This window comes from Carcharodon carcharias, chromosome X, assembly GCF_017639515.1.
Source record: "Carcharodon carcharias isolate sCarCar2 chromosome X, sCarCar2.pri, whole genome shotgun sequence".
In the NCBI taxonomy this organism is placed as follows: domain Eukaryota; kingdom Metazoa; phylum Chordata; class Chondrichthyes; order Lamniformes; family Lamnidae; genus Carcharodon; species Carcharodon carcharias.
The window spans coordinates 6,309,324-6,380,041 of record NC_054507.1 but is presented as its reverse complement, the minus strand read 5'-3'; the positions used below and the strand labels follow the sequence as shown (position 1 = coordinate 6,380,041).

Below are 70,718 nucleotides of genomic sequence, written 5' to 3'. Positions count from 1 at the left end.
GGGGGAGGGGAGGCAGGGGAATGTTGGAGGGGATTTCGGGCAGAGGAATTGGGGGGAGCGGATTTGGGGGAGGGCAGGGGAATTGGTGGAGGGGATTTGGGGGAGGGGAGGGGAATTGGGGGAGGGGAGGGCAGGGAAATTGGGGGAGGGGAGGGCAGGGAAATTGGGGGAGGGGAGGGCAGGGGAATTGGGGGAGGGGAGGGCAGGGGAATTGGGGGAGGGGAGGGCAGGGGAATTGGGGGAGGGGAGGGCAGGGGAATTGGGGGAGGGAATTTGGGGCAGGGGAATTGTGGGAGGGGATTTGGGGCAGGGGAATTGGGGGAGGGGAGGGGAATTGGGGTGGGGAGGGGGAGGGTAGGGGAATTGGGGAGGGGAGGGGAATTGGGGAGGAGAGGGAATGGGGGAGGGGATTTGTGGGAGTGGAGGGGAATAGGGGAGGTAATTTGGGGGAGGGGAGGGGATTTGGGGGAGGGCAGATGAATTGGGGGAGGGGATTTGGGGGGAGGGCAGGGGAATTGGGGGAGGGGAGGGGAATTGGGGGGGGGAGGGCAGGGAAATTGGGGGAGGGGAGGGCAGGGGAATGTTGGAGGGGATTTCGGGCAGAGGAATTGGGGGAGCGGATTTGGGGGAGGGCAGGGGAATTGGGGGAGGGGAGGGCAGGGGAATTGGTGGAGGGGATTTGGGGGAGGTGAGGGGAATTGGGGGAGGGGAGGGCAGGGAAATTGGGGGAGGGGAGGGCAGGGGAATTGGGGGAGGGAATTTGGGGCAGGGAAATTGTGGGAGGGGATTTGGGGCAGGGAAATTGTGGGAGGGGATTTGGGGCAGGGGAATTGGGGGAGGGGAGGGCAGGGGAATGGGGGAGGGAATTTGGGGCAGGGGAATTGTGGGAGGGGATTTGGCAGAGGGGAGGGGAATTGGGGGAGAGGAGGTGAATTGGGGGAGGTGAGGGGATTTGGGTGAGGGGAGGGGTGGGGTGGGGAGGGGAATTGAGAGAGGTCAGGGGAATTAGGGGAGGGGATTTGTGGGAGGGGAGGGGAATAGGGGAGGTGATTTGGGGGAGCGGAGGGGAATGGGGGAGGGGAGGGGATTTGGGGGAGGGCAGATGAATTGGGGAGGGCAGGAGACTTGGGGGAGGGGAGGGCAGGGGAATGGTGGAGAGGATTTGGGGGAGGGCAGGGGAATTGGGGGAGGGGAGGGCAGGGGAATTGGGGGAGGGGAGGGCAGGGGAATTGTGGGAGGGAATTTGGGGGAGGGCAGGGGAATTGGGGGAGGGGAGGGCAGGGTAATTGGGGGAGGGTAGGGGAATTGGGGGAGGGGAGGGGAGGGGAGGGGAGGGAATTAGGGGAGGGGAATTGGGGGAGGGGAGGGGAATTGGGGGAGGGGTGGGGAGGGGAGGGGAGGGGAGGGAATTAGGGGAGGGGAATTGGGGGAGGGGAGGGGAATTGGGGGAGGGGAGGGCAGCGGAATTGGGGGAGGGCAGGGTAATTGGGGGAGGGGAGGTGAGGGGAGGGGAATTGGTGGAGGGGAGGGGAATTGGGGGAGGGGAGGGGAATTGGGGGAGGGGTGGGGAATTGGGGGAGGGGAGGGCAGCGGAATTGGGGGAGGGCAGGGTAATTGGGGGAGGGGAGGTGAGGGGAGGGGAATTGGTGGAGGGGAGGGGAATTGGGGGAGGGGAGGGGAGGGAATTGGGGAAGGGGAGGGCAGGGGACTTGGGGGAGGGGAATTGGGGAGGGGAATTGGGGAGGGGATTTGGGGGAGTGCAGGGGAATTGGTGGAGGGGAGGGGAGGGGAATTGGGGAGGGGAGGGGAGGGGAGGGGAATTGGGGGAGGGGAATTGGGAGGGGAGGGGAGGGGAGGGGAACTGGGGGAGGGGATTTGGGGGATGGCAGGGAATTGGGGGAGGGGAATTGGGGGAGGGGAGGGGAGGGGAGGGAGGGGAATTGGGGAGGGGAGGGGAGGGGAGGGGAGGGGAATTGGGGGAGGGGATTTGGGGGAGGGCAGGGGAATTGGGGGAGGAGAGGGGAATTGGGGGAGGGGAGGGCAGGGAAATTGGGGGAGGGGAGGGCAGGGGAATGTTGGAGGGGATTTCGGGCAGAGGAATTGGGGGAGCGGATTTGGGGGAGGGCAGGGGAATTGGTGGAGGGGATTTGGGGGAGGGGAGGGGAATTGGGGGAGGGGAGGGCAGGGAAATTGGGGGAGGGGAGGGCAGGGAAATTGGGGGAGGGGAGGGCAGGGGAATTGGGGGAGGGGAGGGCAGGGAATTGGGGGAGGGGAGGGCAGGGGAATTGGGGGAGGGAATTTGGGGCAGGGGAATTGTGGGAGGGGATTTGGGGCAGGGGAATTGGGGGAGGGGAGGGGAATTGGGGTGGGGAGGGGAGGGTAGGGGAATTGGGGAGGGGAGGGGAATTGGGGGAGGAGAGGGGAATGGGGGAGGGATTTGTGGGAGTGGAGGGGAATAGGGGAGGTAATTTGGGGGAGGGGAGGGGATTTGGGGGAGGGCAGATGAATTGGGGGAGGGGGATTTGGGGGAGGGCAGGGAGGAATTGGGGGAGGGGAGGGGAATTGGGGGAGGGGAGGGCAGGGAAATTGGGGGAGGGGAGGGCAGGGGAATGTTGGAGGGGATTTCGGGCAGAGGAATTGGGGGAGCGGATTTGGGGGAGGGCAGGGGAATTGGGGGAGGGGAGGGCAGGGGAATTGGTGGAGGGGATTTGGTGGAGGGGATTTGGGGGAGGGGAGGGGAATTGGGGGAGGGGAGGGCAGGGAAATTGGGGGAGGGGAGGGCAGGGGAATTGGGGGAGGGAATTTGGGGCAGGGAAATTGTGGGAGGGGATTTGGGGCAGGGGAATTGGGGGAGGGGAGGGCAGGGGAATGGGGGAGGGAATTTGGGGCAGGGGAATTGTGGGAGGGGATTTGGCAGAGGGGAGGGGAATTGGGGGAGAGGAGGTGAATTGGGGGAGGTGAGGGATTTGGGTGAGGGGAGGGGTGGGGTGGGGAGGGGAATTGAGAGAGGTCAGGGGAATTAGGGGAGGGGATTTGTGGAGGGGAGGGGAATAGGGGAGGTGATTTGGGGGAGCGGAGGGGAATGGGGGAGGGGAGGGGATTTGGGGGAGGGCAGATGAATTGGGGGAGGGCAGGAGACTTGGGGGAGGGGAGGGCAGGGGAATGGTGGAGAGGATTTGGGGGAGGGCAGGGGAATTGGGGGAGGGAGAGGGCAGGGGAATTGGGGGAGGGAGGGCAGGGGAATTGTGGGAGGGAATTTGGGGGAGGGCAGGGGAATTGGGGGAGGGGAGGGGAATTGGGGGAGGGGAGGGGAATTGGGGGTGGGGAGGGTAGGGGACGGGAGGGGAATTGGGGGAGGGGAATTGGTTGAGGGGAGGGGAGGGGAGGGCAGGGTAATTGGGGGAGGGGATTTGGGGGAGGGCAGGGGAATTGGGGGAGGTGAGGGGAATTGGGGGAGGGGAATTGGGGAGGGGAGGGCAATTGGGGGAGGGCAGGGTAAGTGCGGAGGGCAGGGGAATTGGGAGGGGATTTGGGGCAGGGAAATTGGGGGAGAGCAGGGGAATTGGGGGAGGGGAATTGGTTGAGGGGAGGGGAGGGGAATTGGGGTAGAGGAATTGGGGAAGAGAAATTGGGGTAGGGTAATTGGGGGAGGGGAGGTGAGGGGAATTGGGGCAGGGGAGGGGAGGAAAACTGGGGGAGGGAAGGGGAATTAGGAGAGGGCAGGGGAATTGGGGGAGTGGAATTAGGGGAGGGGAGGGGAGGGGAATTGGGGTAGGGTAATTGGGGGAGGGCAGGGGAATTGGGGAGGGGGGAGGGGAATTGGGGGAGGGGGAGGGGAGGGGAATTGGGGGAGGGGAGGGCAGGGGAATCGGGGGAGGGAATTTGGGGCAGGGGAATTGTGGGAGGGGATTTGGCAGAGGGTAGGGGAATTGGGGGAGGGCAGGGGAATTGGGGGAGGGGAGGTGAGGGGAGGGGAATTGGTGGAGGGGAGGGGAGGGAAATTGGGGGAGGGGAGGGGAATTGGGGGAGGGGAGGTGAGGGGAGGGGAATTGGTAGAGGGGAGGGGAGGGGAGAGGAATTGGGGAGGGGATTTGGGGGAGGGCAGGGGAATTGGGAGAGGGGTGGGGAATGGGGGAGGGGATTTGTGGGAGGGGAGGGGAATACGGGAGGTAATTTGGGGGAGGGGAGGGGGAATGGGGGAGGGGAGGGGAGGGGATTTGGGGGAGGGCAGGGGAATTGGGGGAGGGGAGGGCAGGGGAATGGTGGAGGGGATTTGGGGCAGAGGAATTGGGGGAGGGAATTTGGGGCAGGGGAATTGTGGGAGGGGATTTGGCAGAGGGTAGGAGAATTGGGGGAGGGCAGGGGAATTGGGGGAGGTGATTTGGGGGAGGGCAGGGTAATTGGGGGAGGTGAGGTGAGGGGAGGGGAATTGGTGGAGGGGAGGGGAATTGGGGGAGGGGAGGGGAGGGGAATTGGGGTAGGGTAATTGGGGGAGGGTAGGGGAATTGGGGGAGGGGAGGGAATTAGGGGAGGGGAATTGGGGGAGGGGAGGGGAATTGGGGGAGGGGGAGGGCAGGGGAATTGGGGGAGGGGAGGGCAGGGGAATTGGGGGAGGGAATTTGGGGCAGGGGAATTGTGGGAGAGGATTTGGCAGAGGGAGGGGAATTGGGGGAGGGCAGGGGAATTGGGGGAGGTGATTTGGGGGAGGGCAGGGTAATTGGGGGAGGGGAGGTGAGGGGAGGGGAATTGGTGGAGGGGAGGGGAATTGGGGGAGGGGAGGGGAGGGGAGGGGAGGGGACTTGGGGGAGGGGAATTGGGGAGGGGTGGGGAGGGGATTTGGGGGAGTGCAGGGGAATTGGTGGAGGGGAGGGGAGGGGAATTGGGGAGGGGAGGGGAGGGGAGGGGAGGGGAGGGGAATTGGGGGAGGGGAATTGGGAGGGGAGGGGAGGGGAGGGGAGGGGAACTGGGGGAGGGGATTTGGGGGATGGCAGGGGAATTGGGGGAGGGGAATTGGGGGAGGGGAGGGGAATTGGGGGAGGGGAGGGGAATTGGGGGAGGGGAGGGGAATTGGGGAGGGGAGGGGAGGGGAGGGGAATTGGGGGAGGGGAATTGGGGGAGGGGAATTAGGGGAGGGGAATTAGGGGAGGGGAGGGAATTGGGGGAGGGGAGGGGAGGGGAATTGGAGAACGGGAGGGGAGGGGAATTGGTGGAGGGGAGGGGAATTGGTGGAGGGGAGGGGAATTGGGGGCGAAGAGGTGAATTGGGGGAGGAGAATTGGGGGAGGGGAATTGGGGGAGGGGAGGGGAGGGGAGGGCAGGGGAATTGGGGGAGGGCAGGCGAATTGGGGGAGGGGAATTGGGGGAGGGGAGGGGAATTGGGGGAGGGGAGGGGAATTGGGGGAGTGGATTTGGGGGAGGGGAGGGGAGGGGAGGGCAGGGGAATTGGGGGAGGGCAGGCAAATTGGGGGAGGGGAATTGGGGGAGGGGAGGGGAATTGGGGGAGGGGAGGGGAATTGGGGGAGGGGAGGGGAATTGGGGGAGTGGATTTGGGGGAGGGGAGGGGAGGGGAGGGCAGGGGAATTGGGGGAGGGCAGGCGAATTGGGGGAGGGGAATTGGGGGAGGGGAGGGGAATTGGGGGAGGGGAGGGGAATTGGGGGAGTGGATTTGGGGGAGGGCAGGGGAATTGGGGGAGGGGAGGCGAGGGGAATTGGGGGAGGTGAGGGGAATTGGGGTGGGGAGGGGAGGGTAGGGGAATTGGGGAGGGGAGGGGAATTGGGGGAGGAGAGGGGAATGGGGGAGGGGATTTGTGGGAGTGGAGGGGAATAGGGGAGGTAATTTGGGGGAGGGGAGGGGATTTGGGGGAGGGCAGATGAATTGGGGGAGGGGATTTGGGGGAGGGGAGGGGAATTGGGGGAGGGGAGGGGAATTGGGGGAGGGGAGGGCAGGGAAATTGGGGGAGGGGAGGGCAGGGGAATGTTGGAGGGGATTTCGGGCAGAGGAATTGGGGGAGCGGATTTGGGGGAGGGCAGGGGAATTGGGGGAGGGGAGGGCAGGGGAATTGGTGGAGGGGATTTGGGGGAGGGGAGGGGAATTGGGGGAGGGGAGGGGAATTGGGGGAGGGGAGGGCAGGGAAATTGGGGGAGGGGAGGGGAGGGCAGGGGAATTGGGGGAGGGGAGGGCAGGGGAATTGGGGGAGGGGAGGGCAGGGGAATTGGGGGAGGGGAGGGCAGGGGAATGGGGGAGGGAATTTGGGGCAGGGGAATTGTGGGAGGGGATTTGGCAGAGGGGAGGGGAATTGGGGGAGAGGAGGTGAATTGGGGGAGGTGAGGGGATTTGGGTGAGGGGAGGGGAGGGGAATTGAGAGAGGTCAGGGGAATTAGGGGAGGGGATTTGTGGGAGGGGAGGGGAATAGGGGAGGTGATTTGGGGGAGCGGAGGGGAATGGGGGAGGGGAGGGGATTTGGGGGAGGGCAGATGAATTGGGGGAGGGGAATTGGGGGAGGGCAGGGGACGGGGGAGGGGAGGGCAGGGGAATGGTGGAGGGGATTTGGGGGAGGGCAGGGAAATTGGGGGAGGGGAGGGGAATTGGGGGTGGGGAGGGTAGGGGAGGGGAGGGGAATTGGGGGAGGGGATTTGGGGGAGGGCAGATGAATTGGGGGAGGGGAATTGGGGGAGGGCAGGGGACTTGGGGGAGGGGAGAGGCAGGGGAATGGTGGAGGGGATTTGGGGGAGGGCAGGGGAATTGGGGGAGGGCAGGGAAATTGGGGGAGGGGAGGGCAGGGGAATTGGGGGAGGGGAGGGCAAGAGAATTGGGTGAGGGGAGGGGAGGGCAGGGGAATTGGGGGAGGGGAGGGGAGGGCAGGGGAATTGGGGGATGGGAGGGCAGGGGAATTGGGGGAGAGAATTTGGGGGAGGGCAGGGGAATTGGGGGAGGGGAGGGGAATTGGGGGAGGGGAGGGGAATTGGGGGAGGGGATTTGGGGGAGGGCAGGGGAATTGGGGGAGGGCAGGGGAATTGGGGGCGGGGAGGGGAATTGGGGGAGGGCAGGGGCATTGGGGGAGGGGAGGGGAATTGGGGGAGGGCAGGGGCATTGGGGGAGAGGAGGGGAATTGGGGGAGTGGATTTGGCGGAGGACAGGGGAATTGGGGGAGGGGAGGGGAGGGGAATTGGGGGAGGGCAGGGGAATTGGGGGAGTGGATTTGGGGGAGGGCAGGGGAATTGGGGAGGGGAGGGGAATTGGGGGAGGGGAGGTGAGGGGAATTGGGGGAGGGGAGGGGAATTGGGGGTGGGGAGGGGAGGGGAGGGGAGGGGAATTGGGGGGGAGGGGAATTGGGGGAGGGGAGGGGAATTGGGGGAGGGGTGGGAGGAGAGGGGAATTGGGTGTGGGGAGGGGAGGGGAGGGGAATTGGGGGAGGGGATTTGGGGGAAGGGAATGGGGGAGGGAGAGGGGAATGGGGGGAGGGGAATAGGGGAGGTGATTTGGGGGAGGGGAGGGGATTTGGGGGAGGGGTGGGGAATTGGGGAGGGGCTTTGGGGGAGGGGAGGGGAATGGGGGGGGAGGTGATTTGGGGGAGGGGAGGGGATTTGGGAGGGGATTTGGGGGAGGCGATTTGTGGGAGGGGAGGGGAATTGGGGAGGGGCTTTGGGGGAGGGGAGGGGAATGGGGGGGAGGTGATTTGGGGGAGGGGAGGGGATTTGGGAGGGGATTTGGGGGAGGGGATTTGGGGGAAGGGAGGGGAATGGGGGAGGGGAGGGGAGGGGATTTGGGGGAGGGGAGGTGATTTGGGGAGGGGATTTGGGGGAGGGGATTTGGGGGAGGGGATTTGGGGGAAGGGAGGGGTTTTGGGGGAAGGGAGGGGAATGGGGCAGGGGAGGGGAGGGGAGGGGAATGGGGGGAGGGGATTTGAGGGAGGGGAGGGGATTTGGGGAGGGGATTTCGGGGAGGGGATTTGGGGGAAGGGAGGGGATTTGTGGGAGGGGAGGGGAGGGGAGGGGAATAGGGGAGGTGATTTGGGGGAGGGGAGGGGAATGGGGGAGGGGATTTGGCGGAGGAGAGGGGAATAGGGGAGGTGATTTGGGGGAGGGGAGGGGAATGGGGGAGGGGATTTGGGGGAGGGGAGGGGAGGGGATTTGGGGGAGGGGAGGGGAATGGGGAGGGGATTTGGGGGAGGGGATTTGTGGGAAGGGAGGGGAATTGGGGAGGGGAATTGGAGAGGGGAGGGGATTTGGGGGAGGGGATTTGTGGGAAGGGAGGGGAATTGGGGAGGGGAATTGGGGAGGGGAGGGGATTTGGGGGAAGGGAGGGGAATGGGGGAGGTGAGGAGAATGGGGGAGGGGATTTGTGGGAGGGGAGGGGAATAGGGGAGGGGAATAGGGGAGGTGATTTGTGGGAGGGGAGGGGAATGGGGGAGGGGAATGGGGGGAGGGGATTTGTGGGAGGGGAGGGGAATAGGGGAGGTGATTTGGGGGAGGGGAATGGGGGAGGGGATTTGGGGGAGGGGAATTGGGGGAAGGGGGGGGAATGGGGGAGGGGAGGGGAATGGGGGGAGGGGATTTGTGGGAGGGGAGGGGAATAGGGGAGGTGATTTGGGGGAGGGGAGGGGAGGGGAATGGGGGAGGGGATTTGGGGGAGGGGAATTGGGGGAAGGGAGGGGAATTGGGGGAAGGGAGGGGAATGGGGGAGGGGATTTGTGGGAGGGGAGGGGAATAGGGGAGGTGATTTGGGGGAGGGGAATGGGGGAGGGGAATGGGGGCAGGGAGGGGAATGGGGGCAGGGAGGGGAATGGGGGCAGGGAGGGGAATGGGGGAGGGGAATGGGGGAGGGGAATGGGGGCAGGGAGGGGAATGGGGGAGGGGAATGGGGGCAGGGAGGGGAATGGGGGCAGGGAGGGGAATGGGGGCAGGGAGGGGAATGGGGGCAGGGAGGGGAATGGGGGAGGGGAATGGGGGCGGGGAGGGGAATGGGGGCGGGGAGGGGAATGGGGGCAGGGAGGGGAATGGGGGAGGGGAATGGGGGCAGGGAGGGGAATGGGGGAGGGGAATGGGGGCAGGGAGGGGAATGGGGGCAGGGAGGGGAATGGGGGAGGGGAATGGGGGCAGGGAGGGGAATGGGGGCAGGGAGGGGAATGGGGGCAGGGAGGGGAATGGGGGAGGGGATGGGGGCAGGGAGGGGAATGGGGGCAGGGAGGGGAATGGGTGAGGGGATGGGGGCAGGGAGGGGAATGGGGGAGGGGAATGGGGGCAGGGAGGGGAATGGGGGCAGGGAGGGGAATGGGGGAGGGGAATGGGGGCAGGGAGGGGAATGGGGGCAGGGAGGGGAATGGGGGAGGGGAATGGGGGCAGGGAGGGGAATGGGGGAGGGGAATGGGGGCAGGGAGGGGAATGGGGGCAGGGAGGGGAATGGGGGCAGGGAGGGGAATGGGGGCAGGGAGGGGAATGGGGGCAGGGAGGGGAATGGGGCAGGGAGGGGAATGGGGGAGGGGATGGGGGCAGGGAGGGGAATGGGGGCAGGGAGGGAATGGGGCAGGGAGGGGAATGGGGGAGGGGATGGGGGCAGGGAGGGGAATGGGGGCAGGGAGGGGAATGGGTGAGGGGATGGGGGCAGGGAGGGGAATGGGGGAGGGGAATGGGGGAGGGGATGGGGGCAGGGAGGGGAATGGGGGAGGGGAATGGGGGAGGGGAATGGGGGCAGGGAGGGGAATGGGCGAGGGGAATGGGGGCAGGGAGGGGAATGGGGGAGGGGATGGGGGCAGGGAGGGGAATGGGGGAGGGGAATGGGGGAGGGGAATGGGGGCAGGGAGGGGAATGGGCGAGGGGAATGGGGGCAGGGAGGGGAATGGGGGAGGGGAATGGGGGCAGGGAGGGGAATGGGGGAGGGGAGGGGAATGGGGGAGGGGAATGGGGGCAGGGAGGGGAATGGGGGAGGGGAATGGGGGCAGGGAGGGGAATGGGGGCAGGGAGGGGAATGGGGGCAGGGAGGGGAATGGGGGCAGGGAGGGGAATGGGGGAGGGGATGGGGGCAGGGAGGGGAATGGGGGCAGGGAGGGGAATGGGGGCAGGGAGGGGAATGGGGGAGGGGATGGGGGCAGGGAGGGGAATGGGGGCAGGGAGGGGAATGGGTGAGGGGATGGGGGCAGGGAGGGGAATGGGGGAGGGGAATGGGGGAGGGGATGGGGGCAGGGAGGGGAATGGGGGAGGGGAATGGGGGAGGGGAATGGGGGCAGGGAGGGGAATGGGCGAGGGGAATGGGGGCAGGGAGGGGAATGGGGGAGGGGATGGGGGCAGGGAGGGGAATGGGGGAGGGGAATGGGGGAGGGGAATGGGGGCAGGGAGGGGAATGGGCGAGGGGAATGGGGGCAGGGAGGGGAATGGGGGAGGGGAATGGGGGCAGGGAGGGGAATGGGGGAGGGGATGGGGGCAGGGAGGGGAATGGGGGAGGGGAATGGGGGAGGGGAATTGGGGGAAGTTAATTTGGGGGAGGGGAGGGGAATAGGGGAGGTGATTTGGGGGAGGGGAATTGGGGGAAGGGAGAGGTTTTTTTGTATCGATGTTCCCGCGCTCTCCGCCCTCGGGTCACGTGGTGCGGCCGCAGGCAGCTGTAATCGAGCGGGAGGATCGGGCTCGGCCTCTCGCTCAGGCCTGAGAGCGGCAGCGGCGCCGAGCGGCTGACATGGCGGGTGAGTGAATTCCTGAAGCCGGTGGAAAAAGGCGCGAGTTTCCGGAGCTTCTTATTACCAGATCCCCGGGAGTCTCAGCTTCCCGGGGACTGAGCACCTTTATTTTCAGGCTTGATCTAGTTTGTAAGGACATCAGTGTCTTAAGCCCTCGCTTGGCGGGGATCCTTTTCCTGTTGCCCTCTTTCAGTGTTTAAAGTTCACTTGTCTACATTCTGTATTAGGATTTCTATTTAGTAGTGATTTTCCAGACTTCAGGTCGCCCTACAGCTGCTGAAGTAGTTTTGGAAGTGTACGACAACTAGTTTGTGCATAGGAAGATCCCGCAGACAGCAATCGTCACAGGTGGTGCGTTGTGATGTTGGCTGAGGGATGAATATTGGCCGGGACACTTTTTGGGAGAACTCTGCCTTTCAAGTACAATGGGGCAAATGACCTCTTGTCTGTGCCGTGATGTTTCTGTAGAGCGCCATGGGATTTCGCACAGGAAAGAGCGATGGACAGGGAAAGACCAGCTTGTTCCTCAAGTCTGATCCTCCCTGTAATGACTGCACACTTACTTATCCCCCACTCTGAACAAGAGTCACACAGACTCGAACCCTTAACTCTTGTCTTTTTCTCCACGGGCTGTTAGACCTGCTGAGTTTTTCCAGCACTTTCTATTTTTGTGTACTTACCCCACTCCCCCCCCCCCACCCCCCCCCCCCCAGGCCACAGGACCTCTGAAGGAACAGGAAGACTGGTTTAATTGCATCTGCCAAAGTGGCATTCTCACTTCCACACGGGCTTGAGCTCATCACTTTCTAACGCAGACAGGATTGTTGGCGAATTCTCAGGGTAGTTAAATAATAACTGTTAACCTGATTATTTTACCAGTGTGTGACCTGTTAGTTTACACTTAGACTATGAGTCCAGGGTGTAAAAAAAGGCTCTTCAACCACTGAACTTGCCCTGATGGAAATTTATTGAGCTTGACATTTGACTTCCCACATCCTATCTATTAGCCAAATATAAATTGTGTATTTAAATATAATGTGGGTTCAGGCCTCTAGTTAGACGTGCATGCATTTATCTAACCCTTATTTAAGAGAAGCCCCACATATTCCAGCATAACATGCAGCATGGACCACAGCAGTATGAGCACATGGTTACAAGTCAATCTTTAACTTACAGGATCCGTAAATTATCTTTATCCTGGGATCATAGCCAGCTGATGTCTTTCTAATTGAGCAGGAAAACTATCTCTTTACATGATTTCCCTCATCACACGCAATCATAGGATATTTAGCTGTTTTTAGGAACTGTGGTTTGGAAATTAAATTGTACTGAACAGGCAAAGCTGAGAATTGACACATCCATAACATATTGCATATACAAACTTATTGCATCACTCCAGCTTAGCTGCAAGGATCTCTCCTGCTGCTCTGATGAACCCTTTCCAAATCAGTGCACTATTTTAGTCCAGTCTGATCCCAAACATCTGTTTCCGTCTTATGAGAGTAGGGAAACCAGTGGATATGTATATTTGGATTTTCAAGAGCCTTCAATAAGGTGCCACATTAAACGTTGTTGCACAAGGTAAGGGCTCATGGAGTTGAGGGTGATATATTAGCATGGATGGAGGATTGATTAATGGACAGAAAACAGGGTATGGATGAATGGGTCATTTTCAGGTTGGCGGGCTGTAATTAGTGGAGTGCTATGAGGATCAGGGCTGGGCCCTCTGCTATTTAGCGTCTATTTAATGACTTAGATGTAAGGACTGAGTATAATGTTTGCTGATGATGCAAAACTTGGGAATGTAAGCTGTGAGGATGACACAGAGACTGCAGAGTGATATAGACAGGTTAAGTGGGCGGGCAAGAAGGTGACAGATCCTAGCACTTCCTCCTTGATAGCATTGTGGGTGTACCTACACCTCATGGGCTGTAGTGGTTCAAGAAGGTGGGGGAATGTAAGGTGATTCACCCCTCAAGCTTGCTCCATCATTCAGTAAGATCAGGGCTGATTATTTTTTTAACCTCAACTCCACTTTCCTGCTTGCCCCATATCCTTGATTCCCTGAGAGGTCAAAAAACTGTCAATCTCAGTCTTGAATATACTAAATGATGAGCATCCACAAACCTCTGGGATAGATAATCCCCCATTGCCATGATTCTATAGTTCATGCAACTCTGTGATTTTCTTGCAAATTTGTTCCTCTATATCTTTTATGGTAGACAGTGGCCTATAGAATACAGTCAGTTGTGTAACGGTACTTCTATTGTTTCTTAGCTCTAACCAAATAGATTTTGTCCTTGACCCTCAAGGACATCCTCTCTCTCCAGCAGTACAATGTTCTTCTTAATCAATACTGCTATTCCCCCTTCCTTTCTTTCCTTCTCTATCTTTCCAGAACAACTTGTATCCAGGAATATTAAATACCTAGTCCTGCCCTTCTTTGAGCCAGGTTTCTGTTATCGCCACAACATCTACTCGGCTATCTACCTCTGCACAGTAACCCTAATTTAGACTTTATTACATTCCCTCTTACTCTGTCCCCCACCAAAGTGAATACTGGTTGGAGAATGGGTGATGCACTCAGGTGACTCCTGCACTACTTGCCTGGTCCTTGACTGTCTGATGATCAGCCATTCCCTCTCTGCCTACGTACTCTTAAACTGCAGGGTGACCGCTTCCAGAAAGGTGCTCTCCATGTAACTCTCAAAATCGCAGATGTGCTGCATGCCGCCTGCTGCTTTACTAGCTCCGAATCCTGGAGCTCGAGCTGCTCCAGCTGATGACACTTGTGGTTGTCCAGAACGCAAAAAGCTTCCTAGAGTTCCCGCATGTACTGCAGGCCCAGGAGAGGAGGTTAAGCAAAACTTGTATTTCTCATCAATCGTGATCATGCCCCTGCTGATCTGAACAAATAATCTTGGGAGCTGGGCTTCACTGGTAACATCATGATGGCCTCCACAGCTGTCTGCCGGAATAGGGAGAAATGTGACATGGCTGAAGATGTGATGTCAGGAAGAGAGATCCCACTCGGGGCATTGAGGCCAGCCCTAGGACAAATGGTGGCTATTCTGCAATGGCAGGCTACATCTGAAAGGCAAAGTGTCACTGCATTGGCAAAATGGTTAAGTAAGGATGTGATGAGATATTTAAGCCAGGAAGCAGTGGGATCTGAGAAAATTAAACCAACTAGAAGCAGCTACTAGGGAAGCAAGATAAGAGTAATGTTTGTGCAGAAAATAATTTAGCAAAAGAAATATGGAGTAGAGTGAAATCAAATGCCGGGGGTGGGGGGAGTTCAAGGGAAGACTGAATGATACACAAAAACTTGTATTTATATATTACCATCATAAGATGTCCCAAAGCACACAGGAACATTATCAAACTCATAAGGAGATTTTAAACTAATACCAAAGTCAGTAATTTTTCCAGCAGCTGCTGGAGATCTGAAGTAAAAACAGAAAGTGCTATAAATACTCAGCAGGTCTGGCAGCATCTGTGGAGAGAGACAAATAGAGTTAACCTTTCACCTCAGTGATCTTTTATCAGACAAAAGGTCCTTGGCCTGATATGTTAACTCTGTTTCTGTCTCTCCACAGAGACGCTGCCTGACCTGCTGAGTGTTTCCAGCATTTTCTGATTTTATTTAAGGAGACTTTAGAATAGGTGACCAAAAGCTTGTTCTCACTTAGTGGTGGAGGAGGGAGGGAGGGAGGGGGGTGGGGTGGGTGTGTGGGTAGAGAGGGGGGTGGTGTGTTTGCTGAGGCACCACCTTTTCAGCCAGGCACGAGCCCATGTACAGATTTGTACTGGGGGAATTGGAAGCAATTTATCAGAGGATCTAAATCCCAAACCTGGCTGCAAACCGGAGAAGAGAGGAAAATCCATATGTGATACCTGTAAGAGGAGGGACAGTAAAGATCAGAAAGGAAGTGGAATAGCAACATTGATTAAAGAATACAGACTGCAGAGGGGGCTAATTGTGGTGGGGATGGGAGCTGTTGACTGTGGTGGGGGAGACTGGGCCAGACACTGAAAAGGGTTTGCTACATTCTTCAGTTTTCTAGAATCTGCCCTCATCCAATCTGACATTCTAGGCTTTATACTGACTCTTAATTTTTGTTGGATCTTAAGCCTTGTCACAGTGTAGTCGCCATTCCTAAGGTACTCGCCCACCTTTAATTCATCTACCCGATACCAACATACGAATTAGGAGCAGGAGTAGGCCACTCGGCCCCTCGAACCTCTTCCACCATTCAATAGGACCATGGACAATCTAATTTTAACCTCAACCCCACATTCCTGCCTACCCATGATAACCTTTCACCCCTTTGCTTATCAAGAATCTATCTAGCTCTGCCTTAAAAATATTCAAAGACTCTCTCTCCACTGTCTTTTGAGGAAGAGAGTTCCAAAGACTCACAACCCTCTGAGAGAAAAAAATTCTCCTCATCTCTGTTTTAAATGGGTGACCCCATATTTTTAAACAGTGACCCCTAGTTCTAGATTCTCCCACAAGAGGAAACATCCTCTCCACATCCACCCTGTCAAGATCCCTCAGGATCTTATATGTTTCAATTAAGTCACCTCTTACTGTTCTAAACTCCAGTGGATACAAGCCTAACCTGTCCAACCTTTCCTCATAAGACAACCTGCCCATTCCTAGTATTAGTCTAGTAAACCTTCTTTGAACTGCTAAGGCATTTGCATCTTTCTTTGGATAAGGAGACCAGATGTGGTGCCTTATCTGTTTTATCCCTCAGAACCAGACCTAGCAACACTTCTCTCTTTGTAGGCTGACTAACACACTGCTTGAGGAAGGAGCCCTGTACACACTGCAGGGATTCAAATCCCTTTTCTCCGTTTACTCCCTCTCTGTCCCAATCATAAAGTGGATGATTACAATTTTAATTGTTGTTCCTCTTCCCTCTCTCTATCTGCTGTTATCCTCAACTTCCTTGCCATCACTTGGAGATCGGTAATATGCCTCTTAGTTTATTAGTTAGCAGAGAAAACAAGTGACTCCTCACAAGTGCTGAAAGAAACGTTTGTGCAAAATATCTGTTAAGCTAATAGTCCTGGGTTCCCCATCCTGCAAGACCAGAGTCATTTGTAAGCTAGGTTTGGGAGTTCATTTAATTAGAGTAGAGGCTACACAGTCTTTATTCCACCCACTTAAAGAAAAAAATTGGAACAATTTGAAAGTTCCTGAACTGAGTAGTGCTGTAGGATGGACAATAGCAGCGGACAGAAGGTGAACCTGGATGGTTACTTGAGTTGCCCCACAATAGCTGGTGTGCCCAATACACTTTAAGCGCTGCCTTTGGGATTGATGCCCATGGTAATGAGAAATAATTAGTGCCATCCATCCAGTAGAGATGGCTCTTTAATAAGCAGGAACAGTGTAAGTGCTGGGGACTGTATGAAAACCTGGAAAGTGCATTATGATGAACATGGAGCATCTTATGGGCTAATTCTTAATAGAAATTTGTTAATTGAATACAAATGCCACAACCAATACAGTCTGGGAATTTTAAGTCACCCGTCTTTGGTCCCAGATTATCGATCAATTAATTCTAATGAAGATGTTATCCTTGCTAGAATTCAAATGGGAAACAGCTGAAGGTGGGAAAGTGGTGTTGGGGGCAGATTGTGATCCATTCTCCTGGGCTCTCCTCCCAGTCAAAGGTGTTCAAGACCTTATTCCCCACCATCCCCATACTCCCAGATTCCAGCAACCCCCAGTGTCCTGCTGGACACCCAGAAAATCAGCGGACTTCCTTCCCTTTCCTTGGACGCCATTCTTAGATTCTGCAACTCTCTCTCAGTGCACACAAACCCTGCGACTGCACGCCCAGTGCTTCCTAATCTTATAACCCACTCCCCTTCCTCCCAACTACCACCAGCACTTTGAAACCTTGGACCTCCTCCCCCGATACCATTAGGTTCCAGGCTCCTGTCTGGCAGTGACCTCAGACCCGGCCTCTGTGTCCTTGGACCCCTTGAAACCTCCTCCCAGTCCCTAGGAGCTAACCTCAGTACAGTAGTAGACAATGGAATCCCATCCTATTGCACTCGGATGCCTGGGTCTTTCCCAGTGCTGATGTTAGTTGCGTCTGGTAATGCTGCTGAGTTTAACACTTCTGTTCTTATCAGATCTTTGACAGGAGATGGTTGTGTTTGTAAATAAAATGTAGCCTTGATCAGGACTGCTTACACTTTATCCGATTACAGTGGCTATCTAGGTGTTTTTTCTGCTAACTTTTTGTCTGATTTATTTTCTGTAGATATTTTGAACCTGGAAAAGAAGTTAGCAGAATACAAGTGCGATACCAACAAGGCTATTCGGCTAAAGTTAGGTATGTGCTTCAAGCACAGAATCTTCTTGTGACTTGCACACTGCTCCCTTTATGCTTCAGAAAGCAAGGGAGGAGGAGCGACTGAGAAAGAGGGTAATGCTACTGGCTTCGAAATTGGTGACAGAAATGGAGTAGATGTAAATGTTACTGCAATGCTGGAAAATGTTCAGTGACATGGACCAGTGAATAATCCTCCTCGTTGGGATAGATCATTCCGTTTCTGATGGAATTCCTGGGGGAGTACGATTTCTCTACATATTGAATTGTTAATGTAACCAACGGGCAGTAATACAAGCATACGAATTAGGAGCAGGAGTAGGCCACTTGGACCCTCAAGCCTGCTCCGCCATTCAATAAAATCGTGGCTGATCTGATTGTAACCTAAACTCCACATTCCCGCCTACCCCTATAACCTTTCACCCCCTTGCTTGTCAAGAATCTATCTAGCTCTGCCTTAATGAAATCGGTTCAGTCATTTCTTTCTCCGAATCAGAGAGTCAGCATGATGTGTTTTTTCCATATTAATAGTTCGCTTCGCTGAAGACCTGGAGGATGAGACCACGAGCTTCAGTCCATTATACAGTCACCAAGTGTTTGGAGATGAGTATGTGATTTGTGTTACATTGAATCCTGTCGACAGGGCTCCTGTTTCAAATATACAACATGTTGCAAGCTTTTAGTCTTTTTGTTTGGTTTCTGTTTTCATGCTGTGTTCTAGAATTGGTTGTTTTGATTGCCTTGTGCTCTTTTGTGGTTCTAGTTTGCCTGGTTTAGCATAGCATCAGCTGTGGCTCAGCAGGCAGTACTCTAGCCTCTTGAGTCAGAATGTTGTGAGTTAAAGTCCTACTCCAGAGACTTGAGCACGTAATCCAGGCTGTCATTCCTAATGCAGTACTGAGGGAATGCTGCATTGCCTGCATCAGATGTTATGCCAAGATCCCATCTATACTCTCAAGCGTACATTAAAGATCTCATGGCACTATTTCAAAATATAGGCGTTCTCCTCTGTGTCCTGGCGAATATTTCTCCCTCTACTAAGAAGCTTGGCACCGTCCAGGAGAAAGCAACCCCGCTTGATTGGCACCACATCCACAAACATTCACTCCCTCCACCACTGACGCACAGTAGCAGCAGTGTGTACCATCTACAAGATGCACTACAGGAACTCAGCAAGGCTCCTTCGACAGCACCTTCCAAACCCACGACCACTACCATCTAGAAGGACAAGGGCAGCAGACATATGGGAATACCATCACCTGGAAGTTCCCCTCCAAGCCCCTCACCATCCTGACTTGGAAATATATTGTCATTCCTTCACTGTCGCTGGATCAAAATCCTGGAACTCCCTCCCTAACAGCACTGTGGGTGTACCTACACCACATGGACTGCAGTGGTTCAAGATGGCAGCTTACCACCACCTTCTCAAGGGGCAATTAGGGATGGGCAATAAATGCTGGGCCAGCCAGCATTGCTCCAATCCCATGGACAAATTTAAAAAAACACAACACAGATTAAATCGTCATTTATTTCTGTTTGTGGAACCTTGTGCACAAACTTGCTATTATGTTGACTTCAAAAGTAGCTAAAAGACACTATATAAATGCAAATCTTTCTTTAACCTTCCTTCTGTCAACCATCCTTGTGGATTGAACTGTGATTTTGATGAGTGAGTGATTTAAAGCAGTGCAGTTAGCACTTGATCTATAAACCTGAGCAGCTCCCGGCTGAGAACAAACTAATCTGCTAAATTTATACTTTTTTCCATAAACCAGCAAGGTGGTTTGCGCGCTGAAATTCAACGTGTCTGGGCAGGTAGCACAACAAGAGGATACGGGGAAAACAGTGAATGATGAAGGAAACCTGTTCAGAGATTGAAATGCCAAGGAGTCCCTCCAATTGTATTTACGTCTGCCTAAAACTGCACCTGTTGATAAAACAAAAACAGAATTACCTGGAAAAACTCAGCAGGTCTGGCAGCATCGGTGGAGAAGAAAAGAGTTGACTTTTCGAGTCCTCATGACCCTTCGACAGAACTTGAGTTCGAGTTCAAGAAAGAGTTGAAATATAAGCTGGTTTAAGGTGTGTGTGTGGGGGGCGGAGAGATAGAGAGAGAGAGAGGTGGAGGGGGGGGTGTGGTTTTAGGGACAAACAAACAGTGATAGAAGCAGATCATCAAAAGATGTCAATGACAATAGTACAATAGAACACAGGTGTTAAAGTTAAAAGTTGGTGATATTATCTAAACGAATGTGCTAATTAAGAATGGATGGTAGGGCACTCAAGGTATAGCTCTAGTGGGGGTTTTTTTTTATAATGGAAATAGGTGGGAAAAGGAAAATCTTTATAATTTATTGGGAAAAAAAAGGAAGGGGGAAACAGAAAGGGGGTGGGGATGGGGGAGGGAGCTCACGACCTAAAGTTGTTGAATTCAATATTCAGTCCGGAAGGCTGTAAAGTCCCTAGTCGGAAGATGAGGTGTTGTTCCTCCAGTTTGCGTTGGGCTTCACTGGAACAATGTAGCAAGCCAAGGACAGACATGTGGGCAAGAGAGCAGGGTGGAGTGTTAAAATGGCAAGCGACAGGGAGGTTTGGGTCATTCTTGCGGACAGACCGCAGGTGTTCTGCAAAGCGGTCGCCCAGTTTACGTTTGGTCTCTCCAATGTAGAGGAGACCACATTGGGAGCAACGAATGCAGTAGACTAAGTTGGGGGAAATGCAAGTGAAATGCTGCTTCACTTGAAAGGAGTGTTTGGGTCCTTGGACGGTGAGGAGAGAGGAAGTGAAGGGGCAGGTGTTGCATCTTTTGCGTGGGCATGGGGTGGTGCCATAGGAGGGGGTTGAGGAGTAGGGGGTGATGGAGGAGTGGACCAGGGTGTCCCGGAGGGAGCGATCCCTACGGAATGCCGATAAGGGGGGTGAAGGGAAGATGTGTTTGGTGGTGGCATCATGCTGGAGTTGGCGGAAATGGCGGAGGATGATCCTTTGAATGCGGAGGCTGGTGGGGTGATAAGTGAGGACAAGGGGGACCCTATCATGTTTCTGGGAGGGAGGAGAAGGCGTGAGGGCGGATGCGCAGGAGTTGGGCTGGACACGGTTGAGGGCCCTGTCAACGACCGTGGGTGGAAAACCTCGGTTAAGGAAGAAGGAGGACATGTCAGAGGAACTGTTTTTGAATGTAGCATCATCGGAACAGATGCGACGGAGGCGAAGGAACTGAGAGAATGGGATGGAGTCCTTACAGGAAGCGGGGTGTGAGGAGCTGTAGTCGAGATAGCTGTGGGAGTCGGTGGGTTTGTAATGGATATTGGTGGACAGTCTATCACCAGAGATTGAGACAGAGAGGTCAAGGAAGGGAAGGGAAGTGTCAGAGATGGACCACGTGAAAATGATGGAGGGGTGGAGATTGGAAGCAAAATTAATAAATTTTTCCAAGTCCCGACAAGAGCATGAAGCGGCACCGAAGTAATCATCGATGTACCGGAGAAAGAGTTGTGGAAGGGGGCCGGAGTAGGACTGCAACAAGGAATGTTCCACATACCCCATAAAGAGACAGGCATAGCTGGGCCCCATGCGGGTACCCATAGCCACACCTTTTATTTGGAATATTGAATTCAACAACTTTAGGTCGTGAGCTCCCTCCCCCATCCCCACCCCCTTTCTGTTTCCCCCTTCCTTTTTTTTCCAATAAATTATAAAGATTTTCCTTTTCCCACCTATTTCCATTATATAAAAAAAAACCCCACTAGAGCTATACTTTGAGTGCCCTACCATCCATTCTTAATTAGCACATTTGTTTAGATAATATCACCAACGTTAACTTTAACACCTATGTGTTCTATTGTACTATTGTCGTTGACATCTTTTGATGATCTGCTTCTATCACTGCTTGTTTGTCCCTACAACCACACCCCCCCCTCCACCTCTCTCTCTCTCCGCCCCCCACACACACACCTTAAACCAGCTTATATTTCAACTCTTTCTTTGACTCGAACTCAAGTTCTGTCGAAGGGTCACGAGGACTCGAAACGTCAACTGTTTTCTTCTCCGCCGTTGCTGCCAGACCTGCTGAGTTTTTCCAGGTAATTCTGTTTTTGTTTTGGATTTCCAGCATCTGCAGTTTTTTTGTTTTTATCTCTGTTTTTACCTGTTGATAAAGCCTGTTTCAGTCATTTGTGAGGCTCTCATGTGTATCACTGCTTTCTCAAGTGTGCAGTTATAAGTTGCTATTCCAAGCAATTCCCTTACCTAATGTTTGACTTGATCCTTTCCACCTCTCCTCAACTGGAGTATCGTGTCCAATTTGGGCACCGGACTTTGGGAAGGATGTGAAGGCACTAAAACAGATGGAAAATAGATTGACGAGAATGATTTCCTGGGATGCAGGACCTCAGTTATGAGCATAGATTACAGAAGCTGGGGCTGCTTTCCTTAGAGAAGTGAAGGCTGAGAGGAGATTTGATGGGAGTGTTCAAAATCATGAGGGGTCTGGACAGAGTAAATAGGGAGAAACTGTTCCCATTGGAGGGTGGGTTTGCGAACCAGAGGACTCCTGGTGACTAGCAGAAGAAGCAACAGTGACCTGAAAAAAAGCACTTTTACACAGTGAGTGGTTATGATATGGACTGCACTGCCTGAGAGTGTGGTGGAGGTAAACTCAATCAAGGTCTTCAGGTAATTATCCAATTCTCTTTTGAAGAGAAGAAAATTTGAAGGGTGAGGGGGGAAAAGTCGGGGGTGGTGGGACTAGCTTAGCAGGTCTTGCAGAGAATCAGCATGGACACAGCAGGCCAAGTGATGTCCCTCTGTGCTGTAACCACCCTAATTTTAAAATTATCATCTTTTTATTTTCAAATTTCTTCATGGCCCCATGCCCCCTATCTGTAATCTCCTCCAGCCCCATAGCACTTGATATCTGCACACATTTAATTCTGGCCTCTTGAGCATCCCTGATTTTAATCACTCCACCATTGGTGACCGTGCCTTCAGCTGCCTGGGCCCCAAGTTCTGGAATTCCCTCCCTACCCTTCTCCGCCTCTCTACCTCATTTTTCCCCTTTAAGACACTCCTTAAAACCAAGCTTTTGTTCATCAGCCCTAGTATCTCCTTATGTGGCTTGGTGCTATATTTTGTTTCATAATGCCTCCATGAAGCGCCCTGGGACATTTATATTCTGTTAAAGGGTCCGTATAAGTATAGGTTATTGTTGTACCCTGCCCATAGAATTACAGCACATCCCATTTCCAGGCCCTTTCCTTTTATCGCAAGGTATTTGCAGATGATGAAGGCCATTTGACCCATCTTAATTTATTTACCAGAAAGGTCCTACAGCCCCTTCCCACTCTATCATCCAATTGTTTCATAAATGGTTGCAGGGTTTCTGCCTCCCTCCCCTATCCAGGGGTATGCTCCATGTGTTGATCACTCACTGTGTAAGCATGTCCCGATAGCAGTCCTAAATTTATCTTGTCCTACGGAGACCCAGTAACTCCTTGTCCTAGTCTCAACTTAATTTGAAGTAAGATTCCAGATTTATATTTTTACTTTAACTATCTTGTATCCTTGTATGTGGTCATCTCTGTCATGACTTTTCTAGGGTGGATTTCGCCCAAGTTTCTCCTATCTGTTTTCATAATCCAAACCCCTGACATGGAAGTAAGAGTATTGGGTGTGTAGTTGCCTGTGTTTGTTTTTCCCCCTTTTTTTTTTGAATCTGGGCACCACACTAGCTTCTTTCCCATCTATTGAAACCTTCCAATATCCAATGACTCACTCTTGATGAATGTCAGTGCCTCAAAGATCCCCTTCCTCTTGGCTCAGCATTCTAATATAAATGCCTTCTGGCCAGGGGGATTTATTTGGTTTGAACTTTTTAGCCAGTTTAGGACATCCACCTCCTTGATACCAAAATTATTATTTTTTTCCTGGATTTGCCTGGCCCTACCCTTTTTAGTCAAATAAACTCTCAGCCTCTGGGTGCCTTTATAATTTTATGTTGCTAATCTAAGTTTTCTGGCCTCAGATGAAACTTTGTACCCTTCTAAGAGTCTAGGAGGGTGATGCTGTCTCACTGCACTGTACTACCTTTGATTATAATATTCCTGGCTCCTAATGGAGTCTGACCTGCTTGTCATTTTATTATTAGCTTGATATTTTTCGGGCTATTTGTGCACCACAATGTATGAGGATCCGTTTGGAAAACAATGGGATCTCTTGATCAGATGCTAGGCTGGTTGACTGAAAGTCTCTTCTGTTCTTTTATCTTCTCTGTTTCAAATCTTTGTGTTTGATTCCTGTTTTAAATAGTATTTCAGCCTCTGCTTCCATATCCCCTTGTGGTAAAACAGTCCCTATTCTGATAACCCCTCTGTGTGAAAACACTACTCCTCACTTCTCCCTTCATTCTTCCAAAACCTCAGTCTATGTCCCCTTGTCATCGATTCACCAACCAGTGGAAACAACCTTTCACTCTCACACCTCTCAAAGCCTTCCATACCTTTTTGAAAACCTCCATTAAATCCCACATGACATCTCTGTTCCAGTGAGAAAAGACCCAATTTTGAGCCTTTGTCCTGATATCATTCTGGTGAATTGTTGCTGCCCCTTTTCCATGACTCTTGCTATGATTTCTGCAATGAGCTGCCTAGAACAGCACACACTACTTCCGTTGTTTGTGTTGAGTGTGGGTGAAATGTTGGCCAGGATATCAGGTGAACTCACTGCTCTTAGTCAAATTGTGCCAAGGGATCTTTATCATTAAGTCTGAGCAGGCAATTTAGGTTCTTCAGTTTAATGTCCACAATAGGGCATTCCTTCAGTACTGTATTCAGGCGCAGCCCAGATGATGGACTCCAGTCCAGAACCTGATGAGAGTGCTACCAACTGAGTCAAGTTGACATGTTCCTCTGAGGTCCCATCTTGTTTACCTTTTTGGGAAGAAAAACCCAAGCCTCTCCAGTTTTTCCTCAATTCAGTCCATTTGATACTCGGTCAGCCTCATGAAACTACACTACATTACTTGAACACTTTGTCTCTGAACAGTACTTAAGGTATGCGGACTGACCAGCACACTCTGTTTTAATCATGTCTTCCGTTGAAATGCATTCTGCTGTATAATACGCACATACCCCACCGTTCAAAAAGAATTGGTATTGTGTAATGCCTGGAACTCCTATCACAATGCTACCCATCAGATATTGCAGGTAAATGCATTCATTTTTACAATGGAACATCCCATTCAAAGAGATTGGCATAGGTGATTTCAGCGGAATGTTCACTGCATGTAGTGAATTTAATATACAATAGCTATAAATAGTTTGATAATCTTTTGTTTTTTAAATTTCATAGCACTTCCATTATTTGGCACCGTACAAATGTTAACAGCTGAGTTCTGACACCTTTGCTATCGACTAGTTGCTAGGGCTTTGCATCGTTTGAAGAGCTCATCAATAGCCCTCTATATTGATGGAACTCCTTCTAGTGTAAGCTGTTCCACAGTACCGCTCACTTCTCATTTATGCTGAGACAGGCTTTAGCAGCATCTTGCGCAAACGTTTTCTACAAAGTCGCAAGCGCAACTTTTCAATCTGCCGAGAAATGTCAGTACACTTTTTTTAAAAAAACAGATTATCCAGTCATGATCACATTGCTGTGTATGGGATCTTGCTGTGCGCAAATTGGCTGCCGCATTTCCTACATAACAACAATGACTACACTTCAGAAGTACTTCAATGGCTGTAAAGCACTTTGAGATGACCTGCGATTGCAAAAGACGCTATATAAATTCAAGTTTTTTTTAAAACGAGAAATAGCAAAGTTACATTGTTGAGCTATGCGGATGGGCTGTTAGCTCAGATCCAATAGCAACATTTCTACTGAGGCAGCTCTAATATAAATCAGGCACTAGACATGACCACTGTGTAACTAAACATCTTCAAGTAAATATGTTAATTTGAAATTTATAAATGGCCCTGGATTAAAGTAAGGAGAAAATAAATCTAACTTCTGCAGATTCTCTATCAACATGTGGTTATTTCTGCTTTGCCTGCAGAGAATCAGTATTTGGCTACAAGGACCTTGAAATCCAATTGTACTACAGTACCTGCAGCCTCACTACATTCTTCAATATCAAATACTCCAGCAAAGTTATAGAAAAATATGACAACGTAGAGGTAGGCTATTGAAATGTATCAGTTGCTTGTCTTCGCAAGGTCTTAACTAACCTAAACAGTGCTGAGATTATGCACTGCATCGTGGTACTGCAGTCTGTTCACGCAAGCAAGGTTCTGTAATGCATTTTTCACTGGTTGCATCTCGTGTGTGGTGACAATACAGGCTAGAGTTGCCCTCCATGCTCCTGAGTTAGGGAAAGGCAAATTTGGCAGGGTCTCTGGTCCTGATCACCACCAGAAAGTACTCTTGTGGATGCCGCGTGAAAATCAACATTTGATTATGATATTCCTTTCTCCTCTTCTCTCCCCTCCCTTGGTTGCATGCCTCACTGGTTCTCTGTTTGGGCTCACACATCGGAGCTGCCAATGTAGGGCAGGTGATACCTGTGGAACTGCACCACAGCAAGAGCCTTTTGAAGGGGAAGAACGGTGATTTCTAAAGTGTGACTTCACTGCTTTGATGCCGAGAGAACTGAAATAGAACCTTGCATGCTTGGGAGTGTTAGGACAGACTGCCTTCCATTCCTGCAGTTGTGAACTTGAGTCAAACATCTGGCAGACATTTCGTCCATTTAAAAAAAAAAGACTGAGGAATGATGCGCAGATAGAAGCACTTCAGAAGAGCCATGTCATTGATTAAATTACTTTAACTGAACTAATAGTGTTGTTTTGTAATTGTGTTTATGGTAGACTGAGTTTGTTTTCCAATCAATTAATAAATCCTGCAGGGCCTTTCCTGGTGAGGAGGAGAGAACGGTTTGTCTTCTAGTTAAATGTTGTAACAGACCGAAAGGTAAAAGTGCCCCCTCTGAAGGAACTGAATTAATGGTGGTGTTCATGTTATGCATTGATTCAATGGACTGGGACATGACAGCATTGTCAAGGAGGATTTTATGAATAGATGGACAGCTGACTCGGCTATCATAAAATGGCTTCTGTGTTTTGATCTGTGGAATCAATAAGAGACTGGACTATGCTGCAAGAGAAGAAAGTTAAAGGGAGGGGAAAAGAGAAACTACTTCCTATGTGCATAAAGCCCTGTAGTTTACTGTAAACAATTTGTTCCTATCTAGGTTGATAATGTTGAAAGTAAAGTGTTAGAATTTATCCCAGCTGGTTACTGCATCAACCTTGATGAGTTTATTGTGCAGCTGGAAAAAGACGCTTCCTTCAGACCATTTGGATTACTCATTCACTCATACACCGTGTATGATGAGAAGGAGGGACTGGAGTTAAACTATGAGATTTACAAGGTGAGTGAAAAAACACAATGGTGTGCATTTCTAATGGCTGTTAGGAAGCCTGAATATTCTCTGGCTGTTTGGACACGTGACTCCATTTAGTACAGACATTTGTCATTGCCAGCTCTGCACTGAAGATTGACCCTGACTTTCACTGTCTGCTGGCTTTTACTGAGGCAGTGATTGTCTGGTTCTGCTGTGCATCCCTCAGCAATGATTCCTGGTGCTGTTTTTCTTCGTGTGTGAACTTCATAACTAGAGAGAGTAATTAATCTACGATGCCTGTACATTTACCGTCTTGGCCCTAGCACTGCCACAGATCTGGTACAATTTATATCAGTGAATTCACCTCATTTTTACTGCAATAATTCCATGGCTACCAAAATCTATCCATTAACTAAAGCACACCCATCTATAGCCCCTTTTTAAAATTGTATTTCTTCTTGCGAATTGGCCAACGGTTTACCATGTGAAAGGGATATTAGATACTTAAACTGATGGCCTGTATCGGATCTAATCAGGGAGATAGGAGAGAAATTAATCTCTCCAATTAGTCAGATTGGATTCTGTTAAAAGGTAAACCAAGCTCACTACCTAGGGAGTGCAAAACAGCACTGAGTGAGAGATCATCTCTTCTTACCATCAAAGACACAGCTAGATCAGAGATCCAGGAACTAACACTGCTTCACTAACACCTCTGATGTGACTCATTCTATCATATAATCAAATACAAAGAATGTAATATACAGTTCTCTGATAGAGTTTATCATCCACCACAAGTTTAACTGTATCCGTAACTCAGTGCCTGAACTTGGCTTTAATCCAGGATAAAACGCAAACTTCAAGGTTAATAAAAAAAATCTGGAAGCCTACTTAAGGTTTGGGTGCCTTGTACAGCTGATGGGTTAACAGCTTTGAGTTTTGCATATGTCCAAATGACTTAATCTGTTCAGCGCATTGCTTCACAGCATCTGATCTAATTAACCAGTCCCTCATGTTCACTATTGATGCTCTTGTCCTCAGTGTAACCTTTACTTCCTCCCACCCTGGTCATTTCTCCATATGTAGCCCCCATCTTCATTCCCTCAAGTTAGGGAACAGAACTTATGTATGCATCTGACAGCAACTGGTATGGTGATTTAAAATAGGACATTGCCCTGAAGAAATCCTGCAGTGATATCCTAGGACTGAGATGATGGGCCTCCAATAACCACAACCATCTTCCTTTGTGCTAGGTATGATTCCAACCAGTGGAGAGTTTTCCCCCTGATTCCCATTGACTCCAGTTTTACTAGGGCTCCTTGATGTCACGCTGTGTCAAATGCTGCCTTGATGTCAAGGGCATCCACACTCCCTTCACCTCTTGAGTTCAGCTCTTTTGTCCATGTTGGACCAAGGTCAGGAGCTGAGTGGCCCTGGTGGAACCCAAATTGAATATCAGTGAGCAGGTTATTGGTAAGTAAGTGCCACTGTCGACAACCCCTTCCATCACTTGATTACTGGGAGTAGATTAGTCCTGAACCTACCTTAGCCGTGAACTTGCATCTTTCTCTAGTTTCTTTCCTATCTCCTCATGCATTCTCTGAGCTCATCCTGTCCATGGGATTCACCTGCTGTTCTCTTGACCCTATTCCGACCAAACTGCAGATGACCAAACTTTCTTTCCTAGCCCCCATGTTAACTGATATTGTTAACAGTTCTCTTTCCTCAGGTACTGTACCCCTCCCTTCGAAATTTGTTGTCATTGCCACACCCTCCCCCAAATAAAAAAAAATCCACCTTGACCCCTCTAACATAAGAATATGAGCAGGAGTAGACCATTCAGCCCCTTGAATATGCTCCATCATTCAATATGATCACAGCTGACCTGCTACCTCAATGCCACTTTCCTACTCGCACCCCATATCCCTTAATTCGCTGAGCTCAAAAATCTGTACATCTGTCTTGAATATACTCAAAGATGGAACTTATCCTTGCAACCTACCTCCCCATCTCAAACCTCTTTCCTGTCCAGAATCCTTGAAATTGTTCCTTCTCAAATCCGTGCCCATCTTTTCTGCAACTCCCATGTTTGAGCCACAACCCCCCATATTGGGTATCTGGCCCCCCCCACAGTACCAGAATGGCTCTTATCAAAGTCACATCACATCCTATATGATTGTGACCTTGATGAGCTATTCCCCCTTCATCCTGGTCTACCTGACTCTAATCTTTGATACAGTTGACCACATCCTCTTTCAAAACCTTCACTGGTGTCCAGCTTGGTGGGACAGTGCTCGTAGGGTTCCACTCTCATATGTCTTAATTGTATCCAGGGAATCTCCTGCCTAGCTTCTTTTCCCAGGCCTGCACAGTTGCCTCTGGAGTTCGCTGCGGATCTAGCCTTGCCCCTCCTATTTCTTGTCACAAATGCTACCCCTTGGTGACATCATTTGAAAATGCTTATGCTGATGACACCCAGCTCGACCTCGCCTCTATCGACTCCTCTACTGTCTCTAAATTATCAGACGACTTATCCAATATCCCGCACTGGATGAGCAGAAATTTCCTCCAATTAAATATTGGGATGACTGAAGCTATTGTTCCGTCACCATCAATTCCATTGTAAAATCACCCATCTCTTCTGCCTCACTCAGCTCATCTGCTGCTGAAACCCTTATCCATGCTTTTACCACCTTGAGACTTGATTATTCCATTGCACTTGTGGCTGCCCTCCCACCTTGCATCCCCCTGTAAACTTGATCTCATCCAAAACTTTGCTGCCCATATCCTAACTTGCAGAAAATCCTGTTCCCCAATCACCCTGTGCTCACTGACCTACATTGGGTTCTGGTCAAACAACATCTCGATTTTAAAATCCTCATCCTTGTTTTCAATTTCTCCATGGCCTCGCCCCTCCCTATCTCTGTAATCACCTCCAGCCCCACACCCCACCGAGATCTCCGTACTCCTCTGACTGCTAGCTCTCGCACATCCCCGATTTCCATCGCAGCACCATTGATGGCCATTTAGGCGTAGGCCCTAAATTATGACAGTCCCTTCCTAAACCTCTCCACCATTAAGACAGTTCTTAAAACCTACCTTTGACCAAACATTTAGTCACCTATCCTAACATTTTTGTGGTTCAGTGTCAAATTTTTGTTCAATAATTGTCCTGTTACGTGACTTGGGATGTGTACTGCATTAAAGGTCTATGTAAATACAGGTTATTATTGTAGGTTGATAGGGCAATCATTTCTCAAGTGAGAATTGTCCTTTTTGTTTACAGGACATACCTGGGAAATTTTCCACATTGCCGGGTAGATGTCAGTGTTGTAGCTGTACTGGAACAGCTTGGCTAGGGGCACGGCAAGTTCTGGAACACAAGTCTTCAGTACTATCGCTGCAATATTGTCAGGACCCAGAGCCTTTGTAGTATCCAGTGCCTTCAGCCATTTCTTGATATCATGTAGAGTGAATCACAATGGCTGAAGACTGGCATCTGTGCTGCTGGGGACCTCAGGTGAAGGCTGAGATGGATCATCCACCTGGCACTTTTGGCTGAAGATTGTAGCAAATACTTCAGCCTTGTCTTTTGCACTGATGTGCTGGGCTCCTCCATCATTGAGGATGGGGATATTTGTGGAGCCTCCTCCTCCAGTGAGTTGTTTAATTGTCCACTACCATTCATGACTGGATGTGGCAGGACTGCAGAGCTTAGATCTGATCTGTTGGTTGTGGGATCGCTTAGCTCTGTCTATCACTTGTTGCTTATGCTGTTTGGTATGCAAGTAGTCCTGTGTTATAGTTTCACCAGGTTGACACCCCATTTTTAGGTATGCCTGGTGCTGCTCCTGGCATGCCCTCCTGCACTCTTCATTGAACCAGGGTTGATCCTCTGGCTTGATGGTAATGGTAGAGTGGGGGATATGCCAGGCCATGAGGTTACAGATTGTGGTTGAGTACAATTCTGCTGCTGCTGATGGCCCACAGCACCTCATGGATGCCCAGTCTTGAGTTGCTAGATCTGTTTGAAATCTATTCCATTTAGCACAGTGGTAGTGCTACACAACATGATGGAGGGTATCCTCAATGTGAACACGAGACATTGTCTCCACAAGGACTGTGGTAGTGTTCATTCTTATGAAAACTGTCATGGGTAAATGTATTTGCAACTGGTAGATTAGTGAAGATGACACCAAGAACCTTTTCCCCTCATGTTGGTTCCCTCACCACAGGCCCAGTATGGCGCATATGTCCTTCAGGACTCGGCCAGCTCAGTCAGTAGCTAATGAGTCACTTTTGGTGATGGGCATTGAAGTCTCCCACCCAGAGTATATTCTGTGCTTTTGCCATCCTTAGTGCTTCTTCCAAGTGGTGTTTCACATGGGAGTACTGATTCATCAGCAGGCAGTTTCCTGGCTTGTGTTTGACCTGATGCTACAAGACTTCATGCAGCTGTCATAGCACCCTCACATCTGAATCAGAGGGTCGTGGGTTCAAGCCCCGCTCCAGAGACTTCAGTGTAAAATTCAGCTGACACTCCAGTGCAATACTGAGGGAATGCCGCACTGTCAGAGGTTTTCTTTTGGACGAAATGTTGAGCCGAGGCCCAATCTGCCCTTTCAGGTGGACGTGCAAGATCCCGTGGCATTATTCAGAAGGGCAGAGGTGTCATGACCAATCTTTATCCCTCAGTCAAAATCACAAAAGCAGATTATCTGGGTGTTATCACATTGCTGTTTGTGGAATCTTGCTGTGCTCAAATTTGCTGCTGTGTTTTCTACAATAAAACAGTGACTACACTTCAGTGATTCTAAATTTCTATGGGACGCCATGAGGTTGTGGAAGGCGCTATAGAAATGCACGTTCTTTATGTAAGACTGCTGCTTGACTAGTTTGTGAGACTATTCTCTCTCCCAACTTTGGCAGCAGATCCCAGATGTTAGTTTGGGGTGGCGGGTGAAACTTGGCAGGGTTAATTGCAAAGAGTGTACCTTCATCATGTCTGAATGCAGAGCCTAAGTTGCAGTCAAGTGATGTGTGCAGTTTTGTTTTTCCCCTTTCTAGTGGCTTACTAGGTCACTTCAGAGGGCAAGAAAGAATCAACGATGTTGGTATGGGATTGGAGTCTCAGCCAACCAGACTGGTTAAAGAGGACAGGTTACATTTCCAAAAAGACATTGACATGCAATTGGGGTCTTTACAAAAATGTGACCGCTCCATGTCATCTTGCTTTTTATTTCCAGACTCTGACAATTAGAATTGATTTTTTTAAGAAAACAAACTGCCATTGTAGGATTTGAACTGAAGTTCTTCGGGTTATTAGTCCAGTAACATAACCACTATCCAAGTGGTTCTCAAATTTTTTTGGTTGAAGGACCACTTTTCAAATGGATTAGTAATCATGGGCCTCTCTATTTAAATTATAATACTATAAACTCCTTGTACGTTTAAATTCATCACTATCCCATTAAAGGGGCTTGCAGGTAATTTTCTGGGAGCTGTCTGAGGAAACGAGCATTGATGTGGTTGCCAATGTGAAAACTTTATCTTCAACTCAAAGTTAACCCAACAGGTTCAGCAACATACCTGTTGGGCATCACCCTGCTCTCTTATATTCATTCATAGGATGTGGGCATACATGGCAATGCCAGCATTTATTGTCCAACCAAGAGTGGGATTAGTGTTGGTGGCTCCTGTTGGGATCGCTGGCATCATTTCAGGTGTAACCCTCCTCCTCACTGCGCAAGAGCAGAGTGTTTCAGGGTTTTTCTCCTCCTCACTCTGCTGTTTACTGACCTGTCTGTGCTGGAATATCGTAGACATATTGCATAGTGTGTAGCATTTCCGCCATCAGGACACCTCAAGTGACTGGGGCTTTAGTCCGGATCCAGTCATAGACCCAGCTGCCGTACTCGGTGAACTAAGCTGGGCTCGATTGCCATTACAAGGCTGTAGTGATGGCTCCATCATCCATACCCATTGTCTTTGGGGCACCTCGACTTTTCTCCCTGGATTCTCAGTCAGTTTCTGGTAAGTCGGTTATGTGTCTGTTTCCAAAGCTGCTTCAGCCTGGCTATCGCCAGCTAATTTGCTGCCCAGTTTTGTCTAACTACATCTCTCTGGAAGTTTCTGCTGTTTTTCTGCATTGCAACCTCCTCTTCGTCCTCCAATGGATTAGTAGGGCAGATCTGCCTCCCTCTGGTCACTCATCTTCACCTTGTGGAGTCTGTAAGTTGATCTTCCTTTTGGCATTGTCTGCTTTATTCCTAGGTATACCTAATCTCAGCCTTAATTTTTATATACCAATGATTGTCTAAAACTCTGTGTGCTAATACAAAAACAAAATACTGTGGATGCTGGAAGTATTCAGCGGGTCAGGCAACATCTGTGGAGAGAGAAACCGGATTAACCTTTCAGGCTGATGACCTTTTATGAGCTCTACCTCTGTCTTTCTTTCTCCTGGCCTCCGTGTGCTTTCTGTCTGCCTGTTCGGTTTCTCTCTAGCTCTTCTCTAGCACAATGATGTGCCCCATTGGTTACTCCTAGCCTGTCTTAGGACCAGCCTCAGAACATATCATTTCTACGGACTCGTCTGCTCGAGCGTCTTCATTTTAGCTCCAAGTGAAAGTGGCATTTTCAGCTTATTAAAAGGAGCCTTTCTAAACTTCTCTGTTTCTGTTAATACTCGTGGTTTCCCACAGTTCTCTCATGTGGTACTGTACTTCATTTTTGAGAGATTTCTTGCAGCTTAACATGTTTGAAGGTCAAGTCAGCTGTTTGCATATTGAATGTATAGTTCTGTGTTAAAGAGTGTTCCCGGTGCTTGCTGTGGCTTATAGGGTAAATGCTATGCCTTGTGTAGCAAATCATGCATATGCACCAGTAAGGTCATAAGTTCCATCTGTGGTGTGTGCTGAGGGAACTGATCTCAGAACAGGTAATTCCCTTGAGCCTATGATGCATGCAATGAAGCAAAGGAATGGCACTCCAGGACACCCTCCCTAAGGAAGAGCCATTTGCAGTTCCTGGCAGCTGAACAGGGTAATACTCTCTGCAATGCCCAGAGAACCCGATTGTAACTATGGAAGGAAGGTGGTGACGGACTTGAGAAAAGGTGTCGAGGCAATGGTAGCCAGCAGTTTCCTATCCAAGCATCGATTTCAAATAGCAACGGCACAATGTGTGTTCTCCAAATCTGCTTTTGTGCTGGTCACCCTGCCAAAGGCTTTTTCTTTTTAACAATCTTACTGCCCTTTGACTTCTAACAAGCTGCAGCATGGCAAACATAGGGCAGAACCCATTGAAACACTGCAATCTTAAAGGAGCTTCACAGTAAATCCTTCCAACACATTCTCCATGCTCAGTTATTGACTGAAAGGATGGTCACATGTTTCTCATGGCACATGCCCTCAAATTTGCAGCTCAAGATGGCTCTGTTTTCAGGACAAGGTTCCACCTAATACAAGGAGGAGGGCCAGAAGTGATGGCCCTTGACTCTCTTTGAGGAAGCCACCTTGGATATCCTAATCTCTTGGAGAGTGTGCAGCAACCAGTGCTGTTTAAAAGTATTTCTTGGAGTCAGCATTATAACATGTTGCTGATCTGATATCAAGGAGCAGCACACCAGTACTACTGGTATTATTTGGCTGGTGGGTACTGGGAGAGGGGAAAGAATTGGTCAACTTCTGATTGTTGTCCAATAACCCCTGCTGAACAATGCACACACAGGGAACTCGGGTGGGGGCAGATTGAGGTTCAAATCTCTTGATACCTCCCTTCATGGTTGAATGTCCTGCCAATGCTCACTGGCTCAGTTCACACAAGAAATGACCAGTTGGGTGTGGTGCAGGAGGGTAGGCAATGCCTGAAAGATCATACCCAGAAAGCCTGTGCCCTTTCAGGAGTGCTAGAGAGAGAAAAACAGCAAGAATTTATCCAGTGGGTGAATGTCTAACCCTCTCTGGATCAGCAGGTTCAAATCAAGCCCACTGCCTTGCTGGACAGTCTGTTCCATTCCTTCACCTCCCTCTGTGTAAAGGAGTTAAATCTAAACTCTCCTTTCACCCTACATATTTTAAGTTTCAGGCTGTCGCTCTTGTACAATCTGTGACTGTGTTAAATATATTGATGTTTATCTTGGCCATGTCCTCTATGATCCTCCTGAGCCTCTCCTCTCCCGTGTGAACATCCCAGTTTCTGCAGCCTCTCCCTTTAACCCAGGGCCTTGCACCAGATCTCAGTTTCGTTGTCCTCCACTGTCCCCTCTCCTTGCTGTCTTTCTCATGATACTGAGCCCAGAGCTATAGTCAGTCAGTACTCCAGGTGAGGCTGGACAAGTGCTTAGTACAAAATCAATTACTCCCTGAGGTTCCTGCTCAGCTCCCCGGTTATAAAGTCCAATTCGTGCTCCCTACTGTTACCACACTCTGCTGATGGCATCATGCCTTTATCCATCAGTATCCCAGATCCATGTCATGCCTTGTAGAGTAAAGTTTCATCCCCACTTTTTGTTATCCATCAGAGGAAACTGAGCTGCTTGACACAAATTACAAAGCACGATAATCATCTATGAACCAAGATGACCGGTCAAGATGTAAGGTTTTCATCGAAAATATCAAAGTTTTTAGGGCACATTGCTTGTCCAATCTGAAAGATCTACTAGCTGAATTGTATCACAGTTCAGTAATGATGATCATCCTCTTTCATGCAGACTGATATTAGCTGTCCAGGATTCAAAGAATACCATGAGAGGTTGCAGACCTTCCTCATCTGGTTCATTGAAACAGCGAGCTTCATCGATGTGGATGATGACAAATGGCAGTTCTTCCTGGTGTAAGTATATATCTGATGCGTTGCAGGGAGGTTTTTAGCAGAGCTTGTATTACTTACTGCCTATGCTTAAAGCTAGGATGTGTATGATGTGGTCAGTTATGGCCAACATTTCTTGCTGAATAAAGGCATCTACCTGTTAGTGAAGGAAAAACTGATGCGCCATATAGTCATAACATCAAAACTTCACCAACAGTAACCTGTAGTACATTTCCACAAGGAACACCTCAGGGGCTGCAGCAGTTCAAGAAGGCAGCTCACCACCAGCTTTTCTAGGGCAATTAGGGATGGGCAATAAATGCTGGTCTAGCCAGCAACGTCCACATCCCATAAATGTATTTAAAAAAAATATAGGATCACTGTGTATTGAGAGTAGTTGGAGATTGGGTAGGGGCTATGCACATTATCTCCAGTGGAGGGCTTGAAAAAAATTCAAGAAGCAGTTGTGATTCTGTCAATTTCTGTTTTCTGCAGATTTGAGAAGTACCTTGAAGATGGCTCACCACGCTATGCAACAGTGGGTTATATGACTGTATATAATTTCTATGCATACCCTGACAAAATGAGACCCCGAATAGGGTAGGTAACCAGCAAAATCCCTTACAGAAACGTTCTAGATAAATGCTGATCAAACTGCAAATTATAATGAGAAATCACAAAATGGTTATAGCACAGTCCATTTGGCACATCGTGTCTACACCAGCTCTCAGAATGAGCAAAGCACCTAGGGCCATTCTCCCATCTCCTTCCCATAACCCTGCACATTCTTCCTTTTCAGGTAATCCAACACCCTCTTGAATGCTTCGATTGAACCTGCCTCCACCACACTCTCAGCAGTATATATTCCAGACGTTAACCACTCGCTGTGTGAAAAAAAATCCCAAAACAATAACCATAATACCCACCTGATCAGATGGCAATGTGACAATACCATTTACAGAGGGTTAGATTTCCTTCGCAACTGCTACATGTATTTACATTGCATCTTTTAATGTAGAAAAATGGGATGCTGCACATAGCCATGTTAGACAAGAATTGATGTTGAGCCAAAGGAGGAGATGTTGGGATGGGTGACCAAAAACTTGGTGGAAGAGGTAGGTTCTGAAGAGTGAGAGGTGGAGAAGCAGAAGGTCAGTGAGGGAATCGTGGAATGTAGGGTTTAGATGGCTGAAGGTACGGCTGCAAGAAAGTGGGATGAGGGGAGAAGAGATGGACGCAAAGAGAAAGGGAGAGTTTGGGATGGGAGGAAGGTGTTATAGGGCTGAAGGAGGTTACAGAGGGAGGAAGGAGCGAAGCCATGAAGAATCGCAGTGCAGAAGAGGCCCTTCGGCCCATCGAATCTGCACTGAGATTTAAACACAAGGATAAGAACTTCAAATTGGAGGTATTGGTGCCAATGTAAGTCGGCAAGGACAGGGGTGCTGAGTCAGCGGGACAGAAACAGCAGCAGAGTTTTGGATGGGCTAAAGTTTATGGCTTGGCGAATGAGAAGCTGATCAGGTGAGTATTGGAAGAGTCTGGCCTGAAGGTGACCAACATACATTTCAGTTTCAGCAGCAGATGGACCAAGACATGAGATGGAGACAGGCAGTGATATAGAGATGGAAGTATGTTGGGCGTTGTAGTGGAGAGGGTATGAGACTGTTAGTTCAGTCATGCTGAAAGGACAGCTAAAGAGGAGACATTTGGAAGTTTTGGTATGGCCTGTGAATGAAATTGCAGGGTATTCTGAGGCAGGCACAGAGGAAGTTGCTTGGGAAGGGTAGGAGAAATGGGTGAAGACGGCCGTGTTTGTTGTTGAGATGTTAGGAGTAGAGGTGTCACATTAGATGACTACGTAAAGGACAGAGCTGATTTGGTGATAATGGACCAGATCACTGCTGGGGTAGATGGAAATTACAGTGAGTCAGGGAAGCCTCAGGCAAAGGGCCAAGTTTCTGTCAAGATCATGATGTTGACATAGTCATCCATAGTAAGTTGTGGCTTTGTTCTGGAGGGAAATGTGGAGGGCTGGGGAATGGGGAATGGTGTTGATTGAGGGGGAGGGATAAATATTGATCTGTCTGTGGGAGGGTGGTATGGGATGGGGTAAACAATGAAGGAGGTTAGCAGTTAGCCCTCAGTAGGCACTCTGGGAAGGTCAGCATGAGAAGAGGATGGAGCAGTTGGGGTTTCTGTTTGTAAAGAAGCAGCGATGGGTCCCTTGTTGGGCCCTTCCCAGAATGGTAGGAGAAAGCTGTGGACTTATCCAAGAGACAATGGCAGGAAAGCAAAGGAGTAGGGATTGGTGAGACTAAGGACCCCCAGAAGAAGAATTGAAAACTGGACTGACCAAGTGGCAGGAAGGGGAGGAGTCAAGGAGGTACAAGTAAAAGGCTCGGGCCAAGAGTAGCAGTCAAAAGGACACATGCCAATAAAGTTGTTCTGTTTTTCTCTCAGTTGAACAGTGATTTCTATTTATTGGTTGATTCTTATTTTATCTTAAAGCCAAATGCTGGTGCTGCCTCCATTCCAGGGTGAAGGACATGGTGCGCAGCTGTTGGAGACAGTCCAGAGGTTTTACACAGCAAACCCTTCCATACTGGATATCACTGGTTAGTGTCTCCATTGAAACCTCTTCAGCCATTTTCAGGCAAAAGCAAAATGAATAGTACAATGTGGCCGAGGAAATCTGAATTTGGAGCAGTTGAAATGTAATGTGTGCCAGCAGGACTCCTTGCCCGAAAGTAACCAGGAGAATTTCTATACCCTCTTCCCATGCATGAGGAACATGTTGGAATTTCTAGCCTAAATCGTAAGGCCATGGAGGCTTGGGCTGGGGAAGTGTGATTTAAGTCTGTTTTCTGTAAACCACCCACTGTTAGTGACAACCTGTTGTGGGCAGAGCACTTTGGGCAAAAATGAGTTGCTGCAGTTTATGTCAAGTTTTGGTGAGTTGCTGCAGTATATGATAGACACTGCGGCCACTGTACGTCGGTGGTGGAGGGAGTGAATATTGAAGATGGTGAATGGAGTGCTGATCAAGCGGGGCTGCTTTATCCTGGCTGGTGTCGGGCTTCATGAGTGTTGGTGGAGCTGCACTCATCCAGGCAAAGTGGGGAGTACTCCATCACACTCCTGACTTGTGCCTTATAGATGGTGGACAGGCTTTGGGGAGTCAGGAGGTGAGTTACTTGTCGCAGGATTCCTAGCCTCTGACCTGCTTTTGTAGCCATCGTATTTATCTGGCTAGTCCAGTTCAGTTTCTGGTCAATGGTAACCCCAGGATGTTGATGGTGGGGGATTCAGCAGAGGTAAAGCCATTGAATGTCAAGGGAAGATGGTTAGATTCTCTCTTGCTGGAGTTGGGCATTGCCTGGCACTTGTGTGGTACGAATGTTTCTTATCATTTATCAGCTGAAGCCTGAATGTTGTCCAGGTCTTGCTGCATGTGGGCACTGATGGCTTCATTAATTATGAAGGAAGCTGTAACTACAATCATGATTACTAACAAGCATAAGGAGAGGTTCAGCATTTTTTTAAAAAAACAAGTGCTACATAATCCTGAGCAGTGATGGAGTTGGTTGGGTGGAATGACCTTTCCACATTCCTGTAGTCTTAACTTAAGCTTGCAGTAACTTCTGTTCCAAATCCTGCATTTTTTTAAGGGCGTTTGTTTTGGAATTTCAGCTGAAGAACCATCCGAGGATTTTGTGAAATTACGCGATTTTGTTCTTGCCAAGCTCTGTCAGGAGCTCCATGCCTTTGTACCTGAAAAACTCAAGAAAGGATTCAGTGCAGAAATGATAGAAGAGGCCAGAAGAACCTGGAAAATAAATAAGGTAATTGTAGTTTATAATATTTACACACTAACCTGGGCTTCAGGCTGCATCAGACTTATTGAATCATACAACCTCATTGTCTTTGTGGGCTCTGACACGGTCACTTATACACTGTCTTTCAGATGAAACATTAAACTGAGACCTGTTTGCCTCTCAGGTGGCTATAAAAGATCTCATGGTACTATTGCAAAGAAGAGCAGGGCAGTCTTCCCGATGTCCTGGTCAAGATTTCAATCAGTGTCACAGAAATGGACTATCTGGTCATTATAACACTGCTGTTTGTGGAGTTTGCTATGTACAAATTGGTTGCTGCTTTTCCTGCATTACGACAGTGACTGCACTTCACTGTACTTCATTGGCCATAAAATGTTTTGGGATGTCTGGTAGGTGTGAAAGGCACTATAATAAATGCAAGTCTGTCTGTCTTTTAGTAAAAGTGGACTCCAGTCCCAGAAACACCCATTTCAACCCTAACTTTCTCCTTTTCTACTCATAATCCAACTTTCTATACTGCTACACTTCCTTTGTACCGTATGCCTGATGTTTGGTAATAAGCCTCCTGGGGGACATGTCATTGAAGGTATTCTGAAAATCCATGTAACATTGTCTTGTCAATATGCTCAAGACATCATTGGAAACAGGGCAGACTTGAAGGGATAGCAGGTCTTTTCCTCATCAATTTTGTGTTTAACTATAACAAAAACATAGAGACACAAGGAGTGCTGCCTGAGCATAATCAGTCAATTCTTCCAAAAAAACTATTCTTCTATTAAACATGGCATGACTTTAGGTTGACATGATTTTAACATGTGGTGGGTGGCAGCCTTGGTTATCCCATGCATTGCTTTATTGTAAATTAATGAAAGTTGCTATTCCAACTTCAGCTGTTTAATATGACAGACTGGTAAATCACATAGCAGAATGTGCACTGCCAGAGAGTCAAGGTGGGTTCAGGAAAAGCAGAGGCACTTGCAACTCGATCTTCACCCTTTGACAAATACAAGAGAAATGCTGTGAACAGCAGAAGGGACTGTCCTGTGCCTTTGTTAACCTGACAAAATCCTTTGACACAGTAAACAGAGAGGCTTTGTGGAAAGCCTTAGCCAAACTGGGATGTCCTGATCGAGCTGTAAATCTGATTGAGCAGTTTCACAATGGGATGACGACCAGAGTCGCTGACTGTGGTGAATACACTGACTCCTTTAACGTAACGAGTGATGTGAAGCAGGGCTGCGTCACAGACCCTGTGCTTTTCCATATACTGTTTGCCGCCATGTTTTCTGGAACATTTGATGGAATCTACATCCAATTCAGAACAGACGGCAGCCTCTTCAACCTGAGACGACTGAAATCCTCAACTAAAGTATTAGAGACGATGATGCAGGAATTGCTGTTTGCTGATGACTCTGCCCTTGTGTCACACTGTGAGCATGGCCGTCAACTAATGAATCACGGAGTGTCTCTCAGTGGCTGACTATGGGCTAACTATCAGCCTAAGGGAAACAGAGATACTCTACCAACCATCACCAGATCCTGACTATACCCCGGCTGCTAAAACTACCAATGACACAACCCTGAAGGCTGTAGATAACTGAAAGGTTGAACGGGTTGGGCCTGTATTCATTGGAGTTTAGAAGAATGAGAGGTGATCTTATTGAAATATATAAGATTCTGAGGGGACTTAACAGGGTGGATACTGAGAGGATGTTTCCACTTGTGGGAGAGACTAAAACTAGGAGACACCATTTAAGAATAAGAGGTCTACTGTTTAAGACACAGGTGAGGAGAATTTTTTTTCTGAGGGTCATTAGTCTGTGGAATTCTCTTCCCCAGAATACCTACCCTCTGTTCTGCCTGTGAGACATAGACTCAGACATACTCCAGATATATTAAGCAGTTAGACAGGTTCCACATGAGATGCTTTGGAAACAACATGAGCACCAAATGGGAGGACAAAGTGTCACATACTGAGATACTTCTAAGAGCAGAAATGTCTGGAATTGAAGTACTCATCATCAAAGCCCAGCTCAGATGGAGTAGACGTGTAGTACATATGACTGGTGAAAAAATTCCTAAGGCAGTCATGTATTCACAACTTAAACTTGAACTGCGAGGCAGGCCGAGATTAAGGTTCAAGGACTCCTTGAAGGTAAGCCTGAAGAAATGTATCCACTATGGACTGGGAGAAAAATGTACAATAAAGAGCTACCTGGGAAACAATCTCAAGTAGTGGTGTTGTTTCCTTCAAACAGTAAAGAATACAGGCAGCTAAGGACAAAAGGCAAGCTAGAAAGACTGGGCAGTCCCTACAAAATCTGGCAATTCATCCCTGCTCACAATGTGGAAAGCCATACAGGTCTGTCATGGGACTCTACAGCCATGTTAGAATGTACAACAGGTGGCTGCACATGCAAGAAACGGCCATATTAGATAACGGAGGAAACCAAAGCTAGATGGGCAATAAATATTGGCCTTGCCTAAGGATTCATTTTTGATAAACACCAATTCCAGTACTGAGTTTCAGTTCAAGAGATGTTGCCAAATGTAGTGTACATACAGTCAGATTTCATAGAATTATAGAATGGTTGCAACGCAGAAGGAGGCCATTTAGTCCATCATGTCTGTTCTGACTCTGATAGAGCAACTCAGTGAGTCCCACTTCCCTGCCCTCTCCCCAGCGTTGTGCAACTTTTTCTCTTCAAGTGCTTATTCAATTTCCTTTCGAAGGCCATGATTGAATCTGCCTCCACCACACACTTGGGCAGTAAATTTGAGATCCTAACCACTTGCTAAAGAAAATAGTTTTGTCTTATGTCACCATTGGTTCAGTTGCCAGTCACTTTAAATCAGTGTTCTCTGGTTCTTGATCCTTCCACCAATGGGAACAGTTTTTCCTGATCTACTCTGTCCAGAACCCTCATGATTTTGAACACCTCTATCAAATCTCTTCTTAACCTTCTCTTCTCCAAGGAGAGCAGCCCCAACTTCTCCAATCTATCCACATAACTGAAGTTCCCCATCCCTGGAACCATTCCCGTAAGTCTTTTCCACACCATATCTAAAATCTTCACATCCTTCCAAAAGTGTGGTGCCCAACATTGGACACAATTCTCCAGTTGAGGCTGAACCAATGTTTCATGAACGCTTACCATAACTCCCTTGCTTTTGTATCCTGTCCCTTTTTATAAAGCCCAGGATGCCGTGTGCTTTATTAACTTCTCAACCTGCCCTGCCCCCTTCAATGATTTGTTCACATATACTCCCCCTGGTCCCTCTGCCCCTGCATCCCTTTTAGAATTGCACATTTTATTTTATATTGTCTCTCACTCTTCCCACAAAAATATATCACTTCACACTTCTCTGCATGAAATTTAATTTGCTGTGTGTCTTTCTATTCCACCAGCCTGTCACATTCTCTTGAAGTCTATCACTTTCTTCCTCACAGCTCTCAAACTTGCAAGTTTTGTGTTGCCTGCAAATTTTGAAATTGCCAGCCAAGTTTAGGTCATTAATATATATCAAGCAAATCAGTGGTCCTAACACTGACCCCTGAGACACCCTACTGTATACCTTCCTCCAGTTGATAAAACAGCTGTTCCCCACTACTTTGTTTCCTGTCAGTCAGGCAATTTTGTATTCGTGCTGCCACTATCCCTTTTTATTCCATGAGCTTCAACTTTGCTGGCAAGCCTGTCTTATGGCACTTTATCAAATGCCTTTTGGAAACCCATGCGCACCACATCAACCACATTACCCTCATCAATCCTCTCTGTTACCTCATCAAAAAACTCAAGCAAGTTAGTTAAACATGGACAAAAACGGAACTATCTGGAAAAACTCTGTAGTTAAACATGGTTTGACTTTAACAAATCGGTGCTGACTTGCCTTAATTAATCCACATTTATCCAAATAAAATTTAAGTTGCATTTTTCCTAAATTGGATACCACCTTTAAAGCTAAACAAGAAGTCAGGATATTCCCAATATAGTGTGGAACAGTGAGGTTTTCTCATTATCGGTTTTGACTGTGGACACATTGCTGTTGGGAACAACTTTAGTTGCTAAAGATATGGGGAGGGGGCTTGTATGTATGCTTGTTTGTGGATTATTAGCTGCATCAATCCGTTCTGTCCTTTGAAGCCAGTCATGGTGGGAATTCTTTATTTGGTTCAAATATGCCTTGAAGGCAATATATTCATAATCGAAGTGCGTTAGAGTACACAAGGCAGACATTCAGTAAAAGTGGACACTGGTCAGAATTATGATCTTCCACACATTGAGTTATAATTACTCAAATTTGGAATTCCTTAAATATTTAATTGAGATTCGCGACCCATTTCAATGTCTTTTAAAGGGGCAAAATGCTGTCAGTTTGAGAGAAGCACTTTTTTAACCCTTAAATTTTTTAATGAAATTTTAAAAATTTTAAATTTACATTATCACCTTTCACTGCAGTTTCAGCACACTTCACTCTAAACTGAGGGAAGCATCACAGAAGAACAATACACAGTACTCTGATAATGTTATAAGTACATGGGTGTGCCCATGTCTTTTGCAGGATGCTATTGCTATGGTGCAATCTGCTTGTGTTATACCATGACACCCAGCACATTCTGGGCACTAAACATCTGCTGCCTGCATGTTCGAGGGCTCCTACAAATGCACTTTTAGTTCAGCAGCGTTTTAAGAAAGAAGAAAGAACTTGCATTTCTATGGCACCTTTCAAGACCTCTGGTTGTTCCAAAGCACTTTGCAGCCAGTAAAATATTTTTTCAAGTGTAGTCATTGTTGTAAAGTAGGAAACACTGTAGCCAATTTGTCCACAGCTCCCACAAACAGCAATGTGACTGACCAGATCATCTGTTTTTGTGATGTTGGTTGAGTGATAAATACTGGCCAAGACACAGGGGAGAACTCCCCTGTTCTAATGTGAATAGCGCAGTGGGAGATTTTACATCCACTTGAGAGGTCAGACAGAACTCGGTTGAACATCTCATCTGAAATAAGATGCCTTTAACAGTGCAGCACTTAGTGCGCACTGGAGTATCAGTCTGGATTATGTGCTTCTGTTTCTAGAGTGGGACTCCCTTCTGGCTCAGAAGTCAGAGTGCTACCCATTGAGCCAAGGCAGTCCCTTCAAGCTTCTTAAGGAACCTGCACAGAGATGTCTATGGACTGGTTCAGAACCTACATCTGTGCAGGGCCACATGAGTGAGCTGCAGACCCCTGTGGAGATCATGAGCACTTCAGGGTCCTGTGCAGCAGAGCATCCCATGCCCCCATGGTGGAGCTTCTAACTTTTAAGCACAGCTTCCATCACTAATGTATTGCATGGGGTGTGAGAGACCTTGGATTTCAATCCATGGAAGTCAGTCTCGTCTGAAGTAAAAACAGAAAATCGTGGAAATATTCAGCAGGTCTGGCAGCATCTGTGGAGAGGGAAACCGAGTTAACGTTTCAGGTTGCTAGCCCTTTGTCAGATGAAAGGCCATCGACCTGGAGCGTTAACTCTGTTTCTCTCTCCACAGATGCTGCCAGACCTGCTGAGTATTTTCAGCATTTTCTGTTTCCGTTTCAGATTTCCAGCATCTTCAGTATTTTTGGTTTTGTTGTAGTCTTGCCTGTGCTCAGGCAAGTCGTAGCACTGATTCAGTATCCTCACTAATCTCCCACACACAACTCTGGGCATGCTAAGGGGTGCCCAGTAGCAGGGGAAAGGGAGGGGCTGGCACAGAAGTTGGGGAATGTGACTCCAAAAGATTGTGCATCCAAGACAGGTGGCTGTGCTGCTCCAATTACTCCAGATTTCAGATTGTATGTAAGCTCAACAAACTGCCCTCCAGTTCTGTTTTGTTAAAATGCAGCCATTTTTATACCTCATTGGCATTGAGATTGTAGCTTTACTTTTCAGCATCACTCAAGACGAGTGTATGAGATTCTACGGCTGCGAGTGACCAACATGAGTGATTCAGTGCAGAGCAGCGAGTACCGGTTGGATGTGAAACGCAGGCTTGCCATTCCTTTTAAGGTATTTGGAACAATGACAAACACAAGTGGAACAGAGTTGGGGGGCACGCGGTGGAAATGGATTTGGGGAGGTAGCATGGAGAGGGCTGGGCACAAGGATGAATCTAAAATGCACAGGAGGTCAGCTATTACATCCCTGAGGGCATTTGAGTGTAAATGCTGGGTATCAGTGACAAGCTGGCATCTCTTGTGTCATTCGCTCCATCCCATCATTACTTGGATTCTGAATGCTTTACTCCACAACCCTTGTCACAAAAATTCCTAGAAATCACAGAGACAGCCAAAAACTGCCCAGACAATTCATCAGCCTATTTCATGTCCCCACAGCTGAGTAATCCATAGAAAATTGGAGCTAGTCTGTGAAGTGGTCACACTTGATTTTCTCGTGAATGTTATTACACAGCTGATAAATGCTGCTTATCCAAGACAGGGTCAGGGTGGCAGCTTCTCTTCCTAAAAGCACGTTAGTTGGGTTTTTAACCACAGTCCATTTCATTTCATGGTCATTTTCTGCCTGCTGGCAGCCCATAAATCACCTGCTTTTACTGAAAGGTTGGTTTTAAAGTTACCGTGTCTCTTACCATGTGGATAATTCAGTACCATATCCACTGCGATACCATTACCCATTTAATGCTCCTTTCTCAAGATGAAATTGGTATGTTCCTTGATTTCAATTAGCAGCCTCTCACTATTGTGACGATGTGTATGGTTGTAACCCCATCTAGTCGTTACTGCCATATCCAATTGTCTACCCTGGCACTGTTGCTTCAGTGCAGCATTTGCCTGCAGTTTTCCCTTGCTACACTAAAATCCCACTTCCTCCCAAAGTGCGCCAACACTCTGATACCATAAGCCCCATGAGTCCTACATTTCTTTCATGTGATGTGGGCGTCACTGGCAAGGCCAGTATCTATTGCCCATCCCTAATTGCCCTTGAACTGAGTGGGTTGCCCCACCAGTTCAGAGGGCAGTTGAGAGTCAGCCATATTCCTGTGGACGTGGAGTCATGTGTAGGCCAGACCAAGTAAGGATGGCAAATTTCCTCCCCTAGCGAACCAGATGGGTTTTTACAATAATCAACGATAGTTTCATGGTCACTATTACTGAGACTAGCTTTCAATTCCAGATTTTATTAATTGAATTTTTTTTTTTAATAACTGTAAGTGGACCAAAGGGAAGGAAAGAAATTAAATTGCTGTGTCCTTTCTGGCTCTTGAGTGTGGAGAACCTGTTCTGAAGGAGTTCCATTACATACCTTGTTTAATTTTGCCAGAAAAATAAAAAAGAAGCAACACGTCTTTCCCGTTTGATGCCAGAAGATTGGCTTGCACAACAAGCAGAGATGAGTGTGAGCCAAGAGCAGGAATACTTGGAGGAGACCTACCAGAGCACTGTGGAACAGTACCGACATATCCTGGAGCGCTTAGCACGTGTCTGAATTCATTTACAAATCTTCCTCTTGCCTTGGCGCAGGAGTCTAGATTAGTTGACCGTGGATTGTAATATTGCTGCATTGTAGTCTGTGGTCAAAAAACTCTTCTTAATCACAATAAGTGAATGCATTTCCATTGAAATTGGAGCACTTCAATCAATGTGAAGCCTTTCTCTGCTATTGTGCACAGTTTGTTTAACATCAGATACCAATACAAACATGAACATCTTTTTAAAATGTGTATATAGAAGCACTGTACTATATTTTTTAAAGACATTTGCTCGATTTTACTTCTGGAATCTCCAGCCATAATTAATGACAATTAATGATGTTGGTGGGAGGATGAGGCCAATAGACTCTGAAGATGCTCACTTTAGCAGAGAAAGGCACTGTTCTGTCCACTGGCTATGCTTCCTTTTGGCATTGGATAAAAGCAAAACAGAAACCCTTCAGTTTTATCTGATTGCTGAACTCTCAAGCTTCCAAAATAAATACATCAGTTGGTCTTTGTTTTGTATCACTATTTACCTCTGGGAAAGATAAATATACTAAATGCTTTCTCTTCTCTTGAACATCTGTAAACACCGTGGTATCCTTACCGGGCATTGCTGGTACAGTCATCAGTTCTCTATCGTAGAATTTTATCACCAACAGTGTGCAAAATAAAAAAAAATATATAATTTCAACCTGGATTCCTGGGGGAAAGCGTTTTGTGTCCCTGTACTGTATGGTGGTGTAACGATGCTGTATGAATTGAACTTGGGTAGTTTCAAACCAGCTTTTTTCCACAGTACACACATCTTGGCAACAGTATGAAAATGGCAATTTTGCTCAGTTCTGAAGTATATCTGGTGTGAAGTGTCACTTTGCAACAGTTTTTGAATGGCCCTTTAAGGCTTGGGTGAAGATTGTGCAAAAGGAGCTTTACTCTGTATCTAACCCCGTGCTGTACCTGCCCTGGGAGTGTTTGATGGGGACAGTGTAGAGAGAGATTTACTCTGTATCTAACCCCGTGCTGTACCTGCCCTGGGAGAGTTTGATGGGGACAGTGTAGAGAGAGATTTACTCTGTATCTAACCCCGTGCTGTACCTGCCCTGGGAGTGTTTGATGGGGACAGTGTAGAGAGAGATTTACTCTGTATCTAACCCCGTGCTGTACCTGCGCTGGGAGTGTTTGATTTGGACAGTGTAGAGGGAGCTTTACTCTGTATCTAACCCCGTGCTGTACCTGTCCTGGGAGTGTTTGATGGGGACGGTGTAGAGGGATCTTTACTCTGTATCTAACCCCGTGCTGTACATGTCCTGGGAGTGTTTGATGGGGACAGTGTAGAGGGAGCTTTACTCTGTATCTAACCCCGTGCTGTACCTGTCCTGGGAGTGTTTGATGGGGAAGGTGTAGAGGGAGCTTAACTGTATCTAGCCCCGTGCTGTACCTGTCCTGGGAGTGTTTGATGGGGACAGTGTAGAGGGAACTTCACTCCATATCTATTCCCGTGCTGTACCTGTCCTGGGAGTGTTTGATGGGGACAGTGTAGAGGGAACTTCACTCCATATCTATTCCCGTGCTGTACCTGTCCTGGGAGTGTTTGATGGGGACAGTGTAGAGGGAACTTCACTCCATATCTATTCCTGTGCTGTACCTGTCCTGGGAGTGTTTGATGGGGACAGTGTAGAGGGAACTTCACTCCATATCTATTCCCGTGCTGTACCTGACCGGGGATTGTATGATGACACTGGGGGCTGAATTTTTGGGGCCCTCCAAAGACTGGAAGGGAGGTGGAGGTGCCCCAAAAATGCTGGCACTGGGCGATGTGTGAATTTCAAGTTGCCGACCCCAGTGCCAGCAATAATCACCAGGTTGGGGAGGGGGAGGAGGAAGGGTGGAACACGAAGTCAGCTCTCCTCCCAGTTAAGATGGTTTATGAATTCTGAGTTGCTGAGGGGTTGCAGTTTTGATTTTTTTTTTAAAGTGTTGGACAGTTCAGAAACTGACCAGTTGAAGGGAATGGGTACAGACTGAGAAGCCAGTCTGGCTACCATAGAGATCACCCTGGACCTTTAAGAGGGTCAGTGGGGCAAAAGGGACCTGGCACTTGATAAGTAGGTGTCCTTGATGTTATGCAGGTACCAGGGGCATAGCTGCCCAGAAAGAAGGCTGCAGCTGGCAATGGGGGTGCATGACTGTCAGATTTGGGTTGTGTGGTGGAGTGGCAGTACCCTTCACATGGTGGGCATACGGTGAGAATGGGAGAGGAAAGGAGGGCATGAAGGCCATACTCTCCGCATAGGATCCACTGTCGAAGACAGGGCAACTTGGAGATAAGCGGATCCCAGTGCTACACAGAACTGACCCTCTCCGGGTAGACAGGCACTGACATCTGTGGTCTCGTCGCTGAAGACCTCATAGCACTGGTCACCCTGCCCTACCAGCAGCCGTCAAAACCACTGCGGCCTTGAACTTTGCTTCTGAATTCTTCACAGGATCAGTTGCAGACCCTAGTGGCATCTCATAAGTGGCTGTACACCACTGCATCTGGCAGGTCACGGATCTATTTTTGACAGAGCTGAGCAGTACATTCATCTAATGACATGTGGCCTTCAAGGGAGAGAGGGCATTGGGCTTTGCTGCTATCACTGGATTCTCCCAGTGCACAGCACTTCCTCCAGCCACCCTCTAGCAACAGGATCTTCCCCCTCTCCATTATGGCTTCCGGTATTAGATTTAGCTTGGCATTGATGAAGGGAGGGGTCACCCTGCCCTGGCTTCCAGGCCTCCCACTCCCCTGTGACATCTCACTTCCTCCTGGTGCTCTGGAAAGTATAAATTTCCAATTTCTCCCTTCAGAAAACAAGCAGCCTCAGTGATGTCTGCTGTGAGGAATCGAAATCAGTCCCACACTTCATCCACAGAATCATAGAAAGTTTACAGCACAGAAAGCTAGGCCATTTGGCCCATCGTGTCTGTGCTAGCCTAATCGCACTTTCCAACATTTGGTCTGTAGCCCTGCAGGTTCCAGCACTTGAGCTGCCTATCCAGACACCTTTTAAATGAGCTGAGGGTTTCTCCCTCTACTGCCCTTTCAATAGACCCCCACAACCCTCTGGGTGAAAACATTTTTCCCCATCTCCCCTCTAATCTTTCTACCAATCACTTTAAATCTCTGGCCCCTAGTCACTGACCTCTCTGCTAAAGTAAATAGGCCCTTCCCATCCACTCTGTCCAGGCCCCTCACATTCAAATCCCCCCTCAGCCTCCTCTGTTCCAAGGTGAACAACCCCAGCCTATCGAACCTTTCCTCATAGCTGCAATTTTCCAGTCCTGACAACATCCTCGCAACTTCATCTGACTGGACTCCGTTCCTGCGCCCTGGCTCCAATTGGACAGGAGTCCTGTCTCCATACAAATTAAGGGTTCACTCCTGTGAAAATCTGAACTATAATCAGTTCCCCACCAGAGGCGGGGTCCTGACCAGAAAACAAACCCAACCCCTGTTTCCTACAACAAAAATACCTGGAAAAACTCAGCAGGTCTGACAGCATCTGCGGGGAGGGATACAGTTGATGTTTCGAGTCCGTATGAACCTTCATCAGAACTAAGACATATAGAAATGAGATGAAATATAAGCTGGTTGAGGAGGGTGGGACAGGTAGAGCTCGATAAGGGGCCAGTGATAGGTGGAGGCCAAGAAAAGACTGCCAAAGATGTCATAGACAAAAGGACAAAGGGGTGTTGACAGTGGTGATATTATCTAAAGGATGTGGTAATGGGGACATTAAGGGTAGCAAACAGGACAAGCTAGTGGCAGATGGCCCTGTTTCCTACCCCTTTGGGGGAAATTTAGCCCCACGTGTCTCAAATGTGAAGTGTTCTGTTCTTACAGCTGTTACTTTTGATTTGAGGATGTTCACGTGACTACTGTGTAGGAATTATCAGTTATTTGCTTCAGTATTGCTATGATTATGAAACCTCTTGGCTGTTTCTTTCCATCACATCTGCATGCATGCAGTCAACCTCACCACCTTCACAGTTGTGTTTTTATTGGGCTTTATTGTTTTATTTTGGTGCTTCTGATCCTCCTCCAGGTACCATGCCCTAAGAGGGCATTGGTGACTATGGACTTCCATTGGCTTGATCCATGATTGTGCTTGGCAAAGTACTGCAATGGTTTGACGTTGCCTTATGCAGTATGGCTGACCAGGAATCTCTCCCGCTCTTTGCCACCTGCCATCAGGCATATTGGAAGGACTTACAGGCTGATAATCAACCTGGTTGGCCAGGTCATGAACACATCTTCCATGGTTATCAAGTCCTGAAGTGGGTCTTGAATCTGGAGCTTCTGGCCCAGAGGGCAGGATGCTACCTGCTGTGCCACAAGACCTCCCTCACAGTGCTTCTGATAGCTGCTCTTAAAAATGTCATTGTGATTTACGGCATTACTAGGACTGGAGTTAAGGTTGTCGTTGTTCCTTGCAGCATCTGTTGAATAGGCACATTGAGGTGATTTGCTGTGGTGCCCAAATAATATTTTAATTTTCTTTTTGTGTTTTTAGAGACCAATTCTCTGCACAAATGCCCAAGTTTAAAAAAATCCCTGGAGTATTAAATTTCATTTTTTTGCAAATCAGAAACTGGGCAGGCATAATTGAACATGCTTAATGTTGAATATTCTGAAATAAAGTGAACTCAGATACTGAAGCATATGTAGCAAGACCTGGACAATATCCAGGCTTGGGCTGATAAGTGGCAATAACATTCACATCACACAAGTGCCAGGCAATGACCATCTCCAACAATGAGAATCTAACCACTCCCCTTGACATTCAAAGGCTGAATCCCTCACTATCAACATCCTGGGGGTTACCATTGACCAGAAACTGAACTGGACCAGCCATATAAATACTGTGGCTACAAGAGCAGGTCAGAGGCTGGGAATCCTGCGGAGAGTCACTCACCTCCTGACTCCCCAAAGCCTGTCCACCATCTACAAGGCACAAATCAGGAATATGATGGAATATTCTCCACTTGCCTGAATGAGTGCATCTCCAATAATACTCAAGAAGCTTGACACCATCTGCTTGATTGAAAGCCCATCCACCTCTTTAAACATCCACTCCCTCCCCACCAATGCACAGTAGCAGCAGTGTGTACTATCTACAAGATGCACTGCAGCAACTCACTAAGGCTCCTTCAACAGCACCTTCCAAACCCACGACCTCCTCTACCACCTAGAAAGACTAGGGCAGCAGACACATGGGAACACCACCACCTGCAAGTTCCCCTCCAAGTCACTCACCATCCTGACTTGGAAATATATCACCATTCCTACTCTGTCATCGGGTCAAAATCCTGGAACTCCTCCCTAACAGCACTGTGGGTGTACCTACACCACATGGACTGCAGCGGTTCAAGAAGGCAGCTCACCACCACCTTCCCAAGGGCAACTATGGATGGGCATTAAATGCTGGCTTAGCCAGTGACACTTGCATCCCAAGAGCATTTTATAAACATTTCCTGTTTATTTTTATAAACTTTTCCTACCACTTCCCTACATTATATTGCATCCTGCTTGCAGCTTACTTATTGTAAACAAACTTGGATATATTGCACTCAGTCCTCTCATCTAAGTCATCAATAAAGATTGTAAATAGATGAGGGCCATGTACTGATCCTTGTGGTACCACACAGCATACCAACCGAAAATGATTCATTTATTCCCACTGTTTTCTAACAATTAAACAATTCTCAATCCATGAAATATATTACTCCTAATCCCATGAGCCCTTATTTTGTGTGGTACCTTATCTAATATTTTATGAAAATTCAAATATGCTACATAGAAAACAAAAACAGAATTACCTGGAAAAACTCAGCAGGTCTGGCAGCATTGGCGGAGAAGAAAAGAGTTGACTTTTCGAGTCCTCATGACCCTTCCACAGAACTGAGTGAATATTAGGAGAGGGGTGAAATATAAGCTGGTTTAAGGTGAGGGGGGGGGGGGGTGGAGGAGGTGGGGGGGAGAGAGAAGTGGGGGAGGGGTGTGGTTGTAGGGACAAGCAAGCAGTGATAGGAGCAGATAATCAAAAGATGTCACAGACAAAAGAACACAGAGGTGTTGAAGGTGGTGATATTATCTAAATGAATGTGCTAATTAAGAATGGATGGTAGGGCACTCAATGTACAGCTCTAGTGGGGTCGGGGTGGAAAGACTAGCTGGGCATAAAAGATTTAAAAATAGTGGAAATAGGTGGGAAAAGAAAAATCTACATAAATTATTGGAAAAAACAAAAGGAAGGGGGAAGAAATAGAAAGGGGGTGGGGATGGAGGAGGGAGTTCAAGATCTAAAGTTGTTGAATTCAATATTCAGTCCGGAAGGCTGTAAAGTGCCTAGTCGGAAGATGAGGTGCTGTTCCTCCAGTTTGAGTTGGGCTTCACTGGAATTCAACAACTTTAGATCTTGAACTCCCTCCTCCATCCCCACCCCCTTTCCATTTCTTCCCCCTTCCTTTTGTTTTTTCCAATAATTTATATAGATTTTTCTTTTCCCACCTATTTCCATTATTTTTAAATCTTTTATGCGCTGCTAGTCTTTCCACCCCCACCCCCACTAGAGCTGTACCTTGTGTGCCCTGTCATCCATTCTTAATTAGCACATTCATTTAGATAATATCACCACCTTCAACACCTCTTTGTTCCATCGTCTGTGACATCTTCTGATTATCTGCTCCTATCACTGCTTGCTTGTCCCTACAACCACACCACCACCACCCCCCCAACTTCTCTCCCCCCCACCTTAAACCAGCTTATATTTCACCCCTCTCCTAATATTCACTCAGTTCTGTTGAAGGGTCATGAGGACTCGAAACGTCAACTCTTTTCTTCTCTGCCGATGCTGCCAGACCTGCTGAGTTTTTCCAGGTAATTCTGTTTTTGTTTTAGATTTCCAGCATCCGCAGTTTTTTGTTTTTACACTACATAGATACTACCTCAAAACACTCTAAAAGATTTGTCAAATCTGATTTTACTTTCTTAAATTTATGCTGGCTCTGTTTAATTATCTGATGATTCTCTAAATGCCTTGTTACCATGTCCCTAATCCTAGATTCTAGTATTTTCTCTACTGCTGATGTCAGGCCAACTCGCCTAGGGTTCCCTGTTTTCTCCTCCCTTCTTAAATAGCAGAATTAAATCTACCACCTTCCAATCGATGTGGAATGTTCTAGAATCTAAGGAAGATCAAAACCAAAGTACCCACGATCTCTGCAGCCACCTCTTTTAAAACCCTAGGATGAAGGCCATAGGGTGCAAGGGATTTGTCAGCTTTTAGTCCCATTAATTTCTCCAGTACTATGTCCCTATTAACACCGACTTCTTTAGGGTCTGCAGTCTCATTGCCCCTTTGGTTCCCCATTTTATCTGGAATGTTTTTTACTGCCTTCTTCCATGAAGACAATTAGAAAGTATTCCATTCCCCTTCATCTATGTATCTAACTTCCCTTAAAATGCATCTATGCTATTTGCCTCAATTACTCCCTGTGGTAGCAAGTTCCACATTCTAACCACCCTCGAGGTGAAGAAGATTTTCCTGAATTCTCTTGAGGATTTATTTATGACCTTTTATTAATTATGGTCTCTGGTTTAGGTCTTCCCCTACAAACAGGAGAGACCTACATCTACATATTAAACCCTTTCATCATTTTAAAGACCTATGTGAGGTCACCCATCAGCCTTCTCTCTTCAAGAGAAAAAAGATAGCCAGTGGTCTGCTGGAGGGTAAATCCCGTTTGGAAATGGTTTTTCTACTCCAGAAACATTATGCCGAAGAGGCTCGGGACATCAGCAGAAAGATCCTCCTGAAAATTCCCAGGCGCGACCTGGTGGAGAACATGTATGGACAGGGGGTCACGAGCGGCGCAGAGGGAAGGGCTGAAGGTAATAACACAGTGTGTCAATTTCACTGGGGAAACTGACAAGGGGGTACTCCAGAAAGTGCGCTGGGGGAATCCTCCGGAAGTCCCGACACAAGGGCTGTATGAGAAGTGCCCAGGAAGGTTAAACTTTTTGATAGCATTTAACTGAAGACCTATTGAAAGAAACAATACCCTGCTGTATTTCTGATGAGAATTTAAGTACTAATAACCAACTATCCCATAAGTTGGCCTTTTGTCACATGACCTGGCCCAGGCCATCCCAATACGTGTTTCATCTTTTGCTGGAAATCTCACTGCAGCACATATGTTGGGCTTGGCATGTATGTGGCTTGAGTATAGGGATGTCCTGCGACATACTGGATGGGCTGGTTGCAAGTAGGCAGAATTAGAACCGGTATGATCTGCACAATTGTAGGCCCCTACCCCAGTCCCACATATGACCCACTCCCCCACCACCCCCCATTGCTCCTACAGGCTTCCCCAGCACCTCCCCCATCCCATAGGCTCATCACCACCCCCTCCACTGTCACTGATCTTCCAGACCCACCCCACCACCCCCTCCCAACCCTTGCCCTCACAGGTCTGCCTACCCAACACCCCTGCTCTCACAGATTCACTAGCATCCCACCCCTACACTGCTCTGAGCAGCTCACTAACACACCTCCTCTCCCCCAGTCGTACAGTACCCTGTGCCAAAGTGACTCTCAATATTTTTCACCGTGAGTTGGTCACCCTGCTAACAACTGACAAATGAACAGAACATTTTGGGGTGCAGTTAATCCTAACATGGTTCTGTTTAATTTACTCCCTAATCCCAGGTTTCCATTTGCATTGCAAACTGAATTGAGTTCAACAACTTCAGACCATGAACTCTCTCCTTCATCTTTACCCTTTTTTACATCCATTTATTTATTCATTTTTATTTAATTTTTATCCTTGTCTCCCAACCCTGCTCCCAACACACACAGGACCATCTGTCTCTTGTTTCAATGTTGTGCTTTCAGAGTGCTGACCCTTGTTCTGCTATTAACACATTCTGCTATCTTACCTTAATGCCACTTTCAGCACCTTGTTTAGTCTTTAACATTACCATTATCACTTCCTTTGTCTGGTGTCTATGAATCTTTGTTAATCTCTCCTGAAATCCTACCTCTCCCTGTCCTTCCATTTTGCTCCACCTGCTCTTAAACAGCTGTGGAGGTCATTTCATTGAACATATTTAAGAAGGAAATAGATAGATATCTAGATTCTAAAGGTGTCAAGGGGTGTTGGGACAGCTGGAGCATGGTGTTGAGGTAGAGGATCAGCCATGATCATATTGAATGGGGGAGCAGGATCGAAGGGCCGAATGACCTACTCCTGCTCCTGTTTTCTATGTCAAAATCCATCACGTTTCTACTTCTCTTTAGCTCTGAAGAAGAGTCATACGGACTCGAAATCTTAACTCTGTTTCTCTCTTCCACAGATGCTGCCAGACTTGCTGAGTTTCACCAGCACTTTCTGATTTCAGTTGAGGATCTGCCTAATAGCAAACGATAAAGAAGCAGATTAACTCAGTGCGACTGACACTGGATCGGTTGTATGTACGGGAAGTGCTGCAGGAGACAGAATTCAGCCCTGGCCTGATGTGAAGCCAAGTTGTGGTGAAGCTCAGATAACAAAGTGTGAAAAAAAAGCGCGGGCTAGCTCACTGCCAGTGGGCGGGTCCCTTCACCCGGAAGCGGCTTTGTTGCTATACAAAACCAAACCAGAGTTACTGCAATTTAACTTGAATTGAGAAAGCAGGTTTGTGTGAAGAATTGGACCTTTTAGGAAGTGTTCCTGCACGGAGTGGTCCTAATCTACAGTCTTTCCGTTTTACGGGGAAGAGCCGAGTTTGGATTCCATTAATTTTTAAAAAAAAAATCATGACAACAGCACAGTTTCTACTCAACGTCCTCGATGAACTGACCGAAAGTGACTTTCTCCGATTCAAATTCTATCTTCAGGACAGCACAGAATTTAAACCGATAGCCAGTGGTCTGCTGGAGGGTAAATCCCGTTTGGAAATGGTTTTTCTACTCCAGAAACATTATGCCGAAGAGGCTCGGGACATCAGCAGAAAGATCCTCCTGAAAATTCCCAGGCGCGACCTGGTGGAGAACATGTATGGACAGGGGGTCACGAGCGGCGCAGAGGGAAGGGCTGAAGGTAATAACACAGTGTGTCAATTTCACTGGGGAAACTGACAAGGGGGTACTCCAGAAAGTGCGCTGGGGGAATCCTCCGGAAGTCCCGACACAAGGGCTGTATGAGAAGTGCCCAGGAAGGTTAAACTTCCGAAGGGCAATTACCCTGCACTGGGCACCATCTGAAACCCCAATTTAAATCAGAGACATAGGATGGATCAGACTCTCTCAGCAGAATAGTTACCCAGGAAAAGTTAGAAGAATTAAAAGCACTTCTAACTCCTGGGTAACTATAGTACTGGACCCCCAACTCCCCTCCAGAGCCCCTGACTACCCTGCACCCCGACTACCCCCACCTTGACTACCCTCCAGAGCCCCTAAAACCCCCTACCCCATACTACTACCCCCAACTACCCTCAGAGCCCCCAATAACCCCCGCCCCAACTACCTTCCAGGGACCCCAACAAACCCTCTACAGCCACTACCCCCTACTACTGCCCCACACCTGACTACCTTCAGCCCCCAACAACCCCCCCACCCTAACTACCCTCCATCACCCCCAACTACCCCGCACCCCGACTACCCTCCAGAGCCCCTGACAACCCCCCTACCCCAACTACCCCCACTCCAACTACCTCCAGAGCCCTTGACAACCCCCCACCTTGACTACCCACTACTCCACTACTACCCCCACCCCCGATTACCCCCACCACTGATTACCCTCCAGAGCCCCCGACAACCCTCCACCCCCCAACTACCCCCTACTACTAGCCCACACCCGACTACCCTCAAAGCCCCCAACAACTCCCCGCCCCAACTACCCTCCATCGCCCCCGACTAACCCCCACCCCAACTACCCCACCCCATCAACCCTCCAGAGCCCACAACAACCCCCCTACCCCAATTACCCCCACCCCCAACTAACCTCCAGAGCCCTCAATAACCTCCACAACCCTGGACTACCCCCACCCCGACTACCCAACTACTACTGTCCCACCCTCAACTTCCCCCACCACCGCCCTATCCTCCCTGCGCTGAGATTCACTAAGGTTTAAACAGACACGATTTCACAGTGACGTGTGCTGTATTTATTGAAAAGTTAAGAATGGCTGTGTTTATTGCAGAAACTTTCTTCGAAAGAGAGGGTTTCTCTTCGAGTGCCTCACTGCAAGTAAATTCTAAAACGGAGCCAGCAAAGTTAAAAACAGGGTTAAAAGCAGAAATAGGTGAGGTGTCGGCTCAACACCTGAACCTTAAGGAAGGAAAAGGTAACCCAGATAAAATGCAGCTCGAGCGAGCAAACTTTGAAGTAGCTTGGAATGGGAAAAGAAATGAACAAAACGTGAACTCCCGAGAGAAGAAAGATAAAGTGAAATGCAAAAACTTGAATTAGAATTCCAAAGGGAAGAAAAAGAAAAAGATAGAGGGTTTCAAGGAATAAAGAAAAGGAAAGCATTGAATTACAAAGAGAAAGGGAAGCCGGGGCAGTGAAATGCTGCGATGAGGTGATCAGTGAGTAACAGGTAGATTTGACAAGGGGTCAGATTCAACTCCTGGTTTTGGTTTAGCCAGGAACATTCACCTCGTGCCTAAATTCAGTGAGGAAGGAGTTGCAATGCATTTAGTCTTGTTTGAGAAAATTGCTGCAACATCCCAGCAGCCACAAGATATTTGGACAATCCTATTACAAAGTCTTTTGATAGGAAAAGCCTTGGAGGCTTGCTGAAAGAAGAGACATGTCTAGGCTTTTCATCTTGCAATCGTCAGGACACTTGTAAGAATACCAATATAAGGGGAAAACAACAATTTATACTATATGTGAAGAGAGTGCTGATTGGTTGGCAAGTGACGTTGCCATGGCGAATGCACATACAGTATAAATTGATGTTTTCCTCCTATATTGGTATTCTTGCAAGTGTCCTGATGAGTGCAAGATGAAAAACTTCAACATGTCTCTTTTCTTTTTAGCAATACTCAAGTTCTCTGCTATCAAATGACTATTGGTATACCTTGGAGATTTATTCAACTGTTTCTAATGAACAATCTGCAAACTGTGGTCTGGCTATGTTTGCTGTGCTTAATGCGTATGAGCTGGTTCCAGATGCTTATCAAGAAAAATTTTAACACTTGAAGAAGCAAAATCAGACTTTTGTGGAACTTGCTAAAGAAGAAAGAAATAATTTTTGATCGATGGTATAGATCTCTGAAGATGAATTAGGGTTTTGGAAACCTCAGAGAGGTATTGTTAATGGAGGAATTTAAAAACAGCATTCCTTTCGGAATCAAGTCCCAGCTAGAAGACTGGGAAGTTTATAAAATAAGGGAAGCAGCTATTTTAGCTGATAGCTACGACTTGACCCACAAACATTGAGTTGGCTCCACACCATTGTTTGCAAACCTACACAGGAGCCTGGAGGGAGAAGCAACGTGATAACAAACAGGATACGAATTACAAAGAGGGTGATAGCAGCACTGAAAAGACAAATGCTCCTCAAATTAGTAAAAGAGATAGCATAGAGGATAAAAATGACTCGAGGAGACCAATGTGTTTTTATGGTCACAAGACGGGACATGTCAAGTCAGAGTACTGGAAGTTAAAACTAAAACCAGTAGAGTTAGTGAATGTATCTAGCATTTCTCCAGAAAATGCTGTACCAGTGAGAGGATCCATTGACAAACCAAGACCATGTAATGTATTTTCAGTGGGCATTGCTGGCTAGGCCAGCCATCTCTAATTGTCTTTGAGAAGGTGATGGTGAGCTGCCTTCTTGAAGGACCAACCATTATGATGTCAGAGGCAAAGAATGCTTTGGAATTGATGTGTACAGGAAAATCTCCAGGCATGGATGAAGTAACAACAGAATATCTAAAAGCCCTTGGAGAGATAGAACTACAAGTGATAACAGAAATTTGTGATCAAGTATGTCCCAAAGGATACATTCCAAGTGACTTGAGACATTCATCAATCATTACGTTACCTAAGAAACCTAAAGCAAAGGAGTGTGATTGATTTTAAACTATATGCTCATTGAGTCATCTCATTAAAGTGATCTTGAAGATCATAATAGAAAGAATTATTAACACATTTGAAGTAGAAATTAGTGAAACACAGTCTGGATTTAGACTGGAGTAGGAACAAGAAAGGGAATATTTAAACCAAGAACAATCTTCAATAAATGGCTAGAAGTGAACAAGAATGTTTACATGTGCTACATAGACTATGAAAAAGCATTCAGTCATGTTCATCAGCAAAAGTTAGAGACATGTTGCTGAAATGTGACATTGACAGTAAAGATCTGAGATTTATCGAGCGGCAATATTGGGAGCAAATAGCGATCATCAGGATAGAAGAAGGACAAACAGATAAGTTTCAAGTGACGAGAGGAGTACGACGAGGCTGTGTGCTCATGTCAAAATTATTCAATCTGTACACAGAACAAATATTCAGAGAATTAGAAGTACTTCCAGGGGTAAAAATTGGACGCAAGAACATAACAACCTTCTGGTATGCTGATGATACAGCATTACTTGCAGAATCAAAAGAGGCTGTAAAAAATACCATAGACAAAATAAGATCTAGAAGTTTAGAATATGGATTGAATATGAGCACCAAAAAGACAAAGATAACAGTAGTTAGAAGGAATAAAGTGAAGATTGAAGTGGATGGTATCACACTGGAACAAGGAGATAGGTTTGTCTACTTAGGATGAATGATAACAGAAGATGGCAGATGCAATGCCAAAGTCAGATAAGGATGGAGGTAGCCAGTAGTAGTTTTGTGAAGATGAAGTCTGTGTTAACGACAAGAAGACTCAAGCTTGTAACAAGGGGAAAACTCATAAGATGCTGCATTCTACCTACTTTCCTGTCTACCTCAGAAACCTAAACAATAAGTAAAGATCTGTGGAAGAAAATCGAGGCCTTTGAAATGTAGATGCTCTGACATATTCCACATGCTAAAAATTCCACACACAGACCAGAAGACGAATGAAGAGGGGCTTGAAATTACAAGAGCAAAAAGAGACATCTGAAAAAGAAAATGTCAGTATTTCAGCCATTTGATCAGAGCTGCAAAGCTACAGAGATCTCTTCTAGGGGGCAAAGAGGAGGGCAGCAGAAAGAGGGGTCGACCTGGGTGTAGTTAGATGATGGACATCACAGAGCGGCTGCAGATGAGCTACAATGGATGTGATATACCATGACAGCAGATCTCCCCCAGTAGGAGTAGCTACAAGGAGGACAGGACAGGACAGTGACAATGGAAAGTCTAATTTTAAAGAAGAACCGGAAGACATGCTGGAGCACACAAGAACTAAAGAAATATGAGGAGTACAGGAGAAGAACATATAGTAGACCACGGCTGAAGGCACCGGATATTGCAAAGGCTCTGGGCCCTGATAATATTCCGGCAATAGTACTGGAGACTTGTGCTCCAGAATTTGCCGCGTCCCTAGCCAAGCTGTTCCAGTACAGCTACAACACTGACATCTATCCGGCAATGTGGAAAACTGCCCAGGTATGTCCTGTACACAAAAAGGAAGACAAATCTAACCCAGCCGATTACCACCTCATCAGTCTGTTGTCAATCATCAGTAAAGTGATGGAAGGGGTCATCAACAGTGTTACCAAGCAGCACTTGCTTAACAATAACTTGCTCACTGATGCCGAGTTTGGGTTCAACCAAGGCCTCTCTGAACCAATGAGGCCAGGAGCTAACATGGACAGAAGACCTGAACTTCAGAGGTGGGGCGAGAGTGACATCATGGCAGCATTTGACTGAGTGTGGCATCAAGGAGCCTTAGCTAATCTAGAGTCAATGGGAATTGGGGGGAAACTCTCCACTGGTTGGAGTCATACGTAGTACAATGGAAGATGGTTGTGATTGTTGGAGGTCAGTCACCTCAGTTCCAGGACATCACTGCAGGAGTCCCTCAGGATAGTGTCCTAGGCCCAACCATCTTCAGCTGCTTCATCAGCCCTTCTCTCCATCACAAGGTCAGGAGTGGGGATGTTCACTGATGATTGCACAATGTTCAGCACCATTCGCAACTCCTCAGATACTGAAGCAGTCCATGTCCAAATGCAGCAAGACTTGGACAATATCAGGTGTAGACTGACAAGTGGCAAGTAACATTCAGGCCCCACAGGTGCCAGGCAATGACCATCTCCAACAAGAGAGAACCTAACCATCGCCCTTTGACATTCAATGGCATTACCATCACTGAATCCCCCACTATCAACATCCTGGGGGTTACCATTGACTAGAAACTGAACTGACCAGCCATATAAATAATGTGGCTACAAGAGCGGGTCAGAGTCTGGGAATTCTGCAGTAACTCACCTCCTGACTCCACAAATCCTGTCCACCATCTACAAGGCACAATGTGATGGAATACTCTCCACTTGTCTGGATGAGTGCAGCTACAACAATATTCATCGCTCGACACCATCCAGGACAAAGCAGCCCACCTGATTGGCACCCCATCCACAACCTTCATCATTCACTCTCTCCACCACTGACACACAGTGGCAGCAGTGTGTACTATCTACAAGATGCACTGCAGCAACTCACTAAGGCTCCTTCAAGAGCACCTTCCCATGACCTCTACCATCTAGAAGGACAAGGGCAGCAGACACATGGGAACACCACCACCTGGAAGTTCCCCTCCAAGCCACTCACCATCCTGACTTGGAAATATATCACCGTTCCTTCACCGTCTCTGGGTCAAAGTCCTGGAACTCCCTCCCTAACAGCACTGTGGGTGTACCTACACCACAGGGACCGCAGTTCAAGACGACAGTTCACCATCATCTTCCAAGGGTAATTAGGGATGGGCAATAAATGCTGGCCTAGCCAGCGACGCCTACATCCCGTGAATGAATAAAACAAAAGGCCCGTTGAGCCTGCCCTGCCATTATGATCGTAACTGATCTCGGGCTTCAACTCCAGTTACCCGCCTGCTCCCCATATCCCTTGATTCCCTGAGAAAGCAAAAACCTGTCTAGAGAGCAAGGAAAAGATAGAATTTAGCTAGGCCTGCACCTTAAGCAAAGAAAAAAATGCTTCTATCATTCCCCATGCGAAATGCAGGTGAGAGCTTGCTTTCAGTTTGAAAACCAAGTTCATGAGGAGTTGAAACAAAGCTGGAGGGTTCACCCAGCTGGAGCTAGAGTGAGAATCCCCAGGAAGTGTCTCACGCTGGAAGAGATTGAGTTACGTCACAAAATTGGGGATTTTGGTAGTCAGTAGAAAGGGGCACATTCCGTTCAGCTGTTTAAAGCATAAGTTCCATTGAAAAGAAAATAGTGTTTCGTCAAAAGTGTTTATTTAGTCATTTGTTACAGTATAAGTTTTAAAAACATCAAATCTTGTGTTAATAACTGGAAGTTCAAATTTCTTTTTAAACTATTACTGGGCTCTATGGAAATTGTAACGCAAGTTATAAATGCTCCCTCAGCTTCCTGCTCACAGTAACTAGCGCCTAACCAGGTAATCACAACAAGCTGATTGACTGATAACTGCCACTGACAGGCAGTTTCTTCTACAGTTTTTAAAATTCTAAGTTAAGTTCAAAATTTTAAACTAAATTTCAGTTCGACTCTACTCATCCTCTGGTATCCTATATTGCTACCAATGAAATACCTCAATCCTGTGCATGATTTGGACCTTTCCCACAGAGATATAAATAGTGTACTCACTCTCTCTCCAGAATATAGTGTACAAAACTTTTAAGTTCTTAGCCTATAAAGTCCGCCTTTTTCATCAGTCAGAATGTGTGTGTTGGAACAGCAGAGGATTTCACTTTGGTTGGAATCTGTCTCTGCCAGGCTATGCCCGACGTGGAGGGGCATATGCTTCTTGTGCCCCCGGAACCTTCATCCCAACGTGTTTGAGAAGTCCCTGCACTTTCTCCGAAAGTCTTGCGATAAATCAGATTCAAAATTAACAATTGAGCTAGCATCGATTGCCGTTTGAGGAACAGAGTTCTCAACTCCTACCACCCTGTGTGTGGGGACATGCTTCCTAACGACACTCCTGAAAGGCCTGGCTCAAATTTTGACATTCTGACCCTGCCCGTCCGAAATAGGGTCGATAGGGAGAGAAACTGTCCGTTCTGCTTAATGTCTTGAAAATTTTGATTAAATCACAAAATCGCATCACCTTCCTGCACTAAACCCATGTCCTTGATACCCTTAACATCCAAAAATGAGTTGATATGGAAGAGGATGAACTGTCCCTCATGAACCTGCTGAAGTTTTCAAGGGGTCGTTGTTAAGAGGATCAACTTAGAACCTAGCAGTACCTAGTGTTGGGTTCAGGGGACTTCTGGCAGATCGGAGTCATTGCTGGCTATTCAGGAGTAGTGGCTTTGGAAAACAAAAATAAAAATAGCTGGAAAAACTCAGCAGGTCTGACAGCATCTGCGGAGAGGAACACAGTTAACGTTTCGAGTCTGTATGACTCTTCAACAGAACTAAGGAAAAATAGAAGAGGTGAAATATAAGCTGGTTTAATGGGGGAGGTGAGACAAGTAGAGCTGGATAGAGGGCCAATGATAGGTGGAGATAACCAAAAGATATCATAGACAAAAGTTTGGTGATATTATCTAAGGAATGTGCTAATAGGTGACATTAAGGGTAGAAAGCAGGACGAGCAAGGTAGATAGCCCTAGTGGGGTGGGGTGGGGGGAAAGGATCGAAATAGGCTAAAAGGTAGTGGCTTTGGAGTTGACCTGGCTGGACTCGAAACGTCAACTGCATCCCTCTCCGCAGATGCTGACAGACCTGCTGAGTTTTTCCAGCTATTTTTTTTGTTTTTGTTCTGAATTCTCACACCTTGTTCCTTTACTTAGCACAGAGGAAGAGGGAGACACCCGAGAGCCATGGATCTTCTGGAACTGTGTCCGATCCTTTGGAGAATGAAGTGCTTCTATTGAAGAAAAATAGTATGTAAAATTGTGCTTAAATATTCTTCTAAAATTAAAATCTTCATGGTATATTTCAAACAGGGACTTAGAAGTTACAGGTCACAATGGTCTCATTGTAACAATACACATCAGTTCTGTACTGTTGTCTCCATCCCAGCTTCCTCCTGTGTGTAATGCTGCCCTTTGCAATAAATCTACAGAACAATAGGGCAAGATGGCTCCTGAGGTTAATCATAATTCTTGCCCCCCCTCCCCCGCTGTTAAGCAGAGAATTGATTGGTAGATTCACTGCCTGGGAGCTTATCCCATTTCCCTGCCCAGCAGGGATCCCAGGGAGAAGGGCAGAGCTCACAGCAGGTTTGGTACCGCCCTCGCTTGCCCTCTTTTCAGGACCTCGTCACCAAAGCCAATGCTTTATCCCAATATTTTATCTCATTCTTTGCAGAAGTGAAGCCAAAGTTACTGACAGACAAAGAACTGATGACATTGGCCAAAAACATGGGCCATAATTGGAAGCAAATTGGAATCCAATTCCTGGACCTGCAAAGCTACGAAATTGAGCAGTGTGAAGTACAGCACCGGACCGTAGTCCTGCAAAGCTTTGAAATGTTCAAATGCTGGAGGAACCGAGAAAAGGAGGGGGCAACTGCTCTCAAACTGCACTCCATTCTCGCCAACAAGGACTGCCCCATCAGCTCTGAACACTTCGATTGTCTTCTTGACAAAAATCATTGAACAAAGACAAAGAGGGGAATATTTTCTGTATTTTTTTTAATTTAAATGATCTTAATAAAATTTGTACATTTCAGAAGTTAAAAATAGACTGTCAATGACTGATGCAGATATATTTCGGCATTAAACCCTAAGAAGGGAGTTCCAAGATTTTAACCCAAGGACAGTGAAGGAACGGTGATATATTTCCAAGTCAGGTTGGTGAGTGACTTGGAGGGGAACTTCCAGGTGGTGGTGTTCCCATGTGTCTGCTGCCCTTGTCCTTCTAGATGGTAGAGGTCGTGGGTTCGGAAGGTGCTGTCGAAGGAGCCTTGATGAGTTGCTCCAGTGCATCTTGTAGATGGTACACACAGCTGCTACTGTGCGTCGGTGGTGGGAATGAACGTTTGTGGATGTGGTGCCAATCAAGCAGGGCTGCTTTGTCCTGGATGGTGTCGAGCTTCTTGAGTGTTGTTGGAGCTGCACTCATCCAGGCAAGTGGGGAGTATTCCATCACACTCCTGACTTGTGCCTTGTAGATGGTGGACAGGCTTTGGGGAGCCAGGAGGTGAGTTATTCGCCACCAGATTCTGTCAACATCCTGGGGATTACCATTGACCAGAAACTGAACTGGACTAGCTTTTAGCATCGTTTTATTTGGAAACTACATGAAAAGTTTAAATCCTCAATTGAGATACCTGTAGACTTCATGGCTCTAAAGAAAGTTCAAAAATGGGCCATCCATTCTGTAAGGTTCTTCCACTATCAACTCTGATCTTATTGAATGAACACAGGTTAATTTAATTGTAATTAACCCAGGGTTGTTTGATTTGCATTTAGATTACATATTTACCAATTTCTCAACTAAGTATTTCCATTTATTGAAATGTAAGAAAATTCACAATTCCCAAACTAAAAGTTATTTTCTAAAACATGAATTATGAAATGTTTGTGAAAATATTTAAAGCAATGCTAAGCTTAGAATCAAAACTTTGAACCATTGTAAATACAAATGTTTTGAAGAGCTCATATGAAGCAGCTGCCTGGGATCAGAGTGCTCACATTTATCATGGATGAGGTAAACGGCTAGAGGGCTCCTTCACTGCCCTGAAACATCCACTTTTTCCACATCAGAAAACATTTCCACAGAGCTTTTTGGCAAGATCATCGCTTTCAAATCCAGTTGTTGTAGTTCACCCATTCCCACTGCAATAGAAAGAGATTAATTTCAGACTCTTCTGTCAAACTACATAGTCGTCTCACAAAGAACTGGACAATTACCCGGTCCCAGAGTGTGAAAGGTCTGTGTGATAACCCACTGTACCACCCAGTCCCAGAGTGTGAAAGGACAGTGTGATAACCCACTGTACCACCCAGTCCCAGAGTGTGAAAGGACAGTGTGATAACCCACTGACCACCCAGTCCCAGAGTGTGAAAGGACAGTGTGATATCCCACTGTACCACCCAGTTCCAGAGTGTGAAAGACAGTGTGATAACCCACTATACCACCCAGTCCTAGAGTGTGAAAGGACAGTGTGATAACCCACTGGACGACCCAGTCCCAGAGAGTGAAAGGACAGTGTGATAACCCACTGTACCACCCAGTCCCAGAGTGTGAAAGAACAGTGTGATAACCCACTGTGCCGCCCAGTTCCAGAGTATAAAAGGACAGTGTGATAACCCACTGTACCACCCAGTCCCAGAGTGTGAAAGGACAGTGTGATCACGCACTGTACTACCTCGCCCCAGAGTGTGAAAGGACAGTGTGATAACCGACTATACCACACAGTCCCAGAGTGTGAAAAGACAGGGTGATATCCCAATGTACCACCCAGTCCCAGAGTGTGAAAGGACAGTATGATAACACACTGTACCACCCAGTTCCAGAGTGTGAAAGGACAGTGTGATAACCCACTGTACCACCCAGTCCCAGAGTGCGAAAGGACAGTGTGATAAACCACTGTACAACCAAGTCCCAGAGTGTGAAAGGACAGTGTGATAACCCACTGTACCACCAAATCCCAGAGTGCGACAGGACAGTGTGATCACCCACTGTACTACCTCGTCCTAGAGTGTGAAAGGACAGTGTGATAACCCACTATACAACCCAGACCCAGAGTGTGAAAGGACAGTGTGATAACCCACTGTACCACCCAGTCCCACAGTGTGAAAGGACAGTGTGATAACCCACTGTACCACCCAGTCCCAGAGTGTGAAAGGACAGTGTGATAAACCACTGTACCACCCAGTCCCAGAGTGTGAAAGGACAGTGTGATAACCCACTGTACCACCCAGTCCCAGTGTGTGAAAGAACAGTGTGATAACCCACTTTGCCACCCAATCCCAGAGTGTGAAAGGACAGTGTGATAACCCACTTTGCCACCCAATCCCAGAGTGTGAAAGGACAGTGTGATCACCCACTGTACAACCTCGTCCCAGACTGTGAAAGGACAGTGTGATAACCCACTGTACCACCCAGTCCAGAGCATGAAAGGACAGCGTGATAACCCACCGTACCACCCAGTACCAGAGTGTGAAAGGACAGTGTGATAACCCACTGTGCCACCCAATCCCAGAGTGTGAGAGGACAGTGTGACCACCCACTGTACTACCTCGTCCTAGAGTGTGAAAGGACAGTGTGATAACCCACAATACAACCCAGACCCAGAGTGTGAAAGGACAGTGTGATAACCCACTGTACCACCCAGTCCCAGAGTGTGAAAGGACAGTGTGATAACCCACTGTACCACCCAGTCCCAGAGTGTGAAAAGTCTGTGTGATAACCCACTGTACCACCCAGTTCCAGAGTGTGAAAGGACAGTGTGATAACCCACTGTACCACCCAGTCCCAGAGTGCGAAAGGACAGTGTGATAAACCACTGTACAACCAAGTCCCAGAGTGTGAAAGGACAGTGTGATAACCCACTGTACCACCCAGTCCCAGACCATGAAAGGACAGTGTGATAACCCGCTGTACCACCCAGTCCCAGAGTGTGAAAGGACAGTGTGATAAGCCACTGTGCCACCCAATCCCAGAGTGTGAAAGGACAGTGTGATAACCCACTGTACCACCAAATCCCAGAGTGCGACAGGACAGTGTGATCACCCACTGTACTACCTCGTCCTAGGAGTGTGAAAGGACAGTGTGATAACCCACTGTACCACCCAGTCCCACAGTGTGAAAGGACAGTGTGATAACCCACTGTACCACCCAATCCCACAGTGTGAAAGGACAGTGTGATAACCCACTGTACCACCCAGTCCCACAGTGTGAAAGGACAGTGTGATAACCCACTGTACCACCCAGTCCCAGAGTGTGAAAGGACAGTGTGATAACCCACTGTACCACCCAGTCCCAGAGTGTGAAAGGACAGTGTGATAAACCACTGTACCACCCAATCCCAGAGTGTGAAAGGACAGTGTGATAACCCACTTTGCCACCCAATCCCAGAGTGTGAAAGGACAGTGTGATCACCCACTGTACAACCTCGTCCCAGACTGTGAAAGGACAGGGTGATAACGCACTGTACCACCCAGTCCAGAGCATGAAAGGACAGCGTGATAACCCACCGTACCACCCAGTCCCAGAGTGTGAAAGGACAGTGTGATAACCCACTGTGCCACCCAATCCCAGAGTGTGAAAGGACAGTGTGATCACCCACTGTACTACCTCGTCCTAGAGTGTGAAAGGACAGTGTGATAACCCACAATACAACCCAGACCCAGAGTGTGAAAGGACAGTGTGATAACCCACTGTACCACCCAGTCCCAGAGTGTGAAAGGACAGTGTGATAACCCACTGTACCACCCAGTCCCAGAGTGTGAAAAGTCTGTGTCATAACCCACTGTACCACCCAGTCCCAGTGTGTAAAAGGACAGTGAGATAACCCACTGTACCACCCAGTCCCAGAGTGTGAAAGGACAGTGTGATAACCCACTGTACCACCCAGTCCCAGTGTGTGAATGGACAGTGTGATAACCCACTGTACCACCCAGTCCAAGAGTGTGAAAGGACAGTGTGATAACCCACTGTACCACCCAGTCCCAGAGTGTGAAAGAACAGTGTGATAACCCACTGTACCACCCAGTCCCAGAGCATGAAAGGTCAGTGTGATAACCCACTGTAGCACCCAGTCCCAGAATGTGAAAGGACAGTGTGACAACCCAATTTACACCCAATCCCAGAGAGTGAAAGGACAGTGTGATTGCACACTGTACCACCCAGTACCAGAGTGTGAAAGGACAGTGTGATAACCCACTGTGCCCAGTCCCAGAGTGTGAAAGGACAGTGCGGTAACCCACTGTACCACCCAGTCCCAGAGTGTGAAAGGACAGTGTGATAACCCACTGTACCACCCAGTCCCACAGTGTGAAAGGACAGTGTGATAACCCACTATACCCAGTCCTAGAGTGTGAAAGGACAGTGCGATAACCCACTGTACCACCCAGTCCCAGAGTGTGAAAGGACAGTGTGACAACCCACTGGACCACCCAGTCCCACAGTGTGAAAGGACAGTGTGATAACCCACTGTACCAGTCAGACCCAGAGTATGAAAGGACAGTGTGATAACCCATTGTACCACCCAGTTCCAGAGAGTGAAAGGACAGTTTGATAACCCACTGTGCCACCCAATCCCAGAGTGTGAAAGGACAGTGTGATCACCCACTGTACTACCTCGTCCTAGAGTGTGAAAGGACAGTGTGATAACCCACTATACAACCCAGACCCAGAGTGTGAAAGGACAGTGTGATAACCCACTGTACCACCCAGTCCCAGAGTGTGAAAAGTCTGTGTGATAACCCACTGTACCACCCAGTCCCACAGTGTGAAAGGACAGTGTGATAACCCACTGTACCACCCAGTCCCACAGTGTGAAAGGACAGTCTGATAACCCACTGTACTACCTCCTCCCAGAGTGCGAAAGGACAGTGTGATAACCCACTGTACCACCCAGTCCCAGAGTGTGAAAGGACAGTGTGATAACCCACTGTACCACCCAGTCCCAGTGTGTGAAAGAACAGTGTGATAACCCACTTTGCCACCCAATCCCAGAGTGTGAAAGGACAGTGTGATAACCCACTTTGCCACCCAATCCCAGAGTGTGAAAGGACAGTGTGATAACCCACTGTACCACCCAGTCCCAGAGTGTGAAAGGACAGTGTGATAACCCACTGTACCACCCAGTCCCAGAGTGTGAAAAGTCTGTGTGATAACCCACTGTACCACCCAGTCCCACATTGTGAAATGACAGTGTGATAAACCACTGTACCACCCAGTCCCGGAGTGTGAAAGGACAGTGTGATAACCCACTGTACCACCCAGTCGCAGAGTGTGAAAGGGCAGTGTGATAACACACTGTACCACCCAGACCCACAGTGTGAAAGGACAGTGCGATAACCCACTGTACCACCCAATCCCACAGTGTGACAGTGTGATAACCCTCTGTACCA

The 70,718-nt window shown here is 48.0% G+C and overlaps 3 protein-coding genes across 8 annotated transcripts in view; 2 read left to right on the top strand and 1 right to left on the bottom strand.

Annotated features, from left to right (window-relative positions):
• The first annotated feature begins 10,539 nt into the window (after positions 1-10,539).
• hat1 (histone acetyltransferase 1) lies at positions 10,540-47,222 on the top strand. 2 transcript variants are annotated; one of them, XM_041180488.1, is made up of 11 exons: positions 10,540-10,675; positions 16,957-17,028; positions 17,557-17,632; positions 25,076-25,196; positions 26,270-26,449; positions 35,133-35,254; positions 35,726-35,830; positions 37,739-37,845; positions 38,921-39,072; positions 44,983-45,099; positions 46,372-47,222. In XM_041180488.1, exons 1-11 carry the CDS (start codon positions 10,669-10,671, stop codon positions 46,534-46,536), a joined length of 1,224 nt encoding a protein of 407 aa, XP_041036422.1. In that variant the 5' UTR covers positions 10,540-10,668; the 3' UTR covers positions 46,537-47,222. The 2 variants fall into 2 exon arrangements, with proteins under 2 accessions (XP_041036422.1, XP_041036424.1); XM_041180490.1 differs by lacking the exon at positions 26,270-26,449.
• Positions 47,223-54,296: 7,074 nt separating this feature from the next.
• LOC121273169 lies at positions 54,297-65,375 on the top strand. 3 transcript variants are annotated; one of them, XM_041180152.1, is made up of 3 exons: positions 54,297-54,461; positions 64,482-64,574; positions 65,002-65,375. In XM_041180152.1, the coding sequence occupies exons 1-3, from the start codon at positions 54,320-54,322 to the stop codon at positions 65,289-65,291; spliced, it is 525 nt and encodes a 174-aa protein (XP_041036086.1). In that variant the 5' UTR covers positions 54,297-54,319; the 3' UTR covers positions 65,292-65,375. The 3 variants fall into 3 exon arrangements, with proteins under 3 accessions (XP_041036086.1, XP_041036084.1, XP_041036085.1); XM_041180150.1 differs by lacking the exon at positions 54,297-54,461 and adding an exon at positions 56,207-56,650; XM_041180151.1 differs by lacking the exons at positions 54,297-54,461; positions 64,482-64,574 and adding an exon at positions 56,207-56,650.
• The window catches only part of LOC121273168 (tumor necrosis factor receptor superfamily member 5-like), a 156,631-nt gene continuing 150,178 nt past the window's right edge, over positions 64,266-70,718 (bottom strand). For 2 of the 3 annotated variants that reach the window (XM_041180149.1, XM_041180147.1), the window contains exon 9: positions 65,792-66,473. In XM_041180149.1, coding sequence (XP_041036083.1) covers positions 66,367-66,473 — 107 coding nt within the window. In that variant the 3' untranslated portion in view covers positions 65,792-66,366. Of the gene's footprint in view, positions 64,559-65,791; positions 66,474-70,718 lie in introns of those variants that run through there. The other variant, XM_041180148.1, reaches the window with a different exon arrangement.

Excerpts from the sequence above, each read along its gene's own strand:
- LOC121273169 (XM_041180150.1), top strand. The coding sequence starts at position 56,368 with ATGACAACAGCACAGTTTCTACTCAACGTCCTCGATGAACTGACCGAA. Across the intron at positions 56,651-64,481 it reads CGCAGAGGGAAGGGCTGAAG|CACAGAGGAAGAGGGAGACA; the intron begins GTAATAACACAG and ends TCCTTTACTTAG. Across the intron at positions 64,575-65,001 it reads GCTTCTATTGAAGAAAAATA|AAGTGAAGCCAAAGTTACTG; the intron begins GTATGTAAAATT and ends CATTCTTTGCAG.
- hat1 (XM_041180488.1), top strand. Across the intron at positions 25,197-26,269 it reads AAAAATATGACAACGTAGAG|GTTGATAATGTTGAAAGTAA; the intron begins GTAGGCTATTGA and ends GTTCCTATCTAG. Across the intron at positions 35,255-35,725 it reads AAATGGCAGTTCTTCCTGGT|ATTTGAGAAGTACCTTGAAG; the intron begins GTAAGTATATAT and ends TGTTTTCTGCAG.